General features: G+C 41.6%; 1 protein-coding gene across 1 annotated transcript; it reads right to left on the bottom strand.

Annotated features, from left to right (window-relative positions):
* Window positions 1-27,257: 27,257 nt before the first annotated feature.
* GABRE (gamma-aminobutyric acid type A receptor subunit epsilon) lies at window positions 27,258-44,840 on the bottom strand. The gene is made up of 9 exons (XM_081793956.1): window positions 44,723-44,840; window positions 40,572-40,789; window positions 40,079-40,146; window positions 36,495-36,715; window positions 35,694-35,776; window positions 34,209-34,346; window positions 29,751-29,903; window positions 29,427-29,626; window positions 27,258-29,137 (listed from the first exon to the last, which is right to left on the bottom strand). The coding sequence occupies exons 1-9, from the start codon at window positions 44,776-44,778 to the stop codon at window positions 28,793-28,795; spliced, it is 1,482 nt and encodes a 493-aa protein (XP_081650082.1). The 5' UTR covers window positions 44,779-44,840; the 3' UTR covers window positions 27,258-28,792.
* Window positions 44,841-72,089: the final 27,249 nt, after the last annotated feature.

Here is a 72,089-nt window from a genome sequence, read left to right as displayed (position 1 = left end):
ATGGTTTATGATGTAGAACACTTTGGTGGAGTGCTTACTGACATCTTTTGCCAATCTTAAAATTGTGTTCTTTCTTTTCTAATATTAGAGCTTTGAGACCTCTTTATATATTATGCACATAAGACTTTTGTTGGATATATGATTTGCAAACATTTTCTTTCTGTTTGTAATTTGACTTTTTATTCTTTTTCTCAGAGCAAATATTTTTAATTTTGAATATACCTAATATATCAATTTTTCCCTTTATGGATGATGCTTTTGGCGTCATGTTTAAGACTTCTTTGCCTAACTCCAGGTCAAGAAGATTTGACTCTAGGGTTTTTTTTAAACATTTGTAGTTTTTCATTTAACATTTAGATCTTAATTTTGGTATAAAGTGTGATGTTTAGGTAAGAGATTCATTTTTTAACATAGATGTTTAGTTGTTCCAATATATTGAAAAGGCCAACATTTCTCAATTGAATTGGCTTTGTCCTTTGTAAAAACTCTAAGTAAAAGGTCTGTATGCTGAAAACTATAGGAAGCTTATGAAAGAAACCGAAGGTGCAAAGAAATGGAAAAACATTCCATGCTCATGGATGGGAAGAACAAATATTGGTAAAATGTTGATACTACCCAAAGTAATCTACACATTCAAAGCAATCCCTATCAAAATAGCACCAGCATTCTTCACAGAGCTAGAACCAACAATCCTAAAATTTGTATGGAACCAGAAAAGACCCTGAATAGCGAAACTAATGTTGAAAAAGAAAACAACAGCTGGAGGCATCACAATTCTGGACTCTAAGCTGTATTGCAAAACTGTAATCATCAAGACAGTATGGTACGGGCACAAAAACAGACACTCAGATCAATGGAACACAATAGAGAACTCATAAATGGATCCATAAGTGTATGGCCAACTCATCTTCAACAGAGCAAGAAAGTATCAACTGGAAAAAAGACAGTCTCTTCAGCAATAGTGATGGAAAAACTGGACAGCAACAAGTAGAAGAATGAACCTGGACCACTTTCTTACACCATACACAAAAATAAATTCAAAGTGGAATAAAGAGCTCAATGTGAGACAGGAAACCATCAAAATCCTAGAGGAGAAAACAGGCAGCAACCTCTTTGATCTCGGCTGCAGCAATTTCTTACTAGACATGTCTCTGGAGGCAAGGGAAATAAAAGCAAAATGAACTATTGGGACCTCATCAAGATAAAAAGTTTCTGCACAGCAAAGGAAACAATTGACAAGACTAAAAGGCAACAGTCAGAATAGGAGAAGATATTTGCAAATGACATGTCAGATAAAGGGTTAGTATCAAAAATCTATAAAGAACTTATCAAACTCAACACCCAGAAAACAAATAATGCAGTAAAAAAAAAATGGATAGAAGACATAAATAAATACTTTTCCAAAGAAGACATCCAGATGGCTAACAAACACATGAAAAGATGAATCATCAGGGAAATACAAATCAAAACCACAATGAGATACCACTTCACACCTCTCTGAATGGCTAAAATTAAGAATGCAGGAAACAACAGGTGTTGGCAAGGATGCAGAGAAAGGGGAATCCTTTTGCACTTTTGGTGTGAATGCAAACTGGTGCAGCCACTCTAGAAAACAGTAGGGAGGTCCCTCAAAAATTAAAAATAGAACTACCCTATAAGCCAGCAATTGCACGCTAAGTATTTATCCAAAGGATACAAAATGCTGATTCAAAGGGGCCCATGCACTCCAATGTTTATAGCAGCACTATCAACAATAGCCACAGTTTAGAAAGAGCCCAAATGTCCGACTGATGAGTGGATATATTTATGATACATATATGATATATATGATACATTATATATATATGTATATATGATATATGTATGATATATATAATGGAATACCACTTGGCGGTCAAAAAGAATGAAATTTTGCCATTTGCAACAACAACTTACATCCAGGAACTAGAGTATTATACTAAGAGAAATAAGTCAGTCAAATAAAGATAAATATATGATTTCACTCATATGTGGAATTTAAGAAGCACCACAGATGAATATAGAGGAAGAAAAGGAAAAATAAGATAAAAACAGAGAGGGAGGCAAACCAAAGAGACTCTTAAATACAGAGAACAAACTGGGGTTGCTAGAGGGGAAGTGGGTGGAGAATGTGTTAAGCGAGTGATGGGCATTAAGGAGGGCACTTGTTGGGATGAGCACTGGGTGTTGTATCTAAGTGATGAAGCACTGGGTTCTATTCCTGAAACCAATACTACACTGTATGTTAACTAACTTGAATTTAAATAAATAAATTTTATAAAAAAGCTCCACAGGCATTTTTGTATTAATCAATTTCTGGACACTCTAGTTTCATTGATCTGTATGTCTATCCCTTAGCCAATACCACATGGTCTTGATTACTATAGTTTTATAGTAAGTCTTTTTAATTTTTTAAATGTTTATTTTTGAGAGAGAGACAGAGACAGAGACAGAGACAGAGAGCAGTGGAGGGACAGAGAGAGAGGGAGACACAGAATCAGAAGCTGGCTCCAGGCTCTGGCTCTCAGCACAGAGCCCAACGTGGGAGTTGAACTCACAAACTGTGAGATCATGACCTGAACTGAAGGTAGACGCTTAACCAACTGAGCAACCCAGGTGCCCCTATATTAAGTTTCAAAACCAGGTAGTGTGGTTCTTCAAACTTTGTTTTACTTAAAAAAAAAATTAGCTCTTATAGTTCCCTTGCCCTATGATAAACTTTTTGAATCAGCTTGCTTATATGTACAAAAACTTCTGCTGGGATTTTGATTGGCATTGCTTTTACTCTATAGATCATTTTTGTGAGAATTGACCGCTTTACTAAGTTGAGCCTTTCAGTTCATGTTTTCTCTATTTATTCAGTTCTTTGATTTCTGTCATTAGCATTTTGTAGTTTTCAGTATACAGATAATATATTTTGTCAGGTTTATACATAAGTATTTCATTTATTTGAGGTATTGAAAATAGTATTTTAAAAATTTTGTGTTCCAATGTTTATTGTTGTTATATAGAAATATGATTTACGTTTGTGATTTACCTTCTATCCTAAGATTTTGCTAAGCTCACTTGATAGTCTAGGAGTTTTTTATAGTTTCCTTGAAATTTTTACATAGATAATTGTATCTTCTGAGAATAAGGACAATTGTTCCATGCCATCCTGTATACTACTTGTTTATATTTCTTGCTTTATTCCACAAGTAAGAATTCCACTGCAATCTTGAATAGGAATAGTAAGATCAGACATCCTTGCCTTGTTCCTGATCTTAGTAGGAAGACATTCAGTGTTTTACTAGAAAGTTTGATATCAGCTCTAAGTTTTTTATAGATGTCCTTTATCAAGTTGAGTAAGGTCCTTTTTATTTTTTGTTTTCTGAGCATTTTTATTATAAGTGGATGTTGTGTGTTATTGTGAAATATTTTTTCTGCTTCAGTTTAGATGATTATACAATTATTTAGCCTGTTAATATGGTATATCATACTGATAAATTATGAAATACTGAGCCAGCCTTGCATTTCCCAGATAAATACCATTTATTATTTTTATATGTTGCTGGATTCTATTTGCTATTATTTTGTTGAGGATCATTGCATCTATGTTCATGAGGGGTATTGATCTTGTAGTTTTCCTATTCTTATTCTATTTTATCTTGGTCTTAATATAAAGGTGATGCTAGCCTTATAAAATCAGTTACAACAATCTTTCTCCTGTTCCATTTTCTGGAAGAGATTTTATAGAATTGGTGCTAAGTTTTCAAAACTTTGGGAGAAATCATCAGTGAAACCATCTGGATCTAGACATTTCTTTTTCAGAATGTTTTAAAGTATTCCACCAAGTTATATAATAGTGTATAGTACTGTTCCAGTTATCCATTTTATCTAGGATGGCCTTTGGTGGTTCCTGATTTTTAAGGAATTATTCAGTTTCATCTAAGTTCTTGAATTAGTTTACATAATTTTTTCTTAGTATTTTTTTATCCTAATGCCTGCAGGGTTAGTAGTGATATCTCTTGTTTCATTCCTGATATTAGCCATTTGTGTCTTATTTCTCTTTTGCTCTATCTAGAGTTTTATGAATTTGCTTGATCTCTTCAAAAAAACCCAGCTTTTGGTTTCCTTGGTTTCCTCTTTTTTTTTTTTTTTGAATTTTAATTTCATTGATTTATCATTTATTTCCTTTCTTTTGCTTGCTTTGTTTTTTTTTTTTCTTTTTTCCCCAGTTAAGGTGGAAGCTTAGATCATTGAATTGAGACCTTTCTTCTTTTTTAATCTAAACATTAAATGCTATAATTTTCTCCCTAAATATTCCTTTAGCTGCATCTCACAAGCTATGTTTCATTTTAATTCAGTTCAGTGTGTTTTTATTTTCTTAAGACTTATTTTTGACCCATTGACTATTTAAGAATGTGTTGTTTAATTTCCAAGTGTTGTGGTATTTTTCCCATTGTATTTGTTATTGTTTGATTTCTAATTTGATTCCATTGTGCTCAGATAATATACTCTCTATAGGTTCAAGTTTTGAAAATTTGTTGATGCTTGTTTTATGACCACGAATATTGTCCGTTTTTGTGAATATTCCATATGTGCTTGAAAAATAGGTATTTTGCTGTTGGTGGGTAAAGTGACGTTTCTTCCATATGTACTTGATTTCTATATGAGTAAGCTGGGGTTGAGTTGAGGACTTGATACACAACTTGATGGAACACCTTTCTCACATTCCCTGTTCTCAACGATCTCCACCACACTCTGGCCCCTAAGGAACTCCTTTTTGGTCTAGCTAGAAAGTCCGTCTGTAGTCTGATTCCTGCCTTGAATGGTTCTCCCCAATGGCCACATTGTGGGAGAATAAAAAATAGAAAAAGGGGTTCTTCTCACCTCACAGTTTTTGGGCCAACATTCTTGTTAGAGAGATGAATTCCCCTCTGAGAGTTTTAGGTGCCTACACAGGTTTTGCTGAAGCTCCCACCACAAGATAATAGCTAATATTTCAGTTTTACTTATTTTTGAGTTTTATGTAAATAGAATCATAAAGTCTTATGTCTGGCTTCCTTAATGCAGTCTTGTTTGTTAGATTCATCCATGTTGTTGATATAGCATTAGTTTATTCATTCCATTGCTGTTTAGTTTCTCATTGTATAAATAATCACCATTTAAAAATATAATTTTACTAGTTATGGATATTTTGATGTTTTTCTAGTTTGGAGCATTATGGATAATTTTACCATTAAATCTATTAAAAATGTCCCAGAGCAATTTCTGGGATATAAGTATGAACATGTCTTCAAATCTAGTAATACCCTAATATTCTTCCAAGAGATTATAGTAATCTACACTCTTACTAGCAGTGTTTAGGTCTTACTGGTGCTCTACATCTTTATTGACACTAGTTTTTGACTAATTATTTTATCAATCCTGGTTGGAATGTTGTATCTAGTATCTTATAGTGGTTTAATTCTGCATTCCTGTGTTTACTAAATAGGTTGACCACCATTTTACATGTTTATTGTCAATTTGAACATCTCTGATGAAGAGTCTGTTGTAGTCTCTTGCACATTTTACTATTATGTCATCTTTTCAGTATATGAAGTTCTAGAATTTCATAAATATTATAGAATATAGATGGTGGGCATATGTGCATTCATTATATAATTCTTTAATTTTTCATGTATTTGAACATTCTCATAATTAAATGTTGAAAAAATCTCCATTATCACCCACAATTCTATGTTGGGTACATAATACTGTAATGGAAACAGTCAGAGGCAAGAATATTTTTTTTCCTTTAGAGGGAAAAATAATTAACCACCCTACTTCACAGACACAGTCATTATTATTCCTACACAGTGAAGATATGTGATTTTCCAAAACCTTACAAGAGTCACTTCATTCTAAGCAATATAAAAGATAATTACAGTATAGGTTTCTAGTATTCCATTTTTCCACCTGCAAGGAGGTCCTCACTGAATTTCAGCTCAAACGCCACTCCCAAAAACTCATTGTGAGAACCTATCCCTTGGGAGCACTCCTAATACAAGAGTTATATCAGGCAGTGCCCAGCCTGGAAAACAGAAAGGGGGATTAAGTACAGAAAGTTGTTACACAGCTAATGAACAAACTGAGTGAGGCAACTCAGTGAAGAAGAGTAGAAAATCTCTACCACCTCCAGGTCTGGAGGGACAATGGAGGAAGTGGTAGAACCTGAGAAAACCAGAAGCTGGTGTAATCCATTAAGAACCACAGTAGGGTCAGTCCTGTTGGACCTGGGACCCAGGAGGGAATTGAGCAACCGTCTGATAGGCTGTTCAGAGCTAAGTGAGAGAGAAAGGAGCGTCCTGGTTTCTCTGCTTCTCTTATACTCCAGTATTACACATCAAGGCCTCTTCTTAACTGAACCTATATGAAAGCTGGTTAAAAGGTAACCTGAGAAATATACTTCCCTACAATTCAGAGCAGTACATGCAAAAGGGAAAGCATATGAAGGCAAAAGGGCTAATGATTGGCATAGGGAGAGCTCTCTCTTTTTTCTTTTTTTTTTCCTGAAAGATTTTCTTTAATATTGATGTTTTTTATTCCTTAAATATTTAGTAAACCTTGCTGATGAAGATATCTGTAGCTTTTTCTGAGAAAATTTTTAATTAATGATTCAATTTCTTTAATTATAATGTAACTATTGAGATTTAAACATTCCTTCTAATGTATATTTTGGTAAGCTATATTCATCAGGATTTTGACAATTTTATTTAGAATTAAAAGCTTATTAGCAAAAGTTGTTTTTAATATCTTTCATGATCTTTTTTTTTCCTTTTATCATTCTTTTCTTAGGTTTATTAATTTATTTTCAGAGAGTGAGAGAGCACATGCACGTGTATCTGCATGAGCAGAGGAGGGACAGAGAGAGAAGGAGAGAATCTCAAGCAGGTTCCGTGTTGTCAGCACCAAGCCTGATGCAGGGCTTGATACCACAACCCTGTGATCATGACCTGAGCCAAAATCAAGAGTTGGATGCTTAATCAACTGAGGCACCCAGGCGTCCATCTCCTTTTATTATTCTTGATATCAATTATTAGTACCTTCTCTGATTTGTTCTTAATATAAATTACTAGGATTTTATCAATTTTTAAAAAATATTTCATCCAGAATCACAGGAATCTACCCCAAAAACCAAGAGCACACTTTGCACACTCTATGTTAGCCAATTTATGATTGTATGACTGACCATTGTATGACTGCAGCTCACTGGTGTTGCCCAGCATCAGGAGAGAGGATTATCTTATATATATATCACTAGCTAGGAAAAAGATAAAAATTCAAAATTCCAAGTACAGTTTCTCCTGAATGCGTATCACTTTCATGCCATTATAAAGTTGCAAAATCATAAGTAGAGCATTGGTAAATCAGGGACTGGCTCTATGTACATTTCACCTACGAATTTTTCCTTTACACATGACTTTTTTCTGAATCTCACAGGTGTTCATATATAGTATTTTCGTTGTCATTACACCTAAAATATTATTTAATTTTTATGGTGATATGTTCTTTGACCCACGAAATATTTATGAGTACATTTCTTAATCTCCAAACCCATGGGCATTTTCCAGTTATCTTTCTGTTTTGTTTCTAGCTTAATTTTATTGTAGAAATTACTCTATATGAGAGACAACTTATATAACAGAGGACATACTTTATATGATTTCCATCTTTTGAAATATGAGGTTTCCCTTATGATCTAGCATTTGGACAACTCTGTAAATGATTCATGATCAATTGAAAATAATATGAATTTGCACTTGTTGGATGCAGTATTCTATAGATACCCACTAAATCTAGTTCACTATTTGTATAGGTCAAATATTAAATGTACTGTATTTACTAATTTTTTTGTCTGCTTGATCTTTTAGAAACAAAGGCGGTGTGAAAAAATCTCATACTACGATTGTGAATTTGTCTATCTCCATTTTTAGTTTTACTGATTTTTATTTTATGTTATATTATTATATTTAATTATTAGATAAATACAAAATTTGAAAAGTTATAGCTTCTTGGTATCTTGAAAATTTAACATTAATAACTGTCCCTCTATTTCTAGTAATGCTTTTCACTATGAACTCTACTTTGAAATTAATATAGATATGCTGAATTCCTTTTGATTTGTGGCTTTTATATCATACTTTCTCATCCTATTACTTTCAACTTTCCTGTATCCTTATATGTTATATGTATCTCTTGTAAACAGCATTTTATTCTTTCACAGTTACTATAATTACTTAAATATTTGGGATTAAGTAAATCATCTTACTTTTTGCTTTATTTTTGTCTCGCCCATTCTACGTTATTTTCCTCTCTTTCTTTGCATTTTTTTCTGGATTGGTTGAGTTTTTTCCCCTGATTTTTCTCTCAAATAACTTGGAAGCTATGCATTCTTGTACTGTTGTTTTTATGCTTATCCAAAATATTCCTCTATACTTGCTTGAGTTATCAAATGCTTGTATAAATTAGTAATTATGTCTTTTTCTCTAATAAATGTTTGTATAAATTAACAATTATGTCCTTTTCTCTAATAATGCAAGAGACTTAGAATATGTTAACTCTAACTCTTCCTACTTCCAAGTATTTGTTGTTATTTTAATTATATATTTTTATTGTACATGTATACACATATAAACAAATATATAAGCATCCATGAATAATTATATTGTTTTATACAGTTAATATTTATTTAAATTTACTGATAAAGTATTTACCATTTTTTTGTTCTTTGTTACTCTTCATATCTTTGAGCTTCCAATTGGAATAATTTTCCTTATGCTGGAAAAACCTATTTTGGTATTGCCTTTAGGAGAGATCTGATGGTGATAAATTTGCTTTGTTTTTGTTTGTCTGAAAACATCCTTATTTCACCTTCATTTTTGAAGTATATTTTTTCTGAGTATAGAATTCTAAATTGGAAACTATGTTTCTTCTGTGTTTTGCAAACACCATACCATTGTGACTTCCAGTTTCTGGTGAGAATTTAGCTGTCAGTCTAATTATTGCTCTTTTTAAAAGTGTATTTATTTATTTAGAAAGAGAAATATAGTGTGAGTGGGAGAGGGAGAGGGAGAGGGAGAAAGAGAGAGAGAGAGAGAGAGAGAGAGAGAGAGAGAATCCCAAGCAGGGCCTGTGTCATGAGCACAGAACCCAATAATGGGGCTCAATCTCACCAATCATGAGATCATGACCTGAGCCAAAATCAAGAGATGGATGCTTAACTGATGAGCCCCTAATTATTGCTCTTTTGAGGTGTGGTAGGCTGAAGAATGCCCTCTAGATGATGTCTTTGTCCTAATCCCTATAACTTGTGTATGCTACTTTCTATAGCAATTTAAAGATCTCGAAATGGGGAGGTTATCCTCAATTATCCAGATGGACCCTAAATGTAGTCACAAGTGTCCATATAATAAAGAAACAGAAAGAGATTTGACACAAACAGAAGGGAAGAGGGCAATGTGACCACCGAGGCAGAGATTGGAATGATGTAGCTACAAACCACGGAATGCTGGCTGCCACAAGAAGCGGGAAGAAGCAAGGAACAGATTCTCCCCTAGATAATCCTGCTCATGCCTAGATTTTGGCCCTATGATACTGATTTCAGGCTAATGATCTTCATCCAGAACTGTGAATGAATACATTTCTGTTGCTTTAAGCCACAAATTTTGTGGTAATTTGTCACAGCAGACATGGGAAATTAATATCTGAAGATAATTTGTTTTATTTCCATATTTGGCATGATATACAATAGTTTTAGAATAATGCATCTAGAATAGCTTTATTTTTATCTTCCTTGTGTTCATAGGACTTTTTGAATCCATGGATTAATATCCTTTGTCATTGTAGAAAAGTTACCATTATCTCTTTAGATATTGTATTCACTCCATTCTCTCTCTCATCTCTTCCTCAATTCTTTTTACACTATGTTATACCTTCTTCCTGTGTTCTTTATGTCTCTCATTTCATCATGTATTTTTCATCTTTTTATCTCTACTTCATTCTAGATGTTTTCCTCTGATCTATTTCCCACTTTATTAATTTTCTCTCCTACTGTGACAAATCTGTTGTTATACCTGCCTATTTGATTTTACTATCAGTAATTCTATTTTCTGCTTTAGAATTTTCATTGTATTATTTTCATTAATATTAGTTCCCTTAAAAAACTCACAATACATTTCATTTCCTTGAACACATAAACATGGTTATTTAAAAAAAATTGTTAATATTTATTTATTTTTGAGAGAGAGAGAGAGAGAGAGAGAGAAAGTGGGGGGGCAGAGAGAGAGAGAGAAAGGAGGGGCAGAGAGAGAGAGAGGGAGGCACAGAATCCAAAGCAAGCTCCAGGTTCCAAGCTGTCAGCACAGAGTCTGACGTGTGGCTTGAACCCACAGAACGTGAGACTACTACCTGAGCCTAAGTCGGACACTCAACTGATTGAGCCACCCAGGTGCCCCTAAACATGATTATTTTAAATCTGTGACTAGTAACTCTTAAACTCAGAACCCTCTGACTCCAGTTTAATCATCTTTATTAGTTCATTTTTTGTTATTGTTTTCTCTTATTTTGGGAGTCTCTGCCTCACTGAACTGGGAAGTAAGTGGTAGGGGTTGGGGGAGCAGTCTTTATTTAAATGCCATAGATTCTTGCCTTTCTTATGGAATATTTGTAGATGTTCTCAAATAGATGCTTCTTCATGTGCTGCTCCTGCTTAGGACCATTTCCAGGGGCATTAAATGATTGTTTTTGTTGTTTGTATAGTTTTCATTGTTTCACTTTGGAGAAGGTCAGCAGAACCCTTCACACTGTCATTCAGGAAGATTATCTCTATCCTTCATTTTTAAATTAGCACAACTCCACAGATCCTTAGGTCAATACCTTTCTCCCAGCCTTCTCCAAAGGTCATATATATGAATGTTTTTCTCCCATGGACTTGACAAAAAATTTGTCCTTAATTTTGCTACCACCTAAAGTGCTTGCTTCTTCTCTTACTGTCTCTTGGATTTAGATCTAGTCAACATCTAAAAATAGAGCATAATCACTTTTCTCATGAAGGTCTGACATTTCCTGGCATGGTATTAATACCAAGTTTTTCCTGACAGGTTGGATTTGAATTTTGACCAGCATGTGGCAGGCTGCTAATAGTTCCTTTACTATTAGTCAAACTTGGTGATAAAGATGGGGAACATCTAAGTGTCCTCATTGCAGGCTGCTGTTATTCATAAAATATTAAACAGGTTTGAAATCCATACCAAGGCTAGGTTTCTATTGTGGGTCAATCATTCCATTTCTAGAAAAGCTTCTGAAATTTTGTAAAGACCATTCTTCTGGCAACAAAACAAAACAAAACAAAACAATTTACTGTGTTACTTCCCTTGTGCCTGAGTCCTTGCAGGACTGATTCCACCTTTTGAGAAGTGCTACATGAAGCTATCATGCACTTTGGATCACCCTTGTTGTCTATTTCATGACATTTCCCTCAAGTCCTTTACCTGAAATGTGAATACTTGACCTTGAAGAAGTTATAATGCTGCATTTCCCCTTGAGTTTATACTTACTCCAGTGGGAATTATCTGTCTGAGGGTTTTACTTGTCTGCCTTTAATTCAGTTCCCTATCAGCTTCACTGGAGTCCAGGCATTTATCAAAGAATTAAGGATGCCACATGGTTGTTGAGCTCAAACTAAGAGTGTGGCAAGTCAAGCTAGATTGAATGTGCCCTGCAGGATAAGGCAAACATCACAGTTGAAATTTCCATTCTCAGATCTTACATTTTCAAGAGAGTCTTTCCTGAGCATCATCAATTAAGAATTACAAGACCTCATGGATTTCCTTTGTTTCTTTTTTTTAAGTTTGTTTTTAAGTTTATTTATTTTGAGAGAGACAGAGACAGCACACATGGGGGAAGGGCAGAGACAGGGAGAGAGAGAGAATCCCAAGCATGCTCTGTGCTGTCAGCACAGAGTCTGATGCGGGGCTTGAACTCAAGAAACCATGAGATCATGACCTGAGCTGAAACCAAGAGTCAGATGCTTAATTGACTGAGCCACCCAGGCACCCTCTTTGAAACACTTTTTAAATTTATTTATTTATTTGGAGGGGATTTCCTTTCTGACTTGAAACTCCAGGTGCACTCCTTTTGTGCAAAGACTGAGAATTTAAGTTATACAAAGTCTCACCTGTACAATCTTATCCAAAACACCAACAATGGTTATTGGTTCAGCCTTAATAATTTCCCTTACTGATGTACTTCTCACTCTCTTCTTCCTGGTCCCAACCACCAGAAATTCTCGCCTGGACTATTGCAATAGTCTCCTAAGTGATATCACCATAGGGGGGGGTTCCGGAAGATGGCGGCGTAGGAGGACGCGGGGCTCACAGCGCGTCCTGCCGATCACTTAGATTCCACCTACACCTGCCTAAAGAACCCAGAAAACCGCCAGAGGATTAGCAGAAGGGAGTCTCCGGAGTCAAGCGCAGACTAGAGGCCCACGGAAGAGGGTAGGAAGGGCGGCGAGGCGGTGCGCGCTCCACGGACTGGCGGGAGGGAGCCGGGGCGGAGGGGCGGCTCGCCGGCCAAGCAGAGCCCCCGAGTCTGGCTGGCAAAAGTGGAGGGGCCGGACAGACTGTGTTCCGACAGCAAGCGTGACTTAGCGTCTGGGAGGTCATAAGTTAACAGCTCTGCTCGGAAAGCGGGAAGGCTGGAGGACAAAGGGAGGGAGAGCTGCTGAGCCCCCGGACGGCAGAGCTCAGCTTGGCGGGGAACAAAGGCGCCAGCGCCATCTCCCCCGCCCATCCCCCAGCCAAAATCCCAAAGGGAACCAGTTCCTGCCAGGGAACTTGCTCGCTCCGCGCAAACACCCAACTCTGTGCTTCTGCGGAGCCAAACCTCCGGCAGCGGATCTGACTCCCTCCCGCTGCCACAGGGCCCCTCCTGAAGTGGATCACCTAAGGAGAAGCGAGCTAAGCCTGCCCCTCCAGCCCCCGTGCACCTTGCCTACCCACCCCAGCTAATACGCCAGTTCCCCAGCAACACAAGCCTGGCAGTGTGCAAGTAGCCCAGACGGGACACGCCACCCCACAGTGAATCCCGCCCCTAGGAGAGGGGAAGAGAAGGCACACACCAGTCTGACTGTGGCCCCAGCAGTGGGCTGGGGGCAGACATCGGGTCGGACTGCGGCCCCGCCCACTAACTCCAGTTATACACCACAGCACAGGGGAAGTGCACTGCAGGTCCTCACCACGCCAGGGACTCTCCAAAATGACCAAACGGAAGAATTCCCCTCAGAAGAATCTCCAGGAAATAACAACAGCTAATGAACTGATCAAAAAGGATTTAAATAATATAACAGAAAGTGAATTTAGAATAATAGTCATAAAATTAATCGCTGGGCTTGAAAACAGTATACAGGACAGCAGAGAATCTCTTGCCACAAAGATCGAGGGACTAAGGAACAGTCACGAGGAGTTGAAAAACGCTTTAAACGAATTGCAAAACAAAATGGAATCCACGATGGCTCGGCTTGAAGAGGCAGAGGAGAGAATAGGTGAACTAGAAGATAAAGTTATGGAGAAAGAGGAAGCTGAAAGAAAGAGAGATAAAAAAATCCAGGAGTATGAGGGGAAAATTAGAGAACTAAGTGATACACTAAAAAAAAATAATATACGCATAATTGGTATCCCAGAGGAGGAAGAGAGAGGGAAGGGTGCTGAAGGGGTACTTGAACAAATTATAGCTGAGAACTTCCCTGAACTGGGGAAGGAAAAAGGCATTGAAATCCAAGAGGCACAGAGAACTCCCTTCAGACGTAACTTGAATCGATCTTCTGCACGACATATCATAGTGAAACTGGCAAAATACAAGGATAAAGAGAAAATTCTGAAAGCAGCAAGGGATAAACGTGCCCTCACATATAAAGGGAGACCTATAAGACTCATGACTGATCTCTCCTTTGAAACTTGGCAGGCCAGAAAGGCTTGGCACGATATCTACAGTGTGCTAAACAGAAAAAATATGCAGCCAAGAATCCTTTATCCAGCAAGTCTGTCATTTAGAATAGAAGGAGAGATAAAGGTCTTCCCAAACAAACAAAAACTGAAGGAATTTGTCACCACGAAACCAGTCCTACAAGAGATCCTAAGGGGGATCCTGTGAGACAAAGTACCAGAGACATCACTACAAGCATAAAACATACAGACATCACAATGACTCTAAACCCATATCTTTCTATAATAACACTGAATGTAAATGGATTAAATGCGCCAACCAAAAGACATAGGGTATCAGAATGGATAAAAAAACAAGACCCATCTATTTGCTGTCTACAAGAGACTCATTTTAGATCTGAGGACACCTTTAGATTGAGAGTGAGGGGATGGAGAACTATTTATCATGCTCCTGGAAGCCAAAAGAAAGCTGGAGTAGCCATACTTATATCAGACAAACTAGACTTTAAATTAAAGGCCGTAACAAGAGATGAAGAAGGGCATTATATAATAATCACAGGGTCTATCCACCAGGAAGAGCTAACTGTTATAAATGTCTATGCGCCAAATACCCGAGCCCCCAGATATATAAAACAATTACTCATAAACATAAGCAACCTCATTGATAAGAATGTGGTCATTGCAGGGGACTTTAACACCCCACTTACAGAAATGGATAGATCATCTAGACACACAGTCAATAAAGAAACAAGGGCCCTGAATGATACATTGGATCAGATGGACTTGACAGATATATTTAGAACTCGGCATCCCAAAGCAACAGAATATACTTTCTTCTCGAGTGCACATGGAACATTCTCCAAGATAGATCATATACTGGGTCACAAAACAGCCCTTCATAAGTTTACAAGAATTGAAATTATACCATGCATACTTTCAGACCACAATGCTATGAAGCTTGAAATCAACCACAGGAAAAAGTCTGGAAAACCTCCAAAAGCATGGAGGTTAAAGAACACCCTACTAACGAATGAGTGGGTCAACCAGGCAATTAGAGAAGAAATTAAAACATATATGGAAACAAACGAAAATGAAAATACAACAATCCAAATGCTCTGGGATGCAGCGAAGGCAGTCCTGAGAGGAAAATACATTGCAATCCAGGCCTATCTCAAGAAACAAGAAAAATCCCAAATACAAAATCTAACAGCACACCTAAAGGAAATAGAAGCAGAACAGCAAAGGCAGCCTAAACCCAGCAGAAGAAGAGAAATAATAAAGATCAGAGCAGAAATAAACAATATAGAATCTAAAAAAAACTGTAGAGCAGATCAACGAAACCAAGAGTTGGTTTTTTGAAAAAATAAACAAAATTGACAAACCTCTAGCCAGGCTTCTCAAAAAGAAAAGGGAGATGACCCAAATAGATAAAATCATGAATGAAAATGGAATGATTACAACCAATCCCTCAGAGATACAAACAATTATCAGGGAATACTATGAAAAATTATATGCCAGCAAATTGGACAACCTGGAAGAAATGGACAAATTTCTAAACACCCACACTCTTCCAAAACTCAATCAGGAGGAAATAGAAAGCTTGAACAGACCCATAACCAGCGAAGAAATTGAATCGGTTATCAAAAATCTCCCAACAAATAAGAGTCCAGGACCAGATGGCTTCCCAGGGGAGTTCTACCAGACATTTAAAGCAGAGATAATACCTATCCTTCTCAAGCTATTCCAAGAAATAGAAAGGGAAGGAAAACTTCCAGACTCATTCTATGAAGCCAGTATTACTTTGATTCCTAAACCAGACAGAGACCCAGTAAAAAAAGAGAACTACAGGCCAATATCCCTGATGAATATGGATGCAAAAATTCTTAATAAGATACTAGCAAATCGAATTCAACAGCATATAAAAAGAATTATTCACCATGATCAAGTGGGATTCATTCCTGGGATGCAGGGCTGGTTCAACATTCGCAAATCGATCAACGTGATACATCACATTAACAAAAAAAAAGAGAAGAACCATATGAGCCTGTCAATCGATGCAGAAAAGGCCTTTGACAAAATCCAGCACCCTTTCTTAATAAAAACCCTTGAGAAAGTCGGGATAGAAGGAACATACTTAAAGATCATAAAGGCCATTTATGAAAAGCCCACAGCTAACATCATCCTCAACGGGGAAAAACTGAGAGCTTTTTCCCTGAGATCAGGAACACGACAGGGATGCCCACTGTCACCGCTGCTGTTTAATATAGTGCTGGAAGTTCTAGCATCAGCAATCAGACAACAAAAGGAAATCAAAGGCATCAAAATTGGCAAAGATGAAGTCAAGCTTTCGCTTTTTGCAGATGACATGATATTATACATGGAAAATCCGATAGACTCCACCAAAAGTCTGCTAGAACTGATACATGAATTCAGCAAAGTTGCAGGATACAAAATCAACGTGCAGAAATCAGTTGCATTCTTATACACTAACAATGAAGCAACAGAAAGACAAATGAAGAAACTGATCCCATTCACAATTGCACCAAGAAGCATAAAATACCTAGGAATAAATCTAACCAAAGATGTAAAAGATCTGTATGCTGAAAACTATAGAAAGCTTATGCAGGTAATTGAAGAAGATATAAAGAAATGGAAAGACATTCCCTGCTCATGGATTGGAAGAATAAATATTGTCAAAATGTCAATACTACCCAAAGCTATCTACACATTCAATGCAATCCCTATCAAAATTGCACCAGCATTCTTCTCGAAACTAGAACAAGCAATCCTAAAATTCATATGGAACCACAAAAGGCCCCGAATAGCCAAAGTAATTTTGAAGAAGAAGACCAAAGCAGGAGGCATCACAATCCCAGACTTTAGCCTCTACTACAAAGCTGTCATCATCAAGACAGCATGGTATTGGCATAAAAACAGACACATAGACCAATGGAATAGAATAGAAACCCCAGAACTAGACCCACAAACGTATGGCCAACTAATCTTTGACAAAGCAGGAAAGAACATCCAATGGAAAAAAGACAGTCTCTTTAACAAATGGTGCTGGGAGAACTGGACAGCAACATGCAGAAGGTTGAAACTAGACCACTTTCTCACACCATTCACAAAAATAAACTCAAAATGGATAAAGGACCTGAATGTGAGACAGGAAACCATCAAAACCTTAGAGGAGAAAGCAGGAAAAGACCTCTCTGACCTCAGCCGTAGCAATCTCTTACTCGGCACATCCCCAAAGGCAAGGGAATTAAAAGCAAAAGTGAATTACTGGGACCTTATGAAGATAAAAAGCTTCTGCACAGCAAAGGAAACAACCAACAAAACTAAAAGGCAACCAACGGAATGGGAAAAGATATTTGCAAATGACACATCGGACAAAGGGCTAGTATCCAAAATCTATAAAGAGCTCATCAAACTCCACACCCGAAAAACAAATAACCCAGTGAAGAAATGGGCAGAAAACATGAATAGACACTTCTCTAAAGAAGACATCCGGATGGCCAACAGGCACATGAAAAGATGTTCAACGTCGCTCCTTATCAGGGAAATACAAATCAAAACCACACTCAGATACCACCTCACGCCAGTCAGAGTGGCCAAAATGAAGAAATCAGGAGACTCTAGATGCTGGAGAGGATGTGGAGAAACAGGAACCCTCTTGCACTGTTGGTGGGAATGCAAATTGGTGCAGCCGCTCTGGAAAGCAGTGTGGAGGTTCCTCAGAAAATTAAAAATAGACCTACCCTATGACCCAGCAATAGCACTGCTAGGAATTTATCCAAGGGATACAGGAGTACTGATGCATAGGGGCACCTGTACCCCAATGTTTATAGCGGCACTCTCAACAATAGCCAAATTATGGAAAGAGCCTAAATGTCCATCAACTGATGAATGGATAAAGAAATTGTGGTTTATATACACAATGGAATACTACATAGCAATGGGAAAAAATGAAATATGGCCTTTTGTAGCAACATGGATGGAACTGGAGAGTGTGATGCTAAGTGAAATAAACCATACAGAGAAAGACAGATACCATATGGTTTCACTCTTATGTGGATCCTGAGAAACATAACAGAAACCCATGGGGGAGGGGAAGGGAAAAAAAAAAAAAAAAAAGAGGTTAGAGTGGGAGAGAGCCAAAGCATAAGAGACTGTTAAAAACTGAGAACAAACTGAGGGTTGATGGGGGGTGGGAGGGAGGGCAGGGTGGGTGATGGGTATTGAGGAGGGCACCTTTTGGGATGAGCACTGGGTGTTGTATGGAAACCAATTTGACAGTAAATTTCATATATTAAAAAATAAAAAAAAAAAAAAAAAAAAAAAAAAAAAAGATATCACCATATATCCCCTTTTCCAGTAACAGACTAATTTTAACACTGTAGCCTGGGATATCCTTTAAAAACAAAGCCAGATCAGGCCATTTCTCTGTTCAAGAGCACTTGCACTGAGAGAAACAGCCAAACTCCTTACAAATGACTAGGTTACCTTACATGATCTTGCTTTCTTCTGCCTCTCTTACTTCTCTAATTACTCATCCTAGAGTTCAGCTGAGTCCAGCTATCCTGGTCTTCATTCTATACTTCATCCACATCAGGCATGCTCCTGCTATCAGGGATTTTGCACTTCCTATTCCCTGTGCATGGAACACTCTTTCCCCAGAAAGCCAAATAACTCACTGTCTCACCTCCTTCAGGTACCTCTTCGGTGAGCTCTTCTCTGAGCTCTCAATATAAAAGGGGCCTGCTCAAGGTACCTGAGTGGCTCAGTTGGTTGAGTTTCCTACTCTTGGTTTCAGTTCAGGTCATGATCCCAGGGTTCTGGGATTGAGCCCCACATTGGGCTCTGAGCTCGGAGTCTGCTTAAGATTTTCTCTCTCTCTTTCCCCCTGCCCCTCTCCCCTGCTTACTCTCTCTCTCACTCAAAAAAAGCATACTCAAAAAAAAGCTTACTCAGCTCCCAGATACTACTTAATTCCTTTATTCTGCTTTATTTTTCTTCATGGCATTTATTCATAGGCACACAGTAGGAGCTCACTCCATATCTCTTGAATGCCAAAGGTAATGATATTGCTAGAAAAACCCTGGTGCCTGGGTTGCTCTGTCAGTTGAAGTTCCAACTCTTGATTTCGGCTCAGGTCATGATCCCAGGGTTGTGGGACTGAGCCTTGAGTCCGGCTCCTTGTTGAGCATGGATCCTGCTTAATATTCTCTATCTCTGCCTCTGTCTCTGTCTCTTTCTCTTCCTCTGCCCCTCCCCCCCCCAAAAGAAAAGAAAACAAAACAACAACAAAAACACACCGGTATCAGAGAAATGGCAAAAATCTATGGGTAATAATGTTGAGGGGTGCCTGGGTGGCTCAGTCAGTTGAGCATCTGACTCTTGATTTTATCTCAGGTCATGATCTCACAGTTCATGGGTTTGAGCCCTGTGTTGGGCTCTGGACTGACAGTGTAGAGCCTGCTTGGGATTCTTTCTTTCTCTCCTTCTCTCTTTATGCCCCTCCCCAACTTGCACTGTCTCTATCTCTCTCTCTTTCTCTCTCTCAAAATAAAGAAATAAACTTAAAAAATAATATTGAGATGCTAGGCTAGCCTCTACATTTCATATCTTCAAGGCATGAGACTTGTGGCCACTGGTCTGCCTCTGGCTCAGTTCTTGCTGTCCAGCCAACTCCACGGAAAGTCTGTCCTGAGCTCATGAACACACAGCGACATTTTTCTATTTGAGATATAATATTATGAATCATATAGAGATATATTATTCAAGTAAAATTGAACATTTAGTCATACTCAAAATTCCTAATATGCTATCCTATATCCAAATTTTTCAAGTCAGTATAGCTAAAGATGGCCAGATGTCTCATTCTGGTGTTCTTTAGTTGTCCTTCTGAGCTAGCTGAGACATTCATGCCTCTGGTAATTTAACTTCTCTCCAAATCCTGGACACAGTTATTTATCACATTCAATATAAAATGGCTATAAGTGGAAAAGAGGAATAATATATATTCTTTCTATTTGATATGAACATTGAGGATTTGGGCAGTTTAGTGTGAGACACCCAGGAGTTTCGTCATGGCCTGCTCAGAATATCAAAAGAAGGCAAAAGTTGTAAAAGCAGTTCTTATAAGTCTTTCTACACATCAATTCACCCCAATGACCAGGAACCCTCTTCCCATGGCATTTGGTTATATCTGACTATTATACTGGGAGGGACATAGGACTGTTGAAAGGAAACATGGAAAATTATTTTAATTTTAAAGCTCATAAAATCCCCAAGAAAGCCTCTTTCTCTGAAAGTCAGCTTGGAAAAGGGTTTTTGCTGCACTCCAACTATGATGATACATGTTTATCTCAATAAAATTATCTATATTTCTGTCAGTCAAGTTGTCTGTTTCTTTAATTACATTATTCTTGGTGCCTAGGGTCTTCAGCTACAGAGTCAGGATCAGTCCTGGAAACCATTGCATTCTCCTTGTTCTGCATGACCCCAATTCTTTTTCTATCAATTTGTCTCCTCTGGGTCTCTTCTTTCTACAAGACCACATAGTTGTTATATATATATATATATATATATATATATATATATATATATATATATATTCTTAGCTCAGGCTGCTATTAAAAATAACATAGATTGGATGGCTTAACAACAGCCATTTATTTCTCAAGTCCAAGATCAATGCCCCAGCAGATTTGGTTCTTTGTGAGGGTTCACTTCCTGGCTTGTAGATGGCTGCCTTCCTGCTGAGTGCTCACAGGGTCTTTCCTCAGATTGTGCATATGGAGAGAGAGAAAAATTTTGTGTCTCTTCCTCTTCTTATAAGAACACTAATCCTGTCGTGAGGACTCCACTCCCATGACCTTGTCTAAGCCCAATCACCTCCCAAAGGCCCCACTTCCAAATAATATTACATTATGTGTTAGAGCTTCAGCATATGAATTTTGGTAGGACATGAATTGCAGTTCATATGAACTTTAGCAGGATACAAATTTCAGTTCATGAACATATACTATATATGTTTATACATATTATTTCTCACCTTGGGTCACTCAGCCCTGGGATTGGGCTGTGACACTGTATCAGATATTATCTGCCTCAAATACCACACACAGTTAATGACTACCGGTCTTGTACTTACTCTTGCCTTCTGGTGTTGCTTAGGCTCAGTTCAGGATGCATTGCTACTGAGTCAATCTTTATGACTTGGTGGGTCTAATAGCAACTAGCTCCCAGACACAGAGTCACTTGGAATCCCATAGTCAAGCATTCTGTCTCTACCAAGGCCCAGAAAAGCACACCAGATTCTATTTCTAGAAAGGTGTATAATTCTCTGAGGTGCATGGCACAGCCTTGTTCCAGAACCCTAGGTGCCAGGGTGGTGATTCTCCTACACAGGCATGCCTTGAACTCTATACTGCATTCTTTCCCCCTGCTGATACCTCTGACACCATGGGGTCTGCCAAATGAGATGGTTCAAGTGACTGCTTGCACTGCAGCCAGGACCTGCTGTAGATTAATCTCCTGCACCTGCCTTTCTCAAAGATCTCAGCCTTCTGTGTCACCTGATATATGGACAAGAACAATAATCCTGAGGGTGGAATGTTTTGTCCACAGAACCCAAAGAGGCCTAGCAGGTATACTACTTCCTTCTTTGTGGTAGAGGATTCAAGATATAATTTGTGTTTTACTTCAGAGGAGGCATCCTGGCATGCCCCTGACTACTGGACTCCTAAAAACTTCACTGAATTGGTAACATTCTGAATCTTTGCAGGGTTTATCTCCCACCCTCTGGAACATGTGTCTTACAGAAGCCTTTTACTTATCCTCTCCATCAGTATGATGGTGTCAGTATAATGGATATGGGTGATGTTCTGCATGATATCTTGACAGTCTTGATCTTTTCTCACTAGATTATGACTGGGGTATAAGAATTAAAAAATTCCCAAAGAAAACTATAAATAAATGTTTTTATTCTGTCCATTGTTTTTTAATCTCTTTTCTAACTGGAATGGAAAAGCACACATTTGCCAAATCAATTACTGTATATCATGTACCTAACCTACTCTAGCAACAATATGGCAGAGCAGCTGTAATCCAAACTGTTACTTGCTGAAACCTGTGGTGATATATAGTCATTATCCAGGATCTATGCAGTTTCTTCAGGGGCCAGACTGATAAATTAAATTGAAACATACAGGGAACTTACTTGAGATGTATAAGGGTGGCACTAACTACCCCCATCTGGCTTGTGATGTTTTTGCTTTACTGTCTTGGCTGGGAAAGGGCATTTTTAGAGGTTTCCACTTGGCCTTTCCCACTATGATAGCTCTTATAACACAGATCATGGATTCAATGTGGAGGGTACTCCAACTTCCAACTATATCAAATTCAGTTATGCACTTACAGGACTGGGAAGATCACCACTGAATGAGTCTGTAGATCTGGTCATCCCACTGTGAACCTCTAGCTACAATTCAATTTATTTGTTGGTCTCCATAAGTCTTCAACTCTAAGATGGAAGTCTAATTATAGCCTTCTGGTATCAAAATTAACTCAGACATATGTCCAATAGTCCTTGAGATGTCTTGCTATCTCCCTCTCTCCCAAGTCTACAGTCATCTGAGTAAGTGGCTGGAAAATCCTTTTACAAAGGAATGAGGATGTAATTACAGTTATAAGGATCTTTCTGTAGGTCATCAATACAATTTAGTAATAACAGACCAACTCCACTCTTTTTGTATACAATGTTTCTGCTATAGCCTTCAAGTGCCTGAATCAGCAACGGAGTTCCCTTCATTAGCATGTTTTCCCAGGTAACCATCATTGAATTGGGATTGGGCTGTCACATTGTGCCAGATGCTATCTGTGCCTCAGGATGGGTTGCTCCTTGCCAGCCAGATGGTGAGTGATCCCATCTCAGAACCCCATTTTACTGTGGTTTCAACTGTGTCAGTTTAGGTCTTCTGGGAAACAGATGTCAAGATGGGATTAGAAGAGCAAGAGATTGATTGCAGGAAATGTTTGTGAAAGGTAAAGGAAGAAGGAACAGGAGTAGACTGGAAAAACCTTTAAATTGGAATGAGGTCTGACACCTGAAAAGAGACAGAGAAGCAAGGACAAATAGGAGACCCTCAGACTGCAAAGCACATTTGATGAAGTCTCAGCCAGGCTTATGGGAAGCTTGGGTGCAAAGATTGCTTGTTGGAGGAGGTCTTCTGCATCTGGCAGAAGTGTCCATACTCTGGTACCCTTCTGTGCTCAGTCTCGGGCTTGGAGCAGCCCAGAGTCAGTATGACCTCAAATGAAGCATACTTATAATAAAATTTATTTGTTATTTATCTAAAATTCAAATTTAACTGGATATCCTGGATTTTCATTTATTTTATTTGGCAACCCTATCATAATGGCAAGGTTGAAATTATATGTTGGCACAATAGCATGGTCACCTACTCACTAAGGCTGATTTAGGTATTGACCCTGCCCACAACTGAGACCAGTGGTGAGTCCCCAGTATATCACCATTCTCGAAGGAAACCAAAAAGCAACTTGGGGATAAGTTGATGACACTGAGCCTCTTCAAAACTTCATGGGACAATGATTCATCTTGACTGTAATCCACATAATTTCCTTTTTTTAAATGTTTATTTATTTATTTTTGAGATAGAGCACACTAGCGTGATCAGGGGAGGGGCAGACAGAGACAGCATTCCAAGAAGACTCCAGGCTGTCAGCTCACAGTCTGAAGTGGGGCTCAAACTCATGAACCGTGAGATCATGACCTGAGCTGAAATCAAGAGTCAGACGCTTAACTGACTGAGCTATTCAGGCATCCCAACATAATTTCTGAATACGAGTTTGCCTTTCTTTCCTGGAGGGCCTCAGCCAGCACCACTATTTAAGAATGTAGAGTGATCTGAGATAGGATTTTATCTAAGACACAGGATTTGACCCAGAGGTCCACTTTCTGACCAAAGGAGTTTAACATTGGGCACAAGGCCTGGGACTCTATTACATACTGCACCACTAAAAAGGTGCTAACCAGATAGAGTAATGAAATAGTATGTTGAAGGTACAGCTGAAATGTCAGTTTGGAGATGATACCCTGAGAGGGTGGGCCATCACCCAACAGAAAGCAGTATACACCCTAAGTCAATGACATCCTAGATCAATATTATATGGAAGAGTATACAAGTTTGGGTGTGGGAGTAGGAGTTGTATTGTTTGTTATCACTCCCGGTGACCTACTTGGGGAATTTGTGCTTCCCACACTTATAATTCTGTATTGTGCAGGTTTGGAGTTGTTGGCTCTAAGATTGCAAATGCTTTCTCCAGGGCACACAGGAGCCCCATTGAATTTTAATCTGTGGTTGCTACCTGGTTACTTTTAGCACCAGCCAAAAGAAAACAAGCTGCCTGGTCACGTTTGGCACCATCCAAAAGAAAACAAGTCAGCATCATATCACGGGAAATTGACCCTAATCATCAGGAGGAAATAGGGCTATCACTATACAATGGGGGCAGGCAAGAATAGATTTTGTGTCTGGGTGACCCAGTTAGGTATCACTTGGAAATGACAAGTCTTCCAGCCATGGCCCAGAAAGGGCATGGTGTCCAGAGTCTCAGACCCTTTAGGATGAAGCTTTTAGTCACTGCACCAGGTAAGATACCTAGATGAGCAGAGATAGTGGCAGAGAGTAACAAAAAATCTGGAATTGGTAGTGCAGTACAGGGATAATGAATATCAGTTAAGGTCCTAAGACCAGATCCAGTGGCCGGTGCTATAATGTCTTTCACTGATAAGTTTTCCTCAGGAAAAGAAACTTGACATAACCATGGGATAATTGCTGCAGAATTTATCTATATGGAGCAAATGAGCCTGAGAAAGGTGAGAAATGAACGATAGTAGATGCTGTGGTGTGTTGTCAAGCCCTTTTATATCCATGCTCCTTTGGCACAGAAGCTCGTATTTCTCCAGCTTCTGAGACTGTTGGAGGCTGACAGGCTTCAAGTGAGTCCTTCTCTAGACATACCTGACTTCATGTATTTCCAAGTTTATGCTTACATCCAATGACTGGTCAGTACAAAAGTATAGAAGCCCAGCTCCCTTGCCTTGATTTGCAACAATTTGGAAGGCTCATCCCAACTCCAGAATTTACCATGTGTTCAGCTGAGGCCCTTATTGTGACTGCATCACAGGCCTGGCTCCCTTTCACTATCTTCAAGGGTGTTGACCTTAAAACCAGTTCCTAATCAACCTCCTGCGTTCTAATCTTAGTCTCAGAGACTGCTTCCCAGAAAAACTGATAAGTAACAGTGTGTTTTGGTATATATTACTTTTTGCTTTTGCTTCAATGATTGCTATTTCTTAGTACAAAAAAAATTTCAATATTTTCCTTTATAGTTTCTGGTGTTTTAGGCTATGCTTAGAAAGGCCTTTTCCATCCCAGGATTATAAACATACCCATATTATCTTACGGTTTCCTTAAAACATCTTCAAATTTTTGATTTATCTGTAATTTTGATGTAAAGAGAGAGGTAGTGACTCAGTTTTATTTTTTGTTTTTTTAAATGTTTATTTACTTTTTTGAGAGAGTGTGAGCTGGGAAGGCACAGAGAAAGAGAGAGACAGAGTGGGAGTGGGAGACACAGAATCTGAAGCAGGCTACAGGCTCTGAGCTGTCAGCTCAGATCCTGATGCGGGGCTCAAACTCAAACCTTGAGATCATGACATGAGCCGAAGTTAGACACTCAACTGACTGAGACACCCAGGCATACTATTTATTGTTTTTTAAATGACTCTCTTTACACTGGTTTTTTTAAAATTATCTTTCCCCCCAAATTTTCTAAGGTATAATGTGTTTTTTGTCATTTATCCAATTTCTAGGTTTCAATACATAACTCATTTTTCATCCATTGTGATTACAAATTTTTGTGAGTGCAGTGTTGGCTGCATCCCATGTGCTTTAATATGTAGCTTTTCTTCATTAATTTTAGTTTTTAGATATTATACACCCAATTTCAAATTATTTTTTGAAGAACTGTTTACATGAGCTTTTTAAAATTTACAAATGGTAGGAATTTTATTTGTTCTTAGCTTTGTTGTAGTGTGATTAAGGACTATGTTTTGCACTATTTCTATTTCAAAAACATAACCTGGCTACTTTTTTCTACATCTTTCTTTTTTTTAAATATAATTTATTGTCAAGTTAGCTAACATACAGTGTATACGGTGTGCTCTTGGCTTCGGAAGTAGATTCCTGTGATTCGTCCCTTACATACAACACCCAGTGCTCATCCCAACAAGTGCCCTCCTCAATACCCATCACCCATTTTCCCTGCCCCCTGCCTCCCAACAACCCTTAGTTTGTTCTCTGTATTTAAAAAGTTTTCTTCCTTCTCTGTTTGAAACTATTTTTTCCCTTCACACACAATGAAAAAGAATGAAATCTTGCCATTTCCAACAATGTGGATGGACCTGGAGGGTATTATGTTAAGTGCATCTTCCTAATGTAAGTAAAAGTGAGGAACTATTTTCCTTGTTCTAAATTTTACTTATATTTTCCCATGGGTTAGAACATCAGAAAATACACAGTAAAAGCATCTGGGTTTCTTACAAGAAGGTTTTTGAACATCCTTTTAAGAACTTTATGGCAAAAATGTTGGCTGTTCACATGCCATTTTTGTCTCCTAGTTGGTTCTTGTTATTTTTTCTGAGTTCCCTTAGGGTTGGGTGTATCACAGGATTCCAGGGCCAACATTCTTCAATATAACCTTTAGAGAGTTTTTGTTTAAAGTGTGGATCAACTAAGCTCTCCAGAGTTAGTCCTACATAAGACAGGGTGTTAGGATTCCTGAGGTCTGGTCCCTTCCATTATCTGCTTGTGTGACAGTAGACATTCCTTTCTGTGCCTCAGCATCTGCATCTTTACATGGTGGTAGTGGAAGAGGAGTGTTCTGAGTCTGATAATCTGGAGGAAACTTCTGGCTTTCTGACTAGGTGAGGTTAGAATGATGGACAAAGCAAAAAGGACATGGCGGGGAGCACGAGCATAGAAGCAAGTAAGAGAATCATTAAAAGGGGGCCACCACTTGGTCACTGTCTTCCCTTCAGTTCTCCACTGACAGAAGGTACATGGTACATGCTTGGCAGGTCTGGGAGTCATGGATGGGAGAGGAGAACAGATAGGTTTGGGTCATTGATTTAGGATTTAAACCCTGAACTGAGAACAAACTTGAATGCCATACCTTCCATGCTTTGCTGATATATTTATTGATACATTTCCCCTTTTCAGGTGATGGTGACAAAAAGCAGATGAATCCCCCTACCCTACCCACCCCCCAATAAAATACAGACACAGATTTCATTCAGCATATACAAGCATTGGGGCATGTCCAAATTCACCTCACTGGGTTACTGGAGCCAGGAGAGGTTCGGTCTTGGGGGCCCAGGAATTGAGCAGCCAATGCTAAAGAGAGGCTGCTACTCTGGGCCTTGCCACTGGGGTGCTGGCAGAGGCAATAGAATCAAATCATGGTGAACAGAGTTGCTTAGCCCTGTCATGTAGTCTAGAAGGTGACAGTGGGCTCCTGGGTACTTTCCAGTGAGATCCACAGTCCCATAGAAATCTGTGCCTCAGGGTTCTCATCTGCAAAATGGGGATAAGAATCCTGCTCTGAATCACAGGCTATGATAAGGCTCAAAATAGAAATAACTTCTCAAAAGTGCTTTGCAAAAGGTAAAGTGCTATACAAATTTAAGGGAATTCAATTAATTGCGATTGTGAGTGCCCCAGGATAACAGTGGACTGGCTCATGGGTCCAGGGGCCAAGGAAGTGATAAAACTCTTATGTTGTGCCTTTAGAGGGCACCAATCAGTGCTGGTAATGCCCACTGCAAAGCAAAGTTCTCTTAATTTCTTGGCCCCAGGAAGTCACCATGGCCTAGCACCTGGGTCGGGGCTGGGAAAGTCACTAGGGAAGCTACAGAAAATGTCACAGGGGTCAAGGAGGAGGAAGAAGGTGGCATCCAAAGCAGGGAGTCGTTACTATTATCACACACAAAAATAGATACCCAATGGATGCAAGGCATTGAATTTGTAGTGCAGATGAAGAACGGAAGCGGGGGGTGGAGGGAGAAGGAGGTGGCACAGCAGCAGAGGGAGATACAGTCCCAAGGGCTCTCAATTGCTGGCTCCCTTCCTCCTAAATGGATAATATTGGTGTCTATCTGCAAGGGAAGGGAGGGCAGGAAGAGAAAACCAAGAATATAACAACTGGACCTAAGGACTAGGATCCTCTTACCCTTTATACTGCTGCCCAGCATTTTAAGGTGTCAGGAACAGGCAAGCAGCTGGTCTATGCACTTTGAGGCTGAGGCCAGAACTGGGCCTGGAGCACCACAAAGGCAGTATTATTTCTGGAAAAAGGCAGTGGTTATCAGCACTGTTGTAGATAGCTAATCTGCTCATATTTGGGCATGGTCTTAGGGAGCTGGTCACGGACAGCCTGTGATTTTTAGGTCTGAGCATCATTAATGCCCCTTGAGGAACAGAGAGGTGGGCCATTTTACTTGAAATTGGCTGCCATGGAGATTCAGTGAATGGGCCAGGTAGGGGAGATGGCCAGCAAAGAGGAAATCTCTACAGGCTTATATTTGAGGAATGGGGAAGGAAAGATACTGTCTTGTTGCTCCTGCTGCTGCTGCTGCTTTCCCCTGACTCCCTTGGCAAGGGGCGTGGGACCTCCTGGAGAACTGGGGAGGCTGCCCACAGGGTACCAGCTGGTACCTACAAGTTAAGGCAAACAAGCCAATACAGCACATTGAAGAAGAAGAAGGTCACTGGGAAAACAACTCGCGAGTAGTTATCCAGGCGGTAAATGTGGATGAAGAGGCGGCCCTGCTGCCAGATACTGCCCTCACACCTGGGGACCACACAGACATACTTCTTGCACCACTTGCAGCAACCGCCAGGATTCTGGATGCCACCTGGGCTGAGAGACTGCTGGGCTGGGCAAGATGGGCCCTCCTCTCCATCACTCTCATCAGAGTCCTCAATCTGGCACACAAAAGCATCAGGATGCTGATGGGCACTGGCACGGGGAGGCATAAGGGCACGGGCATGAATATCTGGCTGAAAAGGACAAGGAAAGAAGTGGGAAAAAGTCAAATGAAGGTGAATCAAGCCTAGGTGCTGTCTCAGGATTTCTGGAGATTCTGGTCTTGGCACACTGTTTTTTGTCCACCCTCTGCAATTCCCGGCATCACATCCAAAAGTTTATTCAACTACCACCCCCAACGCCAGGTTACCCCCACCCCATAACTTGGTGAGCTGGCCTCCCATGTGCCATGAGTCCTAGTGCCCTCACTTGCATGCCTCCACATCCCAAAGGCTTGCCACCACTCCCATACCCAGGTCATACATGGCGAAGTTTTGGAGAAGCACGGGGTTTTGTCCGGTTGTAGGTCAGGAAGTTGAGCACAGCAAACTCCATCAAAGCACAGAAGCAGAAGACAAAGCAGATGGCAATATAGAAATCCAAAGCGGTGATATATGAGACACGTGGGAAATTCTTACGGGAAAAGGTGCCCAGTGTGGTCATGGTGAGTACAGAGGTTATCCCTGTGAATGCACAGAAGTAGAGGTGGGCTCAGCTACCGATCCCTATGTTACACTGCTGAAAGGCCCCTCAAGAAGGCAATTCTGTGCCCATTTGTATGCCCATTTGCATGTATTACCCACTTACCTAGAGAGGTTCTGGCTGGAGCAGAGTCTTTCTTGATCCAAAAGGAAACCCAGGAAAGCACTGTAGTCACAGAAGAAGGGACATAGTTTTGAAAGGCTATAAAGCCAAATCGCCTGCTCACATTGAAGAAAAGTGTCATGACCATGAAATCACCTGGAAGACATTAAAAATACCATTTCATTACAGCAGATGAGGGTCTCCCCCAGGCAGGACATGCATAAGGGTCTTATTCAGCTCATGGGATTCCCACCACAGTCCTAAAATAGAGGTAGATTATTCCAATGCCATATACAGAGAATCAGAAGAAGCCCAGAGAGGAGACTCACTGTAAAACCCATTGTCAGTTAAGAGCTGAGCCAGGGCCACAAACTTCGTTGCTTCTTTTTCAGCCCACTTCCCCACACCTCGCATCTGTCTTCTCAGGGTGGCAGAAGTGTCAGATGAGAGTGAAAAAATCAGTTACCCTTCTAGCTATCAACACCACACAACTAATGTCCACATGGCTGACTGAGACCTTCACGCCCATTAAGGTGCAATATCTAGTCTGCAAAATCACAGCCTGACACATGCACTACTGGTCTTTACACTGTATACTCTCAGGGGATAAGCCAAGGATGGCCTATTATGTGGTGGGAAAAGCATAGAATCAATTTGGCCTCCTTCCTATTCATTTGTATGCTGGTAAAATGCTTTAGTTGCACTGTTGTACCAAAGGCCAAAAGAACTCAGTTGCACACCCCCAAACTTTTCCTGGTTCCCTATTCCACAAAAAAGCTACAGAGTCAAGTGTGCACTTTGTAACCTCATACTAAATAAAGGCTCACCATGACTTGGCTCCAACTGACATCTTACACACACACACACACACACACACACACACACACACACAAACACACACCTTCCTGTAGGCTCATCTCATACACTCTCAGATTCCCTGAGATAGCTTGCATAGTTGCACCAATATTCAAATTCTAGACTCTCTGTTCCTTAGTCTATTATCCTAATCCAAATTGGCTGCTGCAAAAAAATAGAAAAATTAGCTGAAAGTGAAAATTAGGGCATCATGTCCTTGATGTTGCCTCTTTCCCTACAGAGTGATGGCTCTTATAGTACTTATGACAATAGAAGAATTAGCATCTTCTATTATACCCTTCATGCTGCCTTATGCTCTGACATGCTCATCCCAAACACTCTACATGCTCATCAGGACTGCAGAGATTCTGATGGCTTTCCTAGAACCCAGAACTCCCCATTTCACTTTCAATATCACATAGGGTTTGTGATAGCTCAAATTCTGTTAGTGAAGCTAAGCTCCAAACTTCCACCTAAGTGATGCTGTAAAATTCCTTGGCCTTGAGTTAGGTGGTCTTTTAAAACACTACAAGGTTTAGACTCCTCAAGGAAGCCCTGTGGCTTGGCTTTTGCCCATCCAAGCCCAGCATGGGCTGGAACCTAACAGATGCTCAGTGACACTTACTACTGACTGACAACAGCTTTGTAAAGCAGACCAGAACACGAACATGTCTATGTGTCCTTCTATTTTGAAAAGTATATCACCTGCCTTCCAGGTCTGGGTATACTGGAGCTAAATGAGAAGAGAAGTCTTTCCTACTCACCTTGAAAGTACTGACATTTAAAGGGCAAGACTTCTTGTAATCTTACAGAAAAAAAGGTAAGGAAGTGGTCTAGGGTCAGTAGAATATGTGTAATCAGAGTAGTAGATTTGGGGATAGAACTCCTCTTCCAGGCCTGCTACAACCACTCCATTCAAAACTTATATATTCTTGTTGGAAGATGTATTATCCTATCAGCTTTTTCCATATTTATTTTCTTTATTCCAGCCAAAGAATGACCTTTTCCACTGGGTAAGCTTTGGAAAGCTGAGAGAAGGATACCAACATACAATTTATTATTTGTGAGGAATGAAGGAGCATGGGTAAGGGAAAAAGGATATCTGGGGCTGAGAAGACAAAGTCAAAGTCAAAACAAAACAATCCCTCCCACCAAACTAAAGATGCTTTTGCTTTTCTCTCGTTTGGCTAGACCAGAGTTTGTCACTGTACTGTCAGAGGAATGCAATTTAAAAGACTGAGTCTAGAGTACTGGGACTAAAAGAATGAGTGGACCCAAAGCTTTGAAGAACAGGGAAGGAAAAGGAAATAGGCTGTAGAGTCTATAAAAGATTGTGACCCAGAGCTGGGACCATAATACTAGTAATTTAATCTTGACCCTGGAGAAGAGTGACTGGGCTTACCACAAGTTCAGTAGTTCTAAGGAAAAAGAACCAGGTAGGAGTCCCAGAAACTCCAATTTCAGATGAACAGCAACAGTTTTCCAATGGACAGAGTTGTCCAGAGATGGGTGAAACTCTCTTAAGAGAAAGTGAACTCCTGGTCATGGGTAAGGTCCCATCAGAGTCTCAATAGCCACCAGTGAAAGTTACCTCACTCACTGCAGGCAAGGGTGGAGTCTCTAAAAGCCTCCTGAAGCAGTGAGAGTCTCTGGTTCAAGGCCCAAAGTGACCAAAGTAGCAAGCTACCCCCACATTCTGACCCCTTAGAAGCTGAATATGTAGATAGATAGATGATAGATAGATAGAACTGCCCAGAGGCTGATGGGAAGAGTTTCAGACCAACCTCAAAAAGAACTATGATACTGGAGAAACTATAATTCACAAGCAACTAGCCTCTAGCAGAAGAGAAAGAAGCCCTCCTCTTTTTTTCCCAAGAACAATCTTTTCTCCTAAGGAGGGCCAGTGCTTACCTACTGTCATTTCTTTGGTGATGATGCTAGCTCTGGGGCTTTGTAGTCACTAGGGGGCCATTTTGAAACAATGCACAGCCATCTACTAAACAGAATCACTAGTGACTTGAAAGCCCCTGGGCCTTGTCTCTTCTGCTTCTTTTGATGATGGGTCCCCACCTGTCTGGGAAAACTGAGGTGCAGAAAGGCAAGAGGCATGCCCATGGTTAGCTGGCAGAAGAGCAAGGTTAGAGTGTACTATAGTATAGTATAGTATAGTATAGTATAGTATAACTGCTTACCCAGAGACCCTGAGAAAAAGAAAGGCATTTGTAAAACAGCCCTCTGCCCCTGCCCTAGTACTGTGGAAGCAAATCTCTGGCCAGAGGAGCATGACCCATCCCTCCCCCCATGACCAGCTCAACAAGTACAGTGAAAGCAGATTTTCTGCCTAGGCACAGAAGCAAAGCAAGACTCCTCCTATGGCAAATGGCTGGTGGGGTGACTGTCTCCATCCGCATCCTGGAAATGATGAGTATACTATACTATACTATACTATCCTATATATTATACTATACTTGGTCAGTTCATGTGAAGAGGGTTTCCAGGGCTGCTCTGGGAGCAACCCTGGGGAGGTCCCTTAGATTTTCATTGAGATCACCTAGGAACCAAGCAAAGACACTCATACCTAATTGGAAGCTGATGGTGAAGAGACCCAGGACCTCCCCTTTAGTCCTTGTTAGGTACAAAGTCAGGAAACCAATAATAACCATGTCCATGTTGAATCCACCGTGAAGGCTTTGGCAGGAATCTGTGCTTGTAAGAGCTGCGCCGTTATTTTTTTAATATAATTTATTGTCAAATTGGTTTACATACAACACCCAGTGCTCATCCCAACAACAGAGCTGCTCCTTTAAAATAAATGTTGATGCAATAGGAATTGTAGTTGCTGAAATTTCCCTTATACCATCTGAGCCCTCACCTAGCTCACATTAGAACTCTAGCCTCTACTTCTTATTAGGACCAACTTTGTTTCCCACTTAACCCAGCTTGGATTGGTTCTGGGTACGAAGAACTCACATGAGCTCCATTCCCCAAAGTCATCCAATCAGGTCGGTTTTAACAAAGATCTAGAAACTGGGGGCATCTGGGTGACTCAGTTTGTTAAGTGCCCGACTCTTGATTTTAGCTCAGGTCATGATCTCTCAATTTGTGAGATCAAACCCTGTGTCAGGCTCTGTGCTGACAGCGTGGGGCCTGCTTGGAATCCTCTCTCTCCCTCTCTCTCTGCTTCTCCTCCACTCATGCTCACTTGCTCTCTCTCTCTCTCTCTCTGTCTCTCTCTCTGCTCCTCCCCTACTCTCGCTTTCTCTCTCAAAATAAATAAATCTTAAAAAAAGACGTAGAAACTGAAGGGTCTGCATGACAAAGCTAGTTGCAAATGTTGACAGCAGTAAACTTTATCTACTTACCTACCCTCTCAGGGAGTTGGCAAAGCACTTACTCCTTTGCAGATGAGAGTGAGATGTAGTTACAAAGTCTCAGTTTCCTCTGCAAACAGTTGTAAGTGGTTAACGTTTACAAGACAGGAGTCATGTTCTATAAAATTTCCATGGGATAATTGCATACATTTATATATATGGATGGTCACCCCAGTCATTCTTACCACCCCCTTACCAGACCTCTACTAAGCCCTTGTTCCATAGGTACACATACCAGTTGGGGTTGAGACTGTTTCAGTAATGTTGGTCACTCCTGTAAAATCAAACTGAAAGAGCTTCCAGGAATTCTTCTCATTGATTTCAAGCTTGAAATCTTCCCATTTGTAGATCATCTCACTCTCAGGATAGGAAACTGTAAGGCAACGTGGGAAGGAGGGTCATGTGAGACTGGGAAACCAAGCATGGAGTCTGAGAAATGCCTTGGAGTCCTGACTCTGGCCTCACGAGCTGTGGGACCTTGCCTTTCTTCCTCATTGTTGAAGTTCACTCAATATGTGCATTTATTGAGCATTCCTTAGTACCAGGCTCTGTGCTGGAAATATAGAGATGAGCAAGGCAGAAGCCTTGCCCTCATTCACATTTAATTGAATAAGATAGTAAATATACATCTGTAATTGTTGGAGTTGCTGAGAAACTTCCACCCGTGGGACAGTGGAAAAACAGATGAGGGAAAGACCACCTGGAGACCCACCCAACAAAAATTTTATACAATAGTTGACATTTCCAATAAATCTTAAAAGCTGAGTAAATATTCTCTGTATGGGTGAGGCTGGAGGGGTGAGGAGGGTGTTGTATGCACAGAAAGGTGAAAATGCCTGATGGATTATGGAAATGCCAAAAGTTCAGGATGGCTAACTCACAGATGCTGGATGAAGCATACAGGAATAGGTGGCAGGGGCCAGTAAATGAAGTACCTTGAGAGTCATTATAAGGAATTAGGAATTGACCCATGAGATTTCAGGGAGGATTTGAAACTAAAACACGACCTAGTCTAGATGATGCTTCAGCTAGGTCACTCTTGTCATTATATGAAGATAGCTTGTGGACAGGGAGACCAGTTTTAGGAGGCCAGTGCAGTAATCCAGGCCCAATAAAATGAATGAAGGCAGGAATCAAAGCTGTGGCAGTGAGAATGCAGAGAAATAGGATCAATAGAGACTCAGGAAGGAAAACCAACAAGATATGTTGATTGATTAGATATAGGAGGTGATGGAGAAAGAGGCATCAAAATTCTTGGCTTGGACAACTGAGTGGCTGATGGTGCCTTTCAATGACACAAATGAGAACACAGAAGCAACACATTTGTTTTGGAGGTAGAGGTTGGGAGGAGACAATGTATTTAGCTCTGGACATGTTCAGTTTTAAAATAAAGATGTTGTGAAAGCCCAAGTGGAAGATGACAAAGACCTAAACCAAGGTACTGACAGTGGAAATGCAGAGGAGTAGACATACTTGAATTACATTTCAGAGGTGGGTGACTGACTTGAGATGGAGTGGAAGGAAGACGGAAGAACCCAACACGAGGTCCAGGTGAAGCAACACAGTATTGTCAGCAAGAAAGGAGATAGAGGAGGCTCTGGGAAAATCTGGCACCATTTTAGGAGAAAAGCAGAGGCAGAAAAATGTAAAGGGCAAGGATGAGAAAAAAGAAGGGGCTCAGCATGACTCTGGGGCCCCAGAAACCTAAGAAGGTACTCACAGCTAGAGAAAGACAGAGGGCAAGAGTGAGAATCCATTGGAAATTTGAGCATGTGAAGTAAACATCCAGCATCAATGGTCATCCTGGAAGGGAGAAAGGAGCCTCATTAGGCTGGCCTTGAGCACTTAGGTATCCACCCACCTTGGGCCTGGGCACCACCACCAGTGAGTGGCAACATTGGGATTTGAAACAAAGAGCTCAAAGGAGAGACAAAAAGGAAGAACAGCTTGAAAGTATCTGGCTACTTTGATTTTCATAATCAGAGAAATGTGTGGACCAATTTAAATGGGCTTTTTTTTTCTTGCCCATCCCAGCTTCCAGGACTTGCCAACACTTTCTCACTCTCTACCACCTTCACACCTCATACCACCCATACACAATCTTCCCCGGCCAAGCATTCAAATGTCCAGCCTGTTCTTAGATAGACATGTTTTCAACTGCTGTGTTGCTGCTCTGCCTGGACAATTCCAACACCATGGATGTGTCTTTACAGCCAGTGCCCACTTGGGATGGAACTGTCCAGGCAATGTAGTCATACTGTACATTCTAGTGGGGGGACTTGTGGACTGGGAGCCAAGTAACTGGGTACCAGTCCCAGATCTGCCATGAACTTGGTGTGTTGCTTTAAGCAATATCTTTCTGTTTTGAGGCCTGGTGTCTGTGTCTATACATGAGGGGGTTGAGCTCATGGTCTAGGAAAGCTGGAAAGGCCCTTAGAAGTATCATTGAGGATGACACCTATGTTCATGATTCTTTGGCAAAAAGAGTCCCAAGAGGTAATATTCCAGAAGTTTGACATACCGAATTGTGTACAACACCTTGCCATCCTTGTGGATGCGAACCATCTGGTTGGGCATGGTGATCACATGCTCTTGGGTCCTCTTAGAATTCCTAAAAAACGTGTCCGGGATCCATAACTGGCTCACCATGTTGCCATTCAGAACAAAGCTCTCAAAGCTGCCATTGTAACGGAGGCGTTCATCATACCAGGTCTGGCAGAAGGTGATGTCAATGGTGTATTCCTGGTAGGATGGGTAGAAAAGCACACACCTAGATCTGTACAGGCAAAGAATATTCCCATGCCATTCTGTGAAGGGCCCATCAAGCAGATAGGAGACTACTTAGGTTTGCACAGAGGACAGCATGAATTAGGCTGTAGGAACTTTTCTATTTCCAGGTATTCCCAAAAGAAAGGAACATTCCCAGATAAACAACAGTCAGTGAAGACACATTTCATCTAGAAACAGACAGGCAATGGTTGTGTAACTGCACAGGCTGGGCTCATCGCATCACCACCACCTTGTAGGGTTATGGTATTACTCCAGCCAGGTAAATGCCCTCTCAGTCCCCACATTTCCATAGCAAAACAAAGGTCTCAACTCAAAATCATTTTAAACATTTACAAACACACACCTTTGGTTGTATATGGTGAAGATTCCCCTTTCAGCTTTTATTTGGAGAGCACAGATGTTAATTAACCTCAATCCTTCATTCTCCAGAGTTATATTTAAAAATGAAGTGCTTTGAGTCATAAGAGAGGTGTGTATTTAGTCTCATGTTTTTTAAATCATTGTTTTGTTTTGTTCTTCCTTTTAAACAAGGGCACCTAACCTCTGAATGTGTGTGTGCATGTGCATAGATACACCTATGATTATTTGGTCTCCAGATCATATTATCTGTCCCATAAACTATCCGTTAAATATCAAGAAAGATATTTAATAGGAAGAAGCATGAGAAGCTAGAGATTTGCACTACTGGTATTGGAGGGTAAAAAGTAATCACAGCGTGAAGAGCAAGTGCCAGACCTAGGCCAAGGGGGAACCTTGAGGGTTATCCAACCTCCTTTATTTCAGTGGTAAGGAAACTGAGGCTCAGAGAGAAAAGGACCTGTCCAAAGTCACACAAAGACAGCATACTAGTTCTGATGCTCAGAGCACCATTACCATGACGTTGTCCTGGGATGGCCTTCACTGATTTCCCTCTCAATGGCTTATTTCACTTGCACCAATAATCCCTTTGGGAACCAAGGTCCAATTTCCCCATATAGAATCCCTAGGTCTTTCTCCTGAGTTATCCTGCATCAAACAATGAACACTAACCAGAAACCCATAGTGCTGGAGGCCATTGGAGCCCTCAGGGGAAAGGTCAAGACAATCCCAGCTTGGCTTTGCTGCCTAGGCCAAAAGGTGGTGATAGCAATTGCCAAATTGCTGGAAGCTAGCCTCCCAGACTGAGAAGGTTCCCTGGAGTAGCTCAGAGAAGCAGACAGAAAAAAGCATAGCTACTATTCACATGGGAGCCCACAGCCCTGCCCCACACAGCCCAACCAACCTTCATAAGTGGCTTTCAGAGTGTTTCTACAGTCCCAAGTAGCTTGCAGTTCCAACTTGGCATACAGAGCCTTCTTCATTTCCAGGCCATGTGAACTAACCCACACTACGCTCCTGCTCTGTGTTATACTGTTTCAAATAAGCATTTAATTTCTATTTAACAAGATACCAATTGTAAGGTCATTACACAGCAACTGATAACCAAAAGTTCGGTTTTTCCCCAATTTGACAATGGTACTTGGGTTGTACATCTTTTTTAGCTCAGCTGAAACTCTAGAAATTCAGCGTCAAGAAATTGGCTTAATTAGAATTGCCTGCAACAATTATCACAGCAAGAAGCCTTAGCAACTGTTGGTGTTATGATGGGCAGTCATTCCCAGACTGGTCACTGCCTTCTAAGCTCAGGCTACGTGTCTCAAAAATTCAACCAAGAAACTGGTAGAAACATTTGATTTAAATCTCCATGCTGTGGGCTCAGGTTTCTCTCTTTAAGGACTTATCCTATGCTCTACACAACATCTGATTGACTGAGGGGTGTGTGAACTCCCCTCAAACAACCATACCTCCTCTGTAACAATGTTTGCTGAGAGGCTCAATTGCTTCAAATGTAAAATAAGGATCCCAGTGGTAGCTTGCCTGCCACCCAGGCTGTCATGAAGATCCAAGGAGACAAGTGTGCTCTGTTCATTGGCTGTGCGAGAGAGACATACACTCCTTCCTTACTAAGTACAAAACTCCACAGTGTCACCAGGGAAAAGTAGACTGTATAAGATCTATCACAGTTTTAAAGAACTATTTGGAACTATGTAAAAGACCAGACTTCTTGGGTGAAGTTTAATACCATATGTGTATCTGGCATCTTATAAAGGCCCTTGGCCTAGGCTAAAGCAGCACTTTATTGGCCAAAGAAAATCAAGCTGTTTATTCCTCTTTGGACCAGTTCTGTGTTGTATGCCAGGTTTGGTGACTACTGAGTTATTAGACTGTATCCCTTGGGATACAGTCAGGTATCAGGGGGAAAAGTGACTTTTATAGAACATCTTTCATAACTCATTTGCTCAGTTAACATATATCGAGTCCTTGACACCAAGGAACCCATAATCAGGAGAGTAAGGCAGACATAGAGCACATAATTACAATACAGTGAGATAGGGAAGATCAGGCAGACAACTGTGATATAAGCTAGAAAAATCTGAATGTTAAAGAGAGGGGTGTGGTCTGAGTAAGAAGGGAGTAATTAATAGCTGTGGAGGTAAAGGAAGATGCCATGGAAGAGAAGCCATTAGAGACAGACCCTGAAGGATAAGGCTATGACATGTAGAAAATTGGAACAATGGCATTCCAAACAAGAAAGAGTTTGAACAAAGACTCAAAGGTACAAGGTGATCTGAGAACACCCATACTCTAGTCACTAGGGCATGTGGTCTCTAAAGGGGGGGGGAAAGAAATAAAGCTCTGGGTTGGCTCCAGCCATGGAGGGCCTTGACCACTAGAGTGTGATGTTGAACTTCATGCTTTAAGCCAGGTCCCAGACCTGCAGGAGGCACATCACTCAGGAGGGCAGGTCAGTAGGTGGACTGAGGTAGGCAGAAACCTTGAATTTTGCATATTTCAAGGAGAGATAATACAGGCTAACTGGGGACAGTCCTGACAGTAGAATGATAGCAATAGAAAAGGAAAGAAGAAACCAGGCCAAAATTAGAGAAGCAGTCTTAGAGCAAGAGTTGGTAACTATAGACTTAATTCTACAAAAACATTAGAAAAAAAAGAGCCATTCCACTGTGATGTTTAAAGTTGCTTTATTATTTTTATTTTGAACAAAACACTAGAAGATATGGTCAGGATTCTGAAGGTCCTCTTCAGACAGCAAGGGACTTACCTTTTCCTGACTTCCAAAGTCAGTGTTGGTTACAATCTCCCCTCTCCAAAACAAAAACAAAGTAAAACCACAAAACTCTTCTTATGGACACACAGAGCAGAAAAAATAAGTATGTGAAAGGCCCCATGGTGAGCTTCCTGGGCTACAAGACACTGTAATAAAAAATCAGTACTCACCATGTCCAGGATAGAAATAGGACCAAGGGTGTTGACAGAGAGCTCCACAGTGACCACAGTGGGCTTTTCTGTAAAGGAAGCAGAAGTGGCAGAGGTAAGTGTCAAACAGGGACATGGGACAGGGGAGGGCGTGGTCAGAGGGGAGAACAGGTGAAGGATAGAGAGATGGTTTCAACATCACTCCTATTTCTTTCTTTGTTCTTTCATAGCAAGATCCAATTCACAGACTGTTAAGAGTTGGACATACCTTGAAGGCCAGTCATCTAGTCCACTCATTTTGCAATTGGAAAACTGAGGGTGAGAAAAGAAAAAAGTCTAGACCTAGGCTAAGGGTACTGCTGACACTAGAGTTGATATGTCTTACCCAACAGGTCAGCAACAGATTCCCTGGCCCATGTGCATGGCACCCTCACTTATACCCCAAACCCATTATCCACACCTATGCCCTCAACTTCCTGCTCCAGGAGGGGAATAGCTATATTCTGATACTCACCACCAATGCCAGGGCGAAGTTTATGGTCATAGTTATTCAGGATACTGTTCAGGATGTGAGTGGCTGCTGGCAGTTTGCCAAGTGTGCTGTGGGGACCACTAAGAGTGGGCTTTGTTTCTTCAGAGAGGAGCTTCTCTTCAGCAGCCTGGGGCCGGGGCCCATAGACATCATCATGGGCAGAGGGTCCATTTTCTGATTCAACATGAGGTCCTTCACTCCTAGAACATACAAACACACAAAAAATGAAGCTCTGTTCTCCACTCCGTAGGGGTCACAGATGAGGCCTCTTGGGATAGAAACAAACCAAAACAAGTCTGAAACGCAAGACATAAAGAGTGACTGGTAACAGCAAATTTTAAGCCACTAACATAATATTTGTTAATTTCTTCTAAATCTTGCTACTCTTTGGGGACTTTGGGTACTATCCTTCCTTCATGGTAATTCTTTATTTTTTTTAAACCCAACAACAAAACCAAGCTCAAGATTTTAAAAGAATTTCTCAATGTAAGATGAAGAGGGCATTGGTGTATGAGCTCTGGCCAAGCTCTTCTGCTGTTACTAACACTAGTGTCCAGTCTGCCTTGACCAGCACCACTGGGGAGCAAATGGGCAGGAAGAAGGCCAGGATTTCTGAGGAACGCTCAGGAAAGCTAGAACAGCCTCTCCCACAGAAGGCTAGAACACCTTGGGAATATTCTGCATTTCTTTGTTTTTGTGAAATTCATTGCATTGGACTTGGGGGCCAGGGGTGAGGGAAAGCTCTGAGCACTAAGAAAAGGTTAGAGTCCCTTATGCAGAGACAGTCATCCAGGAGAGAAGGCCAGCTAGAATCCTACTTGAGTGCCATGCACGACAGCCAAAAACTAAGAATTAAATTAAGCAAAACAAAAATGTAAAAAGCCATTTGACAATGTACAAAAGTCACTGATGGTGTTAGAAGTTAGGGACCTGGTGCTTTTGCTGGAAATCAGTGAAGAAGTGAGCACCAGGGGGCTTCTGAGGTTCTGGTCATGTTCTAGTCCCTGATGTGGCTGCATTGATACCAGTGTCGTCATTTTCTGACAGCTCATTAGCTATACAGTAATGATTTGAGCACTTTTCTGCATATATCTTCTAATTCAATAAAAAAGTGTTTTGAAAAACAAAAATGCTAATAAAAATCTGCTAATCTATGGATCTTATTTGGATCTTGATTTTAAAAAGCAAACTAAAACAAAACAAAACCCATTTATGACACAATATGGGAGATTTGAACACTGGATAGTTTCTTCAGTATGACAAAATTATTCTAAAATTTTTGGTGTAATAGTGATATTTTATTATGTGTTTGGAGTCCTTATGACTAGAAATGCATAGTAAAATAATTGCATATGAAATAATATGATTTGCTTTAGAATATGATTTGCTCATAGAAATATGAGATTTGTTTTAGAATAATTTAAGCTGAAATGGAGAGTGTGTGAGGGACAGAGAAATTAAGTGTGGCCATGAATTGATAATTAATGAGGCTGGTGATGGGTACATGAGGATTCACTCTATTGTTCCTTCTAGTTTTATATATCTTTGAAAAAATATATAACTAAAAGCTTTTTCAAAAGCCATCAGCAAAAGTAATCTATGATGTTGTAAAGCAGGAGAGTGGTTTCCTTTGGGTAGGAGAGTGTATTGGGAGGGGGCATGTGGTCAAGCTTGTGGGGATTGGGTGGAGGGGACTAGCAACATAGGCATGGCCTCTGTGGTGCAGACCAGGAGCCTGACACTTTGTGCAGCAAAATGAATTTTTCTGCAGTATTTGAAGCACTTAGAATTGCTTAACTGGCATGTAGTGTGCCAGATTTATGCCATTTCTTGTGTCTGAAGTGGCTAATTCCCACTGTGGACAAGGGAAGAAATGGGCTTGACAAAAGCAGTTTCCATTTCCAAATAGCACATGCAGAGATGTCCTCTTTCCCTGAGGCTTTCCCCCCAGTCCTCTGACTAGATAATGCCAGCCACTGTTGCAGGGGAGGAAGAAAAACAGAGGCATGAGACCCTGCAAAATGAGTGACATGGCTAGCAGCATGGCACAATCAACACTGGCACTGCCAACCAAGACCACCCAAGAGCCTGCAGCAGCTCATCCCAGATGTCTAAAGCCAACAACAAGAGCCCCGAGGTTCAAGAGGCAAACAAACAAGCAGAGTCCCAGGGACCACTGAAGACCCTGTGTTGCCCAACTACTACATCTGCAATGAAAATGTCAGAAGGTGAGGTTGGTGTAATTCTACGATTAGCTTTTGTTAGTAACATAGAAACAAAACAAACATGCTCATCCTGGGATCCTTGAGGTTAAGGAACTGCTGGCACTGACAGCATACCTTTCCTCAGCCAGCCATTAAGCCCCCTTTGAGGGCTAGAAATAATAAGAACTTGAAAAATACTCACATACTGGACTAGTGAAATCTTTCCATGGGCCCTTTTCATGCACCCACATGCCTTTAGATGCAATGATCCAAGATGGAGCCGAAAGTCTGCACCCACTCCCACTACTGGGGATGCTCATCCAACTACCAGTGGGCAAGGGAAGGAGAGGGGGAGGGGACTGGCAGTGTCCTAAGAGGGGCCCACTGGATTGTTTTTTCCTCCAAATTAGCCCTCTTTTTCACCTTACAAGATGAAGAGTCTGAGGCCCACATGGGGGAAGGGCTGTGCCCAAAGTCACACAACCCACTTGAGGCTGAGCCTGGACCAGAGTAAGGTTTCCTGGTTTGATGTGGCCCTTGCCAACACACCTCACAGCCACCTCTTCAGCTCTTTGTTGACATCATGGGTTGCCATGTTGACAATGTCTGAACACCAGTTACTGCGGCCCTTCCCCCCACCTCCAAGGGTAGTATCCATCTGCTGTTTTTTCTGCTCCCCCTGCTTCCTTCAGCCCCCACTCCCAGACCCCTTTTGCCCTAGCCAGTAACCATGCCAGCTTTCCCAAACACTCCAACTCATACCTGGAGGGATGTAGATGACTGAAAATTCCTAGCACGCATTCAGAAATACTTGCCAAGCCCCTGCTGAGGCCAGCCCCCACAACTCAGGGCACTAGTGAGCCAGCAGGGAGCCCCACAGCCCCTCCCCTGAGGAGCTAAAGCAGTCTGTGGTGAAGAGAGAAGCCATCTCCTCTCTCCCCAAAACAGATAAGGAAGTGCCCAGTGCTGTGGAGACTTCTAGAATTGAAACCGTCTCAAAAATATGAAGCAGTCATCTTCCACTCAAAAAAGTCAGAAGTGCAGGGGGCAACCTTCCTAGCAAAATCCCAGGGCCAGAAGAGAGTGTGAGGGAAGCTGGCTGCTCAAGGGGAACTTGCTGTTAGCCTTTGGAAAAGGGGGGTGGGGACTGAAATCTAGGACCCAAACCTCAGACCTCAGAGAATAACATCCTTGGCCTCAGGTTCCAGTCTGCCCGGAGCTCTAGAGCCAGCAGGGTGGGGAAAAGGGGATGAACGAGGAAAGGGGAGGCCAGTGGCAGAAATGGGGTGGATAACTGGGGCGGGAATCCTTGGACTAAACTGGGGTTCCCGCCTAGGACTGACACCAAGAGGAGCGGCAGGAAGGTAAGCAAGTAAAGTCAGAGTTATCTGGCACAGTGCCTGGTGGTTAGTAGGCACTCAGAAAAAGAAATCTGAAAGAGAGGACAGACTAGCCAACACTCCAGCATTTAGGTACAGTTCCGCTCCCGGAGCCCGAGCGCCTTTCTGGGCGCCACCTTTACAAAGTCTCTCCCGGTCCTCAGAAGCGCGTGCCTACCCAGGTCGGTTATCCCGCGGGCCACTCGCCTCTTCTCATGGAAGACTCAGAGAGGGAGAGGCGTGCTCATCCCCTGGCTGTCGCCGTGGTTTTGGAGACCGGGCGGGAGTCTGGAGACGGGAGCAGCCAGGGGACAGGCGTCCCACCTTCCTTCCTGGACACCCCTTCAGCCAGCACATCCTAGAGGGAGTGGGTTGGAGGCTGGCGGCGCGTCGCGTGGACCCAGGGCCCGGCTAGCCCGCACGGGGGCCAGGAAAAGGTGGGCGCGGGATTAGAGGAACACAGGGGCGTGGGGGTCCGGGTAACTGGCCTACCTCCAGGGGAGAGAGAGCTGGGCGCGCAGGGTTCCTAGGTCCCGGGATGGAGACTCACCTAGACGGAAGGATGATGGACAGGCCCAGGAGGATCAGGAGAACTTTGGTTAACATCGTGGCGCAGACCCGCGCGACCCCCTGTGCGGAGGTCGCTGCGCACGGTCTGGCGGCACAGAGCGCGTAGTGCAGGGTTTTGTTGGGCTCCAACTTCCACTCCTCCCACTCGCCCCGCCCCGCGACCCCCTCCCTGGCCCCGCCCCCTGAGCCCCGATGGAAATCTCCGACGACGTGTTCGCTGCAGCGGAGGAGAGTGGGATGGATAGGCTCCAGCGGGCGGGGGCGGAGGAGAGAGGAGGAGGGAAAAGAGGAGGTAGCCCTGTCGCCAAGGCCCCCCCGCCCCCCGCCGCCACTACGGCAGCGCTGCCAGACAGCCAGGCGCGGGGGACGGGGGAAGGGAGGAAAAGGCGAGCTGGCCGCGAGGGCCCCAGGCAGGGGAAACCAGAGGCCCGCGGCTGCAGCTGCAAGGGCGGCCGCAGACTGGGTCGGGCTGGGCAAGATGAGGGACTGGGTGGGCCCCTGCCTCCTTCTAGACCCCCTCCAGCTAGGTGGCACAGTGTAGGGTAGAACTGTGGCCTGCGGCCCTTGGCTGCCTCCCTATCACCTGTTGCTTCCCCAGGTCCCTGACCTCTGAGATTTCACCTACCCTCACTCCAGACCTTCCAGTCTTTCAGAGTACATCTCTTGGCACCCAAAGGAAGCTGGGTAACTGAGTAACCTCCTTGGCACAAGGGAAGAAGAAAAACTTGGGGAGGTCTCCCCAACAAGCTTTGAGCTACTCCACAGACCAGTTTCCCAGGTATTTGGGGCAGGGAGGGACCCAGAAGGAGGACCAAGCCTAGGCATTCCCTGGAGCACTTTCCCTGAACCGCAAGGAGGCACTGGCCTGGGTGTGAGAGGGACCATCTGGGATAGAGGGACCTTGGAAACCTCTCCAGGACTGGCTGGCCAAAACTTTCTGGAGACTTTGCTCCTAGTCATGCCAGAAGTAGAAGTGAGAAGGAGCTAGGGGTGTGGTCATGGGGGTGGTGGGTGGGCTCAGTGCCCCCATTAAGGATAGCTGAAGAGTCTCAAGCATCCTTGGACTTTCTCTTTGTTACCTAGACCCTCATGATTCACTTGAGAGGGGAAAAGATTGCGGAGATTTGCCTATCAAGCTGATGTCAAACATTAACAGCATCCTCACCTGTTGCTCTAGAAGGGGCTGTGTGCATCTTAGCTAGCAGGATGGCTCTCCACCACCCTACCCCTATCCCGTCACTCTGCTTTGTCATCTCCACAACATTGCCCACGAAGTAACGATTTTCTTGGACATTTTGGGGGGAGCTTATTTACTGTGGGTTTCCTCCACTAGTGTAAGATCAGTGACAGGAACCAAGCCAAGCCAAACCAAACCAAACCAAACAAACAAACAAAACACATCTCTGTCTGGTTTCCCACTATATAATTCTGAAACTTAGATGAGTTCTGGGCACACAGTAAGCACTCAACAAATACCTGTTTTTGACCTGTGTGCAGCTGTGTGTGTCCCAGTGCCACTGAGTTTACTGGGACCTGGGTTCCCCTCAGCCTCTGTGCAAGACAGAGGAAAAGATTACAGGACACATTCAGGCCTCTTGTGTGCATGCTTCCTAGCCCTGTGGCAGAGCAAGCTTCATGGGTTTGTAACTTGTGCAGAAGGGCCCTATTTTGTTTAACGCTTTGCTGTCCTCTTCTTGAAATTCTTAATAATTTTTGAATATGTGGCCCTGCATTTTTATTTTTCCCTTGCCCTGCAAATTACTTAGCCACTCTTGCCCTAGGGAGACATGCTGCAGAGCAGAGACCAGGCAAACACAGAGCATTCCTGACCTCACTACAAGGAGAAAGCTGCCGACCATCTGCTTGCCTTTCTGTTCAGCACCAGAGTGCTGTGCAGAGATGCCTTGTGCTTGAAGTGTCTCATATGGATGTCTCTTCCTCCACTGACATTGGAGTTCCAAGAGAGGCAGGTTTGTCTGATTTCTCTGTGTTCTTCTAGGTTGAGTGCAGTGCTTAATGACTGGCATTAGTTATATTTGCTGAATAAGTGACTAAGTCCCAGGCAGTCAAAAGAGACAAGGGGTTATAGCTAACAGGTCAGAGGACCCACCTGGGGCACTTTTCTCATAAGGGTGGAGATTAGTCACACTTTGCCATCTTCCTTACTCACCTCATCCAGTAGGAGAGCTGCCAGAACCTGCAGAAACTCCTGAGCCTTACAAAAGGCAGGGCCTGATTATTGTGTTGCACTCTCCAAGTACTTCCTGTGTGCCTGTCTATGAGAGGCCATGGACTTGGCAATGGAGGGATATACAGTAATGGTCTTAGCTTTCACATATATGGTTCAAGAGAGAAGAAGGGATTTCTCTCAAAAATTACTAGTACAAGGTAGAAAATCATGATTTCCCTGGAGTTCCCAGAAAGACACACCTCCCTCTGGCTGGGCAGTTCTGGAAACTTCAGGCAAGAGGAGGAGCCTATGCTTTACATGGACTTGAGACCTGCAGCAATACATAGGCCTTACTGGCAGAGGTGCAGACATGGGCATTCCAAGCATAGAGCCAGCCAAGGTGTTGAAATCAGAAATGTGTGGTGCTTGATAGAAAACAAGTAGGAGTTTGCGGGAACATTTGCATGAAGAGGCATTGTGGGAGATAAAGCTGGAGTGGCAGTCTGGTCAGGCTAGTGCTGGGCCTTGAATGCTGAGCCAAGAACTTGCACTCTGTATTGTAAGCAAAGGGGAAGTTACAGAAGAATTTCAAACAGGGACATTGCATGTCAGAACTGTTCTTCAAGGACGCCCCTCTGATAGAAGCAGGCAACAGTGTTTGCAGGAAGGAAAGACTAGAGCCTTTTTTCACCCGGAAAGGGAGTTGTATGGATCTGAATGAGAGTAGAGCCATCAGGATGGTTAGAAGGGAGAGCTCAAAATGGGTGAGTTTTAACTGACACAATTATGACTAATTAGATAGAATGGGAGAGGAGGCAAAGGAGATCGGGTTGCTAGAGAAGATGCAGGGTCTTCCTCAGGTGACCAGCATGGTAGAACAGTAATAGGGAAGGTGAAAGGAGGAGGGGGAGGGCTTTTAGTCACAGTAATGAGAACAGTCCCTTGCATTTTGTGTTTCAGTTTCTAAGTTTCCAAGAACCTGCACACTTATTGTCTAGGTGTGTGTGTGTGTGTGTGTGTGTGTGTGTGTGTGCATGTGTGTGTGTGCGTGTGTGTGTGTGTCTACTTCACTATCTTGGGCTGATTACTTCAAATATATCTCTCTACAACTTGATTTTCATGCTGGAGAAAAACAAAGAAGTTAATATAGTGGCTGTATTTTCATAACTAAACCAAGCTACCCATTGGTCAGAATAGCCATGAGCATCCCCTTTGTCAGTTGTGAATGATCACATTTAATGACCAATACCAAAGCATCCTGTGTCCTGCTATACATGTGGTTTAGGGGTAAAACCAGAGCTGCCTGCCATAAAGTCTGTGTGTTCCTGTCCAGCTCGGTCCAAAGTATAACACATGCACAACGTGTTTTTCCTACTAGGCCAAGGGAAAAATACCAGCCCTAACAAGTTGTGTAAGATTCTTAGCTAGTTAAGTATGGCTTTACAGCAAGACCAAAGTGGCTGGGACATTGGGGGAGGCAAGCTGGAGGAAGAACTATTTGCAGGGCTAAGATGGGAGCTGAAATGGATGGAGAAGAAAGCAGGGAACAACCAAGCTTCAGAGCAGATAGACGGTAGAAGTAGAGGCAGCACAGGGCAGTAATTAGGTCTGTGTGCTCCACTCTAGATAGGACTGGGGTTGAATTTCAGATCCTCCATTAGATACTAGCTGAATGAACAAAAATTATTTGCCATTCTCACCATGACTGTTATTAAGGAATTACTGATAAATAGCAGTGCAGGCACATCTGGTATTCCTGAGATCTTGAACAGCACCTAGGAAGTGTCTGACCAGGGAGCAAGGGCCCAGCCCCAGATATGCATAGCAGAGCAAAGCTCCTGTTTCAGGAAGGAGGTAGTGGAGTTGACAGAACAGATTCTTGATGTTGAGGAACTGGACCACTGAATGAACACCCCAGGATGGTGGTACAAGGGAGGAGAGGCATGGCTGGGGCTAGAGATTGAGAGTCTCAGCACATGGATGCTATTCAAACCCATGGGACTAGGTGCAATCACCCAGGGAGAAAAAAGATGGCATAAGCCTGAGTTCTGAGAGCTGTCACAGCAGCCAACATAAGAGAGGAGAGTTTCTACTAGGATGGCAGGTTCAACAATGTTCTAGTAAGACAAGGATTGAATGATACCCATCGGTTGGTTTATTAACAGGGAAGTCATTCATGAGCTTTGACACAGCTGTTGCAGTGGAGCAGTGGGGTGGGGGTCAGTTCACAGAGGGTTGAAAAGTGCAGGAAAGGGGCAATGAGAGAAGGGAGAATATGAACACAGACAGCTTATTTGAGAAGTCTGGTTGGAAAGCAGAAAAAGTTGTCACTATCTCCCAGACCAAAAATGGGGATGGGGGCTTAATGCAGGGGCCATGTCTGATTATTCACTGGGTCAGGCTCCAGGGCCTTGTAGAAGAAGAGAAAGAGGTTCAGAGGAAGAGCTAACAATGGTGGCAAATGCTGCTGGGCAGCAGCTGAGAGTAATGAGGTCTAGAAAGTGCTCTGAGGAGTGAATGTGTGAGGTGTAGATGTGGGATAAGAAAACAGACAACTTCTCAAGAAGTTTACCTTGAAGGAGGAGAGAGTGTAACAGAGGGAAAGAAATATTTGGAAAATTCTGAGTTTTGTGTTTTAAAGATGAATGAGACCTAGCATGTTTATAGGCTACAAGGAAGAAGCCTATCGAGAGGAATTGGTAGGGGAGTAACTTCTTAAGGAGGTAGTTGGGTAGAGTCAGAGCCCAGTGTACAGAATTGGTCTATTAGTAGAGGATGAACACATCTTCCTCAGAGGAGAGAGAGAGGAAAGGAAAGGAGATGAAAGTGACAGGCTCATTAATTTATTCAACAAACACATGTTACCACATGCCAGGCACTGTCTTAGGTGCCAAAGAAGGGAGAAAAAACAAAATTCCTGCCCTTGTGAGGCACACATTCCAGGGGAGGAGGCTAACCATAAAAAATACATATAATAGGTAAATTTATAGCACTTTAGACAGTAATAAGTGGATTGTATAAAAATAACAAGCAGAGTAAGGTAAGTAGGATTAAGAATTCTGGGGAGAGTGGGTTACAATTTTACATAGGATGGTTAGGGAGAGCATCACTAAGAAGGTGAAACTGAGCTATGCAAACGTCTGAAGGAAGAGTGTTCTAGTACCAAAGGAACAGACAATAAAAATTATCTAAGGGCAGAGAATGCCTGGCATGCTCCAGGAATAGCAAGAAAGCCAATGCATCTGGAGCAGAGTGAACAAGGAGGAGTTAGTGAGAGATGAGGTCAGAGAGATAATGGGGTGGGATTGGCAAATCATATGTCAATGAAAGAACATTAACGTTTACTCTGCTTAAAAATGGAAGCCATTGGGAGGGTTATGAGCAAAGGAGTGACATAATATGGCATAGAGATGGCATTTAAAGCAATGGGACTAGATGAGATGAACAGGGGAGTGAGTGTAGCTACAGAAGTGAACCAAGGACTGAGCTCCAAGGTACTCTAATAGTAGGAGACCAGGGAGAAGAGAAGGAGCCAGCCAAAAAGACTAAGCAAGTTACCAGTGAGGTGAGAGGATAATCAAGAGTGAGACATCATGGAAGTCAAGGAGAGAGGAATTCAATCGTCAACTGCTGCTAGAAGGTGAAGTGGGATTAGACTAAGACTTGTCCATTGCATTGAGCAATATAAGTCATTAGTGACCTTGACAAAAGAAGATTGTATGATGTATTTTTTGGAAAGCTGGGGCATTGGATATAAGGAGCATAGACAATTCCTTGGGGGAGTTTTGTTGCAGAGAACAGCAGTCAAATGGGACAGTTGTTGGAGAAGGAAGGAGGCTCAAGAGGTTATATGGGAGAAGTGACAGCATATGTATATGCTGATGGGAATTCCCAAGTATAGACTGAAAACTTTATGCTACATGGGAGTGAGGGTAAGGATGATGTCATTAAATGAGCAAGAGGTAATAAGATGTAATGGTTTGGAAGCAGTGTTGCAGAAGGTGACAACCATACCTGAGACCCTAAGGGACAGAGAGCACAGGAGAATAAACCACTTCACATGGCCCCCAGAGCTGATGCCCTATCCCAGTATATTGACCAGATAAATGTCTGAGTGTGTGAATGAGGGGCCTGCACGTGAAGCCATGTCTTCCAGGTGGAGAGGAGCTAGAGCTGGATATGGATAAAGAGGTGGGAAGGTGGAGGCATCTGTCTCATAGAGCAAGGTGCTGGTGGGAGGTTTTGAAAATGTAGAAGGATGCTAGAGTGGTCAGGGGTCTGATTAAAGTTGCTGAAATACACAACAGTGCAGGGATGGGCATGCTGTATAAAGAGAAATGAGCATAGAGACTTACCGTGGAAAACTGGGGTGTGGCATGTGGTGGGTCTTGTAGTTTGAGAGAGATGATTACCTGCACCCCTGTCCCTTCCCGTCAAAATTCAGAGTAATTTAAAAATAAGATACAGGGGTCAGGCAGATAGAGAACAGATACTTCCCCACATCCCTTAGTAAAAGGAGCAGAGGCTCCAAATAAGCTTCTAGAAATGCCACCTATCCCTCACCCCTGCCTCAAATTAAATATAACTACCTTTCCTGAGGATAGGCAGCTGCAAAAGGTGTATGGTCTTCTTATGTACCCCAGAAGTCTGACAAAGAAGAAATAAGGATCTCTATGTTTTCCTTTGGTCAGGTAGGCTACTGCTTCTCCTTAGGGAAGAGTAAGAGAAGAAGCAGAAATGTTTCTCACATAGGGCAGGCAACTGAGGTTTCTTGTTATATGAGCAAAGTAGAGACACTAAATAGAAGAGGAATCATTTCACTTATAATCTCCAGGTTTTTGTTCCTCTTAGCCACTTAAGCTTAATGATTAAGTTCAAGATAAACTATTGGTTGAGCTACAACCCTCATGTTTGTAGCAGGAGTTGGGGTGAATGTGATGATATGTCAAAAAGCCCCTGCTTACAGAAAGTCCTGTTCTCCCTTTCTTTTTTTTAATGTTTTTTTAAATTTATTTTTCAGAGAGAGAGAGAGACAGACAGACAGAGCATGAGTGGGGGAGGGGCAGAAAGAGAGGGAGACACAGAATCCGAAGCAGGCTCCAGGCTCTGAGCTGTCAGCACAGAGCCTGACGTGGGGCTTGAACACAGCAATCATGAGATCATGACCTGAGCCAAAGTCTGATCCTTAACTGACTGGGCCACCCAGGCGCCCCTCTTCTCCCTTTCATGAAACTCTTCCCTGGTTACCAAATCCTTCCCTCTTTGTGTATTCTCCTTCTTTGTGCAAGGAGGGGTTAACACTTTGAGCCTCCCCTCTCCTTTCTCTCAGATGCTGTTCTGGGTGCTGGGGATACAGTGACAAGCCAGACTAAGCCCCTGCCTTCATGAAGCTTACATTTTTATGCAAGAAAATAGGCAATACACAGACAAGGAAATAAATATAATAATTTCTGGTACAAAATACCATGGAGCCATTAAAACTTGTAATGTAGCCAAAAATAACTGCAAGAGAAGAACAGTAGCCTGTCAATCTGGTCGGAGTGCGGAGAATGTCCTGGGATCCTTCTGGGCCTTCTGGGCAGCTTGCAAACTCAGGGCAATCAGCTCTGAAACCAGCTTTACCATCTCTAATTCCACCATGGAATAAAGGGAACACGAGGAAGGTAAAATGACCAGGCTATTAATATATGAGAGGCTGCCAAGCCATTATCATTTATTTCAAGTGGTGGTAAAAGCAGATGACTCATCCTTCAGAGCTGCAGGACTTTGCAGCAAACAGTGTGGATGGTTTGCTGGCTTGCCTGTTTTTCTAAGCTCAAAGTTCAGGGGACAGGGATTCTCAGTGCAAACAGCCTTGAGGAGCTGGATTTCTTCACCCTAGCACTGAGAAAGATTTTCCCAACTGTCAAAGGTCCCAAGGGGGGAAAAAAAAACAACCAGATTCTTCAATGATGACTGGGAACAGGGTGTTTTCCTGGTGGGGATGGAGCTAGGCAGCTAGATGGAAGAGTCTGTGTTTTACCTGCCCTCCCTCAGCAGACACACTTCCTTGCCTTGTAGGTTAAGGAGGAAAGAAAGGAGTCTTTTGTTAGAATTCCCAAGAGAGGCACCTTTTCTCTGCTGCTCTTGGCAAATGTAGCCTATTTCATGAAAGGCATTTCTCCTCCTAAGGCTTTGGAAAACTGATTGGCAAGTGCATAATGCCTGCTGGGCCCAGCTGCCAATCATTTGTAAGAATTTGGAGTGTTGACCTTGGTTAAGTGGACTCAGAAGCTCCCTGTATGGGCACTCCGCCATTAATTCTTCAATGTGAAGCGGCCTGTTCTACAAAAGAGATTGGTTCCAACAGACTGGGAGGTGAATTCTCAAGGAAGTATGTAGTTTTGATGTAAAAAGGTCTTTGTAAAGAACAGGTGTCCTTTCTTTTCTGATGCATCATCAATAATATTACTGGTTGGGCCTCAGTTCCAAAATTATTAGGGCTAGTGCTCTTATATGAAACAGAAAGGGATCCAGGGTGGGCCAAATAAATTTGATACTTCTTATTTCTATTGGCAATTTTGACAGGAGAAAAAAATAGAGAATATGTTTTCATCTCTAGGGGTTTAGTATGATGGGCTGTAAAAGGAATCAAGATTTGGAATGGACTGTAAAATATTTGATGAAGCTGGCACTAACCTCCTCCTGAAATAGGAATCTCTTTTATAGTCTCCCCTCACAAGTGCGGCATTCAACCTTAGATTGAATCAGGGATAGACTTCCCACTACTCGTAGGGCATGCTGTGTCACTTTTAGACTAGCCGTAACAGTAAAAAAGTCCTTTGACATAAGTAAAGAATTACCTGAGAAAAGGTATATAGGCCAGTCAGACTCTTTGCTTTTCAACTCTTAGTTGGCCAGGACAAAACATTTAAAGTTGAAATTAGAGAGCCCATCCTTACTACTCTTTTTCCCTGCCCACATAGGCAGGCATGGTTTGAGGTCCCCCTCTATTGATAGGCACTCTGAGACATTCAGGGATCATTTTAACACACACAAATAAGAAGGTAATACATTATACTAATGCTTCTGATACTATATAGACCAAAGATTAGTCAAGAATATAGAGATATTGCACTCATCTGGATGTCTCAAAGTTAGCACTAAAGCCTCTGCCACTTCTTCATAGGCAAGCCCTTAGGACTTCACTCAGAGCCTCTTTACACTTAGTATACAAACAGTTCTAATCCTGTGGAAATCTGGTTACCCAATGCACTGCAATTTAGTAGCACAATTAGAAGGGACCAGGGCTTATTCACCAGATAATCCAGACTGCAAATAATTTTTAGTGTTGTCATAATCAATGCAACTAGCCATAATTTTCAGTGTGTTCTTGGGGAAATTGCTTCACTTCTCTTAGCCTATTTTTACTTTTATTTGTTTGCTTGATTGATTTGAGAAAGATGATAACACCCTTGCATACTTTACAGGCCTGTTTTGCTTGAGTCAGCTATTGTGTTGGAACATTTACAATGCTTTTAGGTGCAAGTAATGAAAACTCTTGCTTAGATTGACTCAGACAACAAAACATTTATAACAGGAGGTCCAAAAGTATGGGTACTGTTTAGTTCCTTAATTCAGCAGCTCAACAATATCATTGAGGACCATCTCACAGACAAATCAATGTAGTTGGCTCTTTTCTTTAGTGGAAGAACTTGAACTAGAACAAGAGCTGGACTTAAAGGTGTCTGACAATTAACCCAGAGCCCTGTCCGGTGCTCCTGCTCTTAGGAATTTGGGTATCCCATAGTTAGCAATTACCTTCTGTGTGAGGCTGTATTGGGGAAAAAAATCACTGGAAGTTGAAGAATGCTATGTCAGGGAAACCTTTGATATCAATTGGTTGTAAAGTTCCATAACTCCATGAAGATCTAATTCTATGATAAGGTTGAAGGCATATGAGAATAGAAAAGGGTCATGGAGGTTGGAGAGACATGGTCTGTTTAGGATGCTTCTGATTAGGAGTGGATATTTAGAGGGATAGGGTGGGAAGTGAAGCTGGCATATATCTTTAGTGCCAAGGTGCTAACACTGGGTTATCTCTCTTAGGGAACATTGCATGATTTAAGTAGAGGAATTTGGCACAGTCAAATTTATGTTCTTGAAAGACTAGTATGACCGTCATGGCAAGAATGAATTTGGAAATGTAGAGTATGAGACCAGACATAGGTGAATCTCTTAAGATGCTATTGCAATGTTCCAAGACAGAAGTACTGAGAATGTGACATAGATCAGAGCAGAGGGGATAGAGAGAAAGGGCTAAGAGTCCTTCAGGTTTTAGTCTCAGCTTGGTTGTTGCTGACATATTGGATGTGGGTGGTGAAGGAGGATTCATCCTATGGGAACTTTCAAGTTTTAGGTGTGATCCTGTAGTGCATCAAGTTTCCTTCACTGAGATGGGCTCCAAAGGAGAGACAGAATACCCTGCAATGGAAAATAAAAGTTTTTGTAGTTTGGAATATGTTGACTCTGAAGTGTCTGTAGGATGTCTAAGTGGAAAGTTCTAGTAGGCAGTTGAATATATCAAGCTGGGGCTTTAGGGCAGAAGTCTAGGTTTGAGATTGACTTAACATTATAGATGATATTGTATAGCACTTTGTGTTTTAAAAAGCATCTCATCTTCATTATTTTATTTAATCCTTACTGTAATTCTAGGAGGTATACATTATTTTTCCCACTTCCCAGCTGAGGCAACTGAGTCCCAGAGAAATTAGATGACTTGCCTCAAATCACCCAGCAAGAAAGTAACAGAGCCAGGACTAGAATGCAGGTCCAGTAATACAGAATACCACACATTTCCTACTGTTGTTCAAATAGGAAAGTCATCTGCATAGAGATAGTGGGAGAAGCCATGGGAATTGCTGAAGTCCCTCAGAAAACTTATGAAGAACAAGAAGAGAGTTGGGAAGAAAATGGGACCCTGCAACTTTCATGGAAGTAAAAATGAGCTGGCTGCAGGTGGGCGTACAGAATTCTGATCAGTGTGATGTTATGATTCCTCTTGCCTTTGGACTTTACTGGGCTCCTGGCCCTGGGAATGCTGCAACTTAACCTTTACAAGTTTTCCTCCCAAACCTACTCTAACCCCCTCCTCCCTGTGCTTCTACTAATGTTACTCGGCTTTTATTTTGGATCTTGGCTCTGTTAACTGTGTCTTGAGGTTCTGAACCCTGGCTGCATCCCTAGATTGTTGACTCACTGGACCCACCCTGGGCCTCCCTGTTTGGGTTTTGGACTCTCTAGGGCTTAGGCTGGCTGGGCTTCAGGTTCTGGGTGCCAACACCCAGGGAGTGTTATGGGGAAGGAATAAATTCAGACATGTTTCTTCATCCCCTCTCAGACCTGCTTCATCCCCTCTCATGACCTGAGCAGGTCATGGAGAATGACTATGACTTGCTTGATTGGCAAACAAGCACCAATGAAGGGTCACAAGGCATGTTAGGCAGAAATGAGGCCTTTATAATCTGGAGGGTGATTTTCCAGCTGGTTCTCGTGGGGAGGCAAGAAAAAAATTCAAAAGGCAAGCATCAAATTGGGGGCGAGTTGGAGGAACGAGGGTGCCAAGGGAGACAATGGAAGTGCCTGTTCATGTTTTTAAAACTGAAGGCAATTTATTCCCATCCTCAGATCAGGAGAAAGTAAGCAGCAGAACTGTGTTGAGAACAATAATACTTCTCATATCACATTTTCCAGCCTGGGGAGTGAGAAACCTGCATGAAGGCATCTAAAGGAAGTTCACCACTTTAAACATCAAGGTTTTGGAGAGAGAGGGAAGATGGCAGCTTAGGAGGATGCTGGGCTCACTGGCGTCCTGCTGATCACTTAGATTCCACCTACACCTGCCTAAATAACCCAGAAAACTGCCAGAGGATTAGCAGAACGGAGTCTCTGGAGCCAAGCGCAGACGAGAGGCCCACGGAAGAGGGTAGAAAGGGCGGCGAGGCGGTGCGCGCTCCACGGACTGGTAGGAGGGAGCCGGGGCAGAAGGGTGGCTCCCCGGCCAAGCAGAGCCCCCGAGTCTGGCTGACAAAAGCGGAGGGGCCGGATGGACTGTGTTCCAACAGCAAGCGCGACTTAGCATCTGGGAGGTCATAAGTTAACAGCTCTGCTCAGAAAGCGGGAAGGCTGGAGGACAAAGGGAGGGAGAGTTGCTGAGCCCCCAGACGACAGAGCTCAGTTTGGTGGGGAACAAAGGCGCTCGCCAGCGCCATCTCCCCCGCCCATCCCCCAGCCAAAATCCCAAAGGGAACCAGTTCCTGCCAGGGAACTTGCTCGCTCCGCTCCGCGCAAACACCCAACTCTGTGCTTCTGTGGAGCCAAACCTCCGGCAGCAGATCTGACTCCCTCCCGCTGCCACAGGGCCCCTCCTGAAGTGGATCACCTAAGGAGAAGCGAGCTAAGCCTGCTCCTCCTGCCCCCATGCACCTTGCCTACCCACCCCAGCTAATACACCAGATCCCCAGCACCACAAGCTTGGCAGTGTGCAAGTAACCCAGATGGGCCACACCACCCCACAGTGAATCCTGCCCCTAGGAGAGGGGAAGAGAAGGGACACACCAGTCTGACTGTGGCCCCAGAGGTGGGCTGGGGGCAGACATCAGGTCTGACTGCGGCCCCGCCCACCAACTCCAGTTATACACCACAGCACAGGGGAAGTGCCCTGCAGGTCCTCACCACTCCAGGAACTATCCAAAATGACCAAACGGAAGAATTCCCCTCAGAAGAATCTCCAGGAAATAACAACAGCTAATGAACTGATCAAAAAGGATTTAAATAATATAACAGAAAGTGAATTTAGAATAATAGTCATAAAATTAATCGCTGGGCTTGAAAACAGTATGGAGGACAGCAGAGAATCTCTTGCTACAGAGATCAAGGGACTAAGGAACAGTCACGAGGAGCTGAAAAGCGCTTTAAACGAAATGCAAAACAAAATGGAAACCACGACGGCTCAGATTGAAGAGGCAGAGGAGAGAATAGGTGAACTAGAAGATAAAGTTATGGAAAAAGAGGAAGCTGAGAGAAAGAGAGATAAAAAAATCCAGGAGTATGAGGGGAAAATTAGAGAACTAAGTGATACACTAAAAAGAAATAATATACGCATAATTGGTATCCCAGAGGAGGAAGAGAGAGGGAAAGGTGCTGAAGGGGTACTCGAAGAAATTATAGCTGAGAACTTCCCTGAACTGGGGAAGGAAAAAGGCATTGAAATCCAAGAGGCACAGAGAACTCCCTTCAGACATAACTTGAATCGATCCTCTGCACGACATATCATAGTGAAACTGGCAAAATACAAGGATAAAGAGAAAATTCTGAAAGCAGCAAGGGATAAACGTGCCCTCACATATAAAGGGAGACCTATAAGACTCGTGGCTGATCTCTCTTTTGAAACTTGGCAGGCCAGAAAGGATTGGCACGATATCTTCAGTGTGCTAAACAGAAAAAATTAGCAGCTGAGAATCCTTTATCCAGCAAGTCTGTCATTTAGAATAGAAGGAGAGATAAAGGTCTTCCCAAACAAACAAAAACTGAAGGAACTCGTCACCACTAAACCAGCCCTACAAGAGATCCTGAGGGGGATCCTGTGAGACAAAGTACCAGAGACATCACTACAAGCATAAAACATACAGACATCACAATGACTCTAAACCCGTATCTTTCTATAATAACACTGAATGTAAATGGATTAAATGCGCCAACCAAAAGACGTAGGGTATCAGAATGGATAAAAAAACAAGACCCATCTATTTGCTGTCTACAAGAGACTCATTTTAGATCTGAGGACACCTGTAGATTGAGAGTGAGGGGATGGAGAACTATTTATCATGCTCCTGGAAGCCAAAAGAAAGCTGGAGTAGCCATACTTATATCAGACAAACTAGACTTTAAATTAAAGGCTGTAACAAGAGATGAAGAAGGGCATTATATAATAATACAGGGTCTATCCATCAGGAAGAGCTAACAATTATAAATGTCTATGGGCCAAATACCGGAGCCCCCAAATATATAAAACAATTACTCACAAACATAAGCAACCTTATTGATAAGAATGTGGTAATTGCAAGGGACTTTAACACCCCACTTACAGAAATGGATAGATCATCTAGACACACGGTCAATAAAGAAACAAGGGCCCTGAATGATACATTGGATCAGATGGACTTGACAGATATATTTAGAACTCGGCATCCCAAAGCAACAGAATATACTTTCTTCTCGAGTGCACATGGAACATTCTCCAAGATAGATCATATACTGGGTCACAAAACAGCCCTTCATAAGTTTATAAGAATTGAAATTATACCATGCATACTTTCAGACCACAATGCTATGAAGCTTGAAATCAACCACAGGAAAAAGTCTGGAAAACCTCCAAAAGCATGGAGGTTAAAGAACACCCTACTAACGAATGAGTGGGTCAACCAGGCTATTAGAGAAGAAATTAAAACATATATGGAAACAAACGAATATGAAAATACAACAATCCAAACGCTTTGGGATGCAGCGAAGGCAGTCCTGAGAGGAAAATACATTGCAATCCAGGCCTATCTCAAGAAACAAGAAAAATCCCAAATACAAAATCTAACAGCACACCTAAAGGAAATAGAAGCAGAACAGCAAAGGCAGCCTAAACCCAGCAGAAGAAGAGAAATAATAAAGATCAGAGCAGAAATAAACAGTATAGAATCTAAAAAAACTGTAGAGCAGATCAACGAAACCAAGAGTTGGTTTTTGGAAAAATAAACAAAATTGACAAACCTCTAGGCAGGCTTCTCAAAAAGAAAAGGGAGATGACCCAAATAGATAAAATCATGAATGAAAATGGAATTATTACAACCAATCCCTCAGAGATACAAACAATTATCAGGGAATACTATGAGAAATTATATGCCAACAAATTGGACAACCTGGAAGAAATGGACAAATTCCTAAACAACCACACTCTTCCAAAACTCAATCAGGAGGAAATAGAAAGCTTGAACAGACCCATAACCAGCGAAGAAATTGAATTGGTTATCAAAAATCTCCCAACAAATAAGAGTCCAGGACCAGATTTGCTTCCCAGGGGAGTTCTACCAGACGTTTAAAGCAGAGATAATACCTAGCCTTCTCAAGCTATTCCAAGAAATAGAAAGGGAAGGAAAACTTCCAGACTCATTCTATGAAGCCAGTATTACTTTGATTCCTAAACCAGACAGAGACCCAGTAAAAAAAGAGAACTACAGGCCAATATCCCTGATGAATATGGATGCAAAAATTCTCAACAAGACACTAGCAAATCGAATTCAATGGCATATAAAAAGAATTATTCACCATGATCAAGTGGGATTCATTCCTGGGATGCAGGGCTGGTTCAACATTCGCAAATCTATCAACGTGATACATCACATTAACAAAAAAAAAAGAGAAGAACCATATGAGCCTGTCAATCGATGCAGAAAAGGCCTTTGACAAAATCCAGTGCCCTTTCTTAATAAAAACCCTTGAGAAAGTCGGGATAGAAGGAACATACTTAAAGATCATAAAAGCCATTTATGAAAAGCCCACAGCTAACATCATCCTCAATGGGGAAAAACTGAGAGCTTTTTCCTTGAGATCAGGAACACGACAGGGATGCCCACTCTCACCACTGTTGTTTAACATAGTGCTGGAAGTTTTAGCATCAGCAATCAGACAACAAAAGGAAATCAAAGGCATCAAAATTGGCAAAGATGAAGTCAAGCTTTCGCTTTTTGCAGATGACATGATATTATACATGGAAAATCCGATAGACTCCACCAAAAGTCTGCTAGAACTGATACATGAATTCAGCAAAGTTGCAGGATACAAAATCAATGTACAGAAATCAGTTGCATTCTTATACACTAACAATGAAGCAACAGAAAGACAAATAAAGAAACTGATCCCATTCACAATTGCACCAAGAAGCATAAAATACCTGGGAATAAATCTAACCAAAGATGTAAAAGATCTGTATGCTGAAAACTATAGAAAGCTTACGAAGGTAATTGAAGAAGATATAAAGAAATGGAAAGACATTCCCTGCTCATGGATTGGAAGAATAAATATTGTCAAAATGTCAATACTACCCAAAGCTATCTACACATTCAATGCAATCCCAATCAAAATTGCACCAGCATTCTTCTTGAAACTAGAACAAGCCATCCTAAAATTCATATGGAACCACAAAAGGCCCCAAATAGCCAAAGTAATTTTGAAGAAGAAGACCAAAGCAGGAGGCATCACAATCCCAGACTTTAGCCTCTACTACAAAGCTGTCATTATCAAGACAGCATGGTATTGGCACAAAAACAGACACATAGACCAATGGAATAGAATAGAAACACCAGAACTAGACCCACAAACGTATGGCCAACTAATCTTTGACAAAGCAGGAAAGAACATCCAATGGAAAAAAGACAGTCTCTGTAACAAATGGTGCTGGGAGAACTGGACAGCAACATGCAGAAGGTTGAAACTAGACCACTTTCTCACACCATTCACAAAAATAAACTCAAAATGGATAAAGGACCTGAATGTGAGACAGGAAACCATCAAAAGCTTAGAGAAGAAAGCAGGAAAAGACCTCTCTGACTTCAGCCATAGCAATCTCTTACTCGACACATCCCCAAAGGCAAGGGAATTAAAAGCAAAAGTGAATTACTGGGACCTTATGAAGATAAAAAGCTTCTGCACAGCAAAGGAAACAACCAACAAAACTAAAAGGCAACCAACGGAATGGGAAAAGATATTTGCAAATGACATATCGGACAAAGGACTAGCTCACCAAACTCCACACCCGAAAAACAACCCAGTGAAGAAATGGGCAGAAAACATGAATAGACACTTCTCTAAAGAAGACATCCGGATGGCCAACAGGCACATGAAAAGATGTTCAACGTCGCTCCTTATCAGGGAAATACAAATCCAAACCACACTCAGATATCACCTCACGCCAGAGTGGCCAAAATGAACAAATCAGGAGACTATAGATGCTGGAGAGGATGTGGAGAAACGGGAACCCTCTTGCACTGTTGGTGGGAATGCAAATTGGTGCAGCCGCTCTGGAAAGCAGTGTGGACGTTCCTCAGAAAATTAAAAATAGACCTACCCTATGACCCAGCAATAGCACTGCTAGGAATTTACCCAAGGGATACAGGAGTACTGATGCATAGGGGCACTTGGACCCCAATGTTTATAGCAGCACTCTCAACAATAGCCAAATTATGGAAAGAGCCTAAATGTCCATCAACTGATGAATGGATAAAGAAATTGTGGTTTATATACACAATGGAATACTACGTGGCAATGAGAAAGAATGAAATATGGCCTTTTGTAGCAACGTGGATGGAACTGGAGAGTGTGATGCTAAGTGAAATAAGCCATACAGAGAAAGACAGATACCATATGGTTTCACTCTTATGTGGATCCTGAGAAACATAACAGAAACCCATGGGGGAGGGGAAGGAAAAAAAAAAAAAGAGGTTAGAGTGGGAGAGAGCCAAAGCATAAGTGACTGTTAAAAACTGAGAAGAAACTGAGGGTTGATGGGGGGTGGGAGGGAGGGCAGGGTGGGTGATGGGTATTGAGGAGGGCACCTTTTGGGATGAGCACTGGGTGTTGTATGGAAACCAATTTGACAATAAGTTTCATATATTAAAAAAAAATAAAAATAAAAAGACAAGAATAAAAAAAAATCAAGGTTTTTGAACAGAATTATTTAAACTACATATTAGGAAGACATAAACACATCTTCCAGGTATGGCACATTTTTCTACCTTAGCAAAACAAAGCACACCAGACATGTGCAACCTCTTCCTAATGACTCTGGGCTATTATTGTGAACCTCATGTCCTGTTCTTGACTGTGACAATTGTTTTCTTGGTTGATACTTAGATGTAGTCACTACCCCTATGGAAAACATCCCAGATGGATGTGTTTTTTGAGTCAGTGTATCTCTTTTTACAGGGTTTCTTCTCTTCCTTCACTATTAATCTCTCAACTGCCACTTCTCATAATTGTCAACAAGTGTTCTTCTTTAATAAAATTACTTTTTCTTGGCATTTATCATTTGTTTTGACCCTGGAATTCAGATATGTATGTTTCACCGAACTTTATGTAACCTAAAGTTTCTGTGCTCTGTTTCAAATCCTGAATGTCCCCTACCTCCATGAAAAAACTGTGGAGCTTGAGTCTCATGATTGTGATTTTAGTTGCTCTGAGGCTTTCCTTTCCCCCAACTCAGTTGTATTCTCATTAAGCAGGGATTATTCATTCTCTTAGCAAATATTTTCTGAGTACCTGCCATATGTCAGAGATTGTTTTAGAGGCTGTGGATATAGAAGTAAGCAAAGCAGAAAATATCCCTGGCCTCATAAACCTTGCATTTTATGGGAGGAGACACTTTAAAAATGTGATATCTTAGAAGATGTAAAATGCTATGAAGAGAAATAAGGCAGTGGAGGGAAATAATGTAGTGCTGAAGTTAGTTAATTATTTAGGATGCTGTGATTTGTAAGGGGATCAAATGGAGGGAGTGGGCTATGTGGATGTCTAAGAGGAAAGCATTCCAGGCAGATGGAAACAGGAATACAAAGGCTCTGAGGTGGGTGGGTGGGTGCCTGCCTGATATGTTGGAGAAATGGCACTGGGCCTGGTATGACTTAAAGGAGAGTGGGCAAAGGGGAGAGTCTTAGATGGATGAAGTCATGGAATTTCCAGGGCTGGATTCTGAAATATCTTCAGAACCATTGAAAGGAAACCACTTTTCACTCTGAAATGGGGTATCATTAAAGGGATTTTGAATAGAGGAATGGCGTTACGAGTTGAATTGTATCCCTCCTAACTTTTATGTTGAAGTTCTCTCCCCTAGTACTACTACAGAATGTGACTGTTTTTTGAGCTAGGATATTTAAAGAGGTAATTAAGGTAAATGAAGTCATTAGGGTGGGACGCTAATCCAATATGACTGATATCCTTATAAGAAGAGGAAATTAGGGAGGCACCTGGGTAGCTCAGGTGGTTAAGTGGTTAAGCTTCTGACTCTTGATTTCAGTCTCAGGTCATGATCTCAGGGTTGTGAGAGCAAGCCCCTGTGAGGTTACATGCTGGGTGTGGAGCCTGCTTAAGATTCTTTCTCCTTTTCTCTCTCTGCCCCTCCCCCTCCTGCATGCATGCATACTATCTCTCGCTCTTTTTCTGTCTGTAAAAAAAAAAAAAAGAAGAAGAGGGTATTAGGACATAGACATGTACAGAGGGAAGACTGGAGACACAGGGAGAAGATGTCTATCCGCAAGCCAAGGAGAGAGTTCTTAGAACATCATGCTGACACTTTGATCTGGGACTTGGAGCCTCTGAAACTGTGAGAAAATGTCTGTTGTTGAAGCCCCCTAGTCTGTGGTACTCCATTATGGCAGCTCTAGTGGACTCATACAAGTGTCATGATCAGACTTAAACTTTAAAAATAGCACTCTGGCCCCTGTGTGATGAATAAGGAACTATTGAATCACAAGGGTGGCCACATAAGTGGCCTGGGGATATGAATATTGAGGAAGCATAGTGAATGTTGTTCAGAAGTGTGTATTGGGCCCAGAGTTGAAGAGGTAGATGAACAAAGGCTTTAACAGATCAGAATGGAGAGTATGCCAAAGAGTGCAAATGACATGTGTAAAATGATTAAGAAACTGTTTTAAGCAATAGTACAAAGGACAGAAAACATCTTGGTCTGGCTATGCCTGAGTCCCCATTGGGAACACACACCATCATATTGCCAAGGTAGAGAAGTTTCTATTTTTGTGTGGCTTTGACCATTTCCTGGGAGGAGGGGACTATAGGCAAGGCAGAAATGGAGGTGAACAGCTAAGAACCATATAGCAGATGATTATTAGAAAGGAAGATAGAGGAATATAAGATACTGAAAAATTACAGGTTCTTGGAGTTGGAAGATCAGGGTTTTCACTGCAGAGTTTGTCACCAGGGGAGGCAGATAACTTCTTCTTTGAGTCTTGCTTTATTTCTCTTTCCATTGGAGCCCCAAATTCACACCTTGCCTGCCTCACAGTGGTATTGGGAAGGCCAACTGTGCTAAAGGCTAAGAAAGTGGTTGCTAAGGTAAATAATACAGAGATTTTTAGGCATAAGTGCAAATAAAAGTTCCAATCTACCTTCTGGGTATAGAAGAAGCAAGAGGAAATGGGTGTGGTCAAGACTGCTAACTGTGCACTTGAATCTAGTTTCATTTTCTTCCATAATAATAAAGTTGTGACTGAGCACATGGCTTCCCAGCTAGACCACATTTCTAAGAATCTCCATAGTCAGGTGCTATCATGTGACTATATTATCCCTAATGGAATCTGTGTACCTTAAGACTACGGTATGCCTCCTCCTTGTCCTCTTCCCACTTCACACCACCTGGACCCATTTATGGTGGTTACTCAGATTTAATTAGGTCAGTTATATCAATGCCCTAATGGATAGGCAAGTAACAACTTGGAAGGAACCTGGGTTTGTAAATGATTTCAAAGCAGCAGAACACTTGCCAGCCAGCATTCTTCACATCAGGACTGTTAAGTGAGAGAGAAACTGCTTTGCTATCTCAATCATCCTATTGGTGGGTTCCCATTAGAACAATTCTCCCTTAACAATTCTACCTTAACTAAAGTGGACTTGTACCTTGAAATAGGGTACTATTGTAGAAAACAAACAAAAAACAAAACAAAACAACAACAAAAAAAACCTAGCAGGTAGGTGTGTGGAGGGGGACAAAGATATTGATATCATAGAGTAGAAAGTAACTTCTTTAATGCCATGGCAAAACATGGTAAAACTGTCACGTAAACTAACCTGGAATTCAGTCTAATGCTTATTGAGACTCCAGCACTAGAAAAAGTCATTGGAAAGAGTCAGAATGCTTGTGTTGGCTGCATCTTGATGCTTTTAGAAAAGTATTAAAGGGGCGCCTGGGTGGCTCAGTTAAGCATCTGACTTCAGCTTAGGTTATGATCTCACAGTCCATGAATTTGAGCCCCACATTGGGCTTTGTGCTGACAGCTCAGAGCCTGGACCCTGCTTGCACTCCCTCCCCTGGAGGGAGGACTTCGGTTCAGGTCATGATCTCACAGTCCGTGAGTTTGAGCCCCGTGTCAGACTGTGCTCGTGCTCAGAGCCTGGAGCCTGCTTCAGATTCTGTGTCTCCCTCTCTCTCTGCACCTCCCTGCTTGCACTCTGTCTCTTTCTCAAAAATAAATAAACACTTAAAAAATAAAAATGTTAAAAAGAAGTGATCTTGCCATTTGTTTTTTTTAAATTTTTAATGTTTATTTATTTTTGAGAGAGAGAGATAGAGTGCAAACAGGGAGGTGCAGAGAGAGAGGGAGACACAGAATCTGAAGCAGGCTTCAGGCTCTGAGCATGAGCAGAGTCTGACACGGGGCTCAAACTCACGGACTGTGAGATCATGACCTGAACCGAAGCCAGATGCTTAACCAGCTGAGCCACCCAAGCGCCCCTAATCTTGCCATTTGTGACAACATGGATGGACCTAGAGGGTATTATGCTAAGTTAAATAAATCAGAGAAATACAAACAGTAGTATTTCATTTATATGTGTAATTTAAAACAAAACAAAACAGAAGCAGAAACAAACTCGCAGATACAGAGAACAAACTGTTACAAGAGGGGAAGAGGATGGGAGGATGGATGAAATGGGTGATGGGGATTAAGAGGTACAAACTTCCAGTTATAGAACAAATAAAACATGGAGATGTAATGTACAACATAGGAGATATAGTCAATAATATTGTAATAAATTTGTATGGTGACAAGTAGTAACTAGACTTACTGTAGTGACCATTTCATGATGCATATAAATATCAAATCACTATGTTATACACCTGAACTAATATAATATTGTATGTCAATTATTCTTTAATAAAAGGGTAAATTTTAAAAAAGTGATCTCAGGCAAGAATTTCTTCAGTCTGCAACCTGGCATGAAAGGGAATGCAAACCTTTGCATTGAAAGCTTTGAGAAAGACAACTACTTAAGAAATTCCAAATAACTGGAGAGAAGACTGGCCAACCAAAATGAGGTGGACTTGTGGCAAAGATTAGACTAAGGGAGTTACCTTAATGCCCAAACCTATTTTTTTCAGATTACCTCAGGTAGTCATCATTAAAATGGTGAAGAGAAACGTAAACCAAGCAAAGATGCAAGGAAATAAAGCAAGTTTAAGAGCTGTGTCTATGACTAGAACATAGACGTGATTAGAAGCAAAGTACCAGAAGCTTAACTAATTTTGTGTTTAAAAAGTGTTGGTGAGGGGCGCCTGGGTGGCGCAGTCGGTTAAGCGTCCGACTTCAGCCAGGTCACGATCTCGCGGTCCGTGAGTTCGAGCCCCGCGTCGGGCTCTGGGCTGACGGCTCGGAGCCTGGAGCCTGTTTCCGATTCTGTGTCTCCCTCTCTCTCTGCCCCTCCCCCGTTCATGCTCTGTCTCTCTCTGTCCCAAAAATAAATAAAAAACGTTGAAAAAAATTTAAAAAAAAAAAAAAAGTGTTGGTGAATAAGAGACTCTTAAAAATTGAGAACAAACTGAGGGTTGATGGGGGGTGGGAGGGTGGGGAGGGTGGGTGATGGGTATTGAGGAGGGCACCTGTTGTATGAGCATAGGGTGTTGTATGGAAACAAATTTGACAATAAATTTCATATTAAAAAAGTGTTGGTGAATTTGGATTCATTCATACTCTCACCATTTCCCCCCAACTCTCCTGTGATTACTAACAAATGTTGTTGTATTTAAACTTTTTAAAATTGAATAACCCACATATACAGAAGAGTGCACATAATCTAAGTGTACAGTTCAATGAACATATCCTCATAACCAGCACCCATTCTCAGGGAATTGAACATGATCAGCTCTCCAGAGCACCCTTCCAGTAATTAAACATCCCCAGCAAATGACCACATTATTGTGATTTCTGTCTCCATCGAATAGTTGTGTTTGCTTTGATTTTTATATAAATGGAATATATAAAGGGTGCACTCTTTTGTGCCCGGCTTTTATTACTAATCATAATGTCTGTTGAGGTTCTTCCATTTTGTTGGGTATATCAGTAGTTACTTCTTTTTCATTGTTATGTAGTATTACATTTTATCAATATACTATATTTAAAAATATACTATAATTTTATTGGACATTTGAATAGTTTCCACTTGGGGGTAGTTATTGTGAATAAATCTGCTATGAAAATTCTTACATGTGTGGATACATGTGTGTATTTCTGTTGGTTATACTCCCAAAACTACAATTGCTGGGTCAAAGGGTATGCATATATTCAGCTTTGGTAGATACTGCTGAAGAGTTTTCCAAAATGGCTGCACCAATTTGCATTCCTGCCAGCAGTGTGAGTTCCCATTGCTCCACATCCTTGTCCATGTTTTGTATGGTCAGGCTTTTTCATTTTAGCCACTCTATTGGGGATGTAGTAGTATCTAATTATGATTTTAATTTGCATTTCCATGATGATATTGAACAACTTTTCATACGGTTTTTTACCATTTGGATATCCTCTTTCTCTTAGATTTCTTTTGCCCAGCTTTTATCTTGGGGTTTCTACATTTTTATTTTCTTTTAAAATTTTTAATGTTTATTTTTGAGAGAGAGAGAGAGTGCGAACAAGCAGGGGAGGGGCAGAGAAAGAGGGACACACAGAATCCAAAGCAGGCCCCAGGTTCTGAGCTGTCACCACAGAGCCCAATGTGTGGCTCAAACTCACAAACCGCGAGATCATGACCTGAGCCGAAGTCGGATGCTTAACTGACTGAGCCACCCAGGTGCCCTCTACATTTTTCTTATTGATTTTTAAAAGTTCTTTATATATTCTGTGCGTGAGCCCTTTGTTGTATATATTGTAAATATCTTCTCCTACTCTATGAGATATTTATATAATTTTTTCCTGTTCCAATACTATGAAGATGTGCTCCTATATTGTCTTCTGGAAGCTTTAGATTTTATCTTTCACATTTAGTTCTGTAATCCCTCTAGAATTGATTTATGTATAAGTGTGAGGTAGGAGGGTCAATTCCTATTTTTCAAAATGGGTATCAAATTGATCTATCATTGCAGTGGCACTTTTGTCATACGTCAAATGACAATATTTGTGTGGGTTTGTTCTACCGTGTTGTAATGGTTTAAATTATTTAGCTTTAAAATAGGTCTGATATCTGGTAGTGCGGTTCCTCCAGCTTTGTTCTTTATGATTGCCTTGGCTATTCGTGGACCCTGGCTTTTCATATAAATATTAGAATCATATAATCAATTCACACACAGAGACATACATACACACCCAAACTTTCTGGAAGTTTGGGAATTGTGCCGAACCTATAAATCAATTGTGAGAGAGTTGACATCACTTGTAATATCAACTTTTCCAAACAATGAACATATTTACATGTTTTTTTTTGTTTTGTTTGTTTGTTTTGTTTTGTTTTTTAGCACCTGGGAAACACCTAGCCTGGAGGTAAGAGTGGAATATTCCTGAGCACTCTTTTTTTTTTTCAATATATGAAATTTATTGTCAAATTGGTTTCCATACAACACCCAGTGCTCATCCCAAAAGGTGCCCTCCTCCCTCCCACCCCCCATCAACCCTCAGTTTGTTCTCAGTTTTTAAGAGTCTCTTATGCTTTGGCTCCTGAGCACTCTTTTTTTTTTTTTTTAAATTTTTTTTTTCAACGTTTTTTATTTATTTTTGGGACAGAGAGAGACAGAGCATGAACGGGGGAGGGGCAGAGAGAGAGGGAGACACAGAATCGGAAACAGGCTCCAGGCTCCGAGCCATCAGCCCAGAGCCTGACGCGGGGCTCGAACTCACGGACCTCGAGATCGTGACCTGGCTGAAGTCGGACGCTTAACCGACTGCGCCACCCAGGCGCCCCATCCTGAGCACTCTTAAGGCAATGCTCTGGAAGCATCTTGGAAACAGCTGGAAAGCCTTGGAGAACCTCTGATTTAAGGCAATAACTTCAATGGGATTTCATATAGAGTGCATTATTCTTCATTAAGATTCACATCTCTTTTGTTATTGTTGAATGCTTAAAAATAATTTTAATAATTTTATACAAGCAAGTTTCCTAGGCAAGTTTCTTTTTAATACTGCTGGGAAATAGAAAAACTAATTAATATTTGGGTATTTTGTCTTTATCTATAGACACATTCATGTTTGAAGGTGAGTACACAAACCTAATTTGCAAATATACCTCCTATATACGGTACTTGTTATGTTTATGTTATATACCTCCCATATACAGTACTTGTTATGTATATGTTATATGAAAATTGAGTTAATTTATTTTTATTGAGATATAATGACATATAACATGTTAGTTTCACATGTACAACATAATGATTTGACTTACACGTTTTTGAGAGAATCTTAAAAAACTACATGCGTAAAAAACCGCAACCACCCATATTTCCATCAGCTGATAAATTGATAAACAAAATGTGCTATCCCATATAATTAAATGTCATTCAGTCACAAAAAGCAATGAAGTACTGATACATGCTACCACATGGACGAAACTTTAAAACATTGTTAAGTGAAAGATGTCAGTCACAAAAGGTGACATATGCTTCCATTGATATAAAATATCCATAAAAGTTAAACCTATAAAGAAAGAAAGTAGATAATGCTTTCCTAGGACTGGAAAGGATCAAGGGATTGGAAATGGAGTGATAATTAATGGATATGGGGTTTCTTTTTGAGGTGATGCAAATGTTGTAAAATCGATTGTAGTGATGATTGCACAATTCTGTAAATATACTAAAAACCATTTAATTTTAAACTGTAAGTGGGTGAATATATGTTAATCATATCTCATTATATTTTATATCCTTAAAGCTGTTACACCACACACACACACACACACACACACACACACACACACCAGAGCCCTGGTCTGACAAATTTCTTGATTGCTTAAGCCCTATATCTGCCCCCATAAAAGACGTATTTTCCAATATTGTATCACCTAGATATTTGTGAGAATGGATGGATGCAAGAGTTGGATGAGGCTGTGGGTTGTCTCCCTTGAGGAGACAGACTGTCTTTTTTGTATGCAAGAAAGGACAAACAGGAATATTGAGGCAGATGGATAGGTGGACTGTAATGAAGATTGTTAATTGTCTATCAAATCCCACTTCCCTTTTCTTCCATTGTGATAGAATTATAAGGTGATACATGAATGTTCATGTTGACTACATTTTCCAACACTCTCTACAGTTAGGTGTAAACACATGACTACATTCTTACCAATAAAGTAAAGGCCTTAAGAGACTAGATGTTTGCTTTCCATTTCTTCATGGCTGAAACCCTTTTGAGGTGGCTTCTGAATTTGAATCATGTAGAAGATGGCATGTCCTAAGAGCTAGAAGGCTAGAAGGGATAGGAAAGCAATGACTTGGAAGGAAAAAAAAAATTGAGTTCCAGAATGACCGTGAGATACAAAGCCAAATCTTTCATATATTATCTGGCCTGATTAAACAAGGAGGCCATTAGATTGAAATGGCTTTAATGTCATTGCGACCTATGTAAGCAAACCAAAATCTAAGCCTGCAAATGCCTCAAGGTTACAAAATCAAAATGCTAAGGACAACCAAATACAAAGAGCCAATAAGCTTTAAGCTGTAGCCAGTAGAATAATTTCCTTTCTTTGCTTCCATACTTTCTCTAAATCAGTATTTCTGCTAGCTTTTGTCAGTGGAACACTCCTAACCACTTCCAGTTTGACGTTGCACTTAATTGAATAAATTTTGTTCAAATAAAATCTTAATATGCCTCAGTGTATGTTATAATAACTTTATTGTTAGTTCTTTTTTTTTTAGTAGCTTAAGTTTACTGTAACTAATACAAGTGGTAAGAGTCTTCTGCTCCCTCTCTGCCAGCAATCTGAAATTTGGAAGTTCATACTTAACCAAGCTCAAGAAGAAGACACAAATCCCTTAAGATTTGTGGTTATCAACTTGATACATGTCCTCATTCAGGAAAAAGTGCCTACATGTGGCACTTCTTGTCAAGTCAATAACTGGATAGTTGGCTTTCAAGAGAAGTCACCCCTATCAAGGGCCCCAGGAAGAAAA

The sequence above is a fragment of the Panthera onca genome, chromosome X, assembly GCF_046562875.1.
Source record: "Panthera onca isolate mPanOnc1 chromosome X, mPanOnc1 haplotype 2, whole genome shotgun sequence".
Taxonomy (NCBI): Eukaryota; Metazoa; Chordata; class Mammalia; order Carnivora; family Felidae; genus Panthera; species Panthera onca.
The sequence above is the reverse complement of the archived record's forward strand: the minus strand, read 5'-3'. Positions and strand labels throughout refer to the sequence as shown.

What these genes read in the sequence shown, in the direction of transcription:
- GABRE (XM_081793956.1), bottom strand. Translation starts at nt 44,778, where the DNA reads ATGTTAACCAAAGTTCTCCTGATCCTCCTGGGCCTGTCCATCATCCTT. An exon ending in CTATTTCTATCCTGGACATG is followed by an intron (nt 36,716 to 40,078) that starts GTGAGTACTGAT and finishes CCATCCTACCAG; the next exon opens with GAATACACCATTGACATCAC. An exon ending in TCCAGCCAGAACCTCTCTAG is followed by an intron (nt 29,627 to 29,750) that starts GTAAGTGGGTAA and finishes GTGCATTCACAG; the next exon opens with GGATAACCTCTGTACTCACC.